Source organism: Oncorhynchus masou, unplaced genomic scaffold (genome assembly GCF_036934945.1).
Source record: "Oncorhynchus masou masou isolate Uvic2021 unplaced genomic scaffold, UVic_Omas_1.1 unplaced_scaffold_1406, whole genome shotgun sequence".
Taxonomy (NCBI): Eukaryota; Metazoa; Chordata; class Actinopteri; order Salmoniformes; family Salmonidae; genus Oncorhynchus; species Oncorhynchus masou.
In genome coordinates this window covers 21,766-93,854 of record NW_027003996.1, presented here as the reverse complement: position 1 = coordinate 93,854, position 72,089 = coordinate 21,766, and the positions used below count along the sequence as shown (strand labels likewise).

The 72,089-nt window shown below is 48.4% G+C and overlaps 1 protein-coding gene across 1 annotated transcript; it reads right to left on the bottom strand.

The window, feature by feature from the left end:
- Positions 1 to 19,294: 19,294 nt before the first annotated feature.
- On the bottom strand, positions 19,295 to 20,375 carry LOC135530723 (trophoblast glycoprotein-like). The gene has a single exon (XM_064958932.1). It carries the CDS (start codon positions 20,363 to 20,365, stop codon positions 19,295 to 19,297), a length of 1,071 nt encoding a protein of 356 aa, XP_064815004.1. The 5' UTR covers positions 20,366 to 20,375.
- Positions 20,376 to 72,089: the final 51,714 nt, after the last annotated feature.

Below are 72,089 nucleotides of genomic sequence, written 5' to 3'. Positions count from 1 at the left end.
TGGAAACCTCTGCCCAGGTAGAGAGATGGAGGGCTCTGACCATGTAGAGAGATGGAAGCCTCTGCCCAGGTAGAGAGATGGAGGGCTCTGACCATGTAGAGAGATGGAGGGCTCTGACCAGGTAGAGAGGTGGAGGGCTCTGACCATGTAGAGAGATGGAAACCTCTGACCAGGTAGAGAGGTGGAGGGCTCTGACCATGTAGAGAGATGGAAACCTCTGACCAGGTAGAGAGGTGGAGGGCTCTGACCATGTAGAGAGATGGAAGCCTCTGACCAGGTAGAGAGGTGGAGGGCTCTGACCATGTAGAGAGATGGAAGCCTCTGCCCAGGTAGAGAGATGGAGGGCTCTGACCATGTAGAGAGATGGAAACCTCTGACCAGGTAGAGAGGTGGAGGGCTCTGACCATGTAGAGAGATGGAAGCCTCTGACCAGGTAGAGAGGTGGAGGGCTCTGACCATGTAGAGAGATGGAAGCCTCTGCCCAGGTAGAGAGATGGAGGGCTCTGACCATGTAGAGAGATGGAAGCCTCTGCCCAGGTAGAGAGATGGAAGCCTCTGCCCAGGTAGAGAGATGGAGGGCTCTGACCATGTAGAGAGATGGAGGGCTCTACCATGTAGAGAGATGGAGGGCTCTACCATGTAGAGAGATGGAAGCCTCTGACCAGGTAGAGAGATGGAAGCCTCTGACCAGGTAGAGAGATGGAGGGCTCTAACCATGTAGAGAGATGGAAACCTCTGCCCAGGTAGAGAGATGGAGGGCTCTGACCAGGTAGAGAGGTGGAGGGCTCTGACCAGGTAGAGAGATGGAGGGCTCTGCCCAGGTAGAGAGATGGAGGGCTCTGACCAGGTAGAGAGGTGGAGGGCTCTGACCAGGTAGAGAGATGGAAGCCTCTGCCCAGGTAGAGAGATGGAGGGCTCTGACCAGGTAGAGAGGTGGAGGGCTCTGACCAGGTAGAGAGATGGAAGCCTCTGACCAGGTAGAGAGATGGAGGCCAATCACCATGTCCTTTGTTTTTTATGTATTTCATAATTAGATGGGATGACTCACATCAGACGACAGTAAAATCATTCAGGTCCCCTTTGAGAAGACTGACCAATCGTCAACATATTTAATCATCTGTCCCTCTTTCTGACCGGTATGCAAATTGGAAGGGGGTCAAGAAGGTGACTGGTGGGGTGTTTGATGATGTATAACTTGATGATCTTTTCAAGAAATTTAATCAAGACAAGAGATCAGAGAGACAGGTCTGTAATCATTTGATGCAGACAGATGAGAGGTTTTTTGGGGACAGGTACAACAATAGATTTTTTCCATAATGATGGAATTTCCAATGTATCCAGGGACCACTGAACGAGAGAGCTGAAGACACCTCTCAGCTGAACAGTGTTTCAAGACCACTTATGTTATCAGGCCCCGGGCTCTTTTGTGCTCCAGCGCGGTTGAACAACTTCCAAATCGAAATCCAAATTCACCCCCTCCAGGTGTCCAGGTGTCGCCCATCTTCCCCATTATCCCGTGTGTATTTATACCTGTATTCTCTGTTTGTCTATCGCCAGTTCGTTTTGGTCCTCAAACCTACCAGCGTTTTTCCCCTTTCTCCTGTCTTGTCTATATTCCTGTTTTCTAGTTATCACGGTTATCACGGTTTTGTCCTTCCTGCTCTGACCCTGAGCCTGCCTACCGCCGGCACCTTTGCCTGCCCGTGTTCGAATGAATAAACTTTTGTTACTTCAACAGTGTCTGTATCTGGGTCTTACCTCCAAACATGATAGTACAAACTGGCAATGACTGACCCAGCACACTTGGACCAGCTGCGCAACGCCATCGCCTCGCAAGGAGCTGTCATTGGAAGTCACGAGGAGTTGATTTGTGGTTTGATGGAAGGGTTTCAGGCCATGGCCAAACGTCACGACCAAGCATTGGACACATTGCAGGAGCAAGTCCGTGGGTTGTCTACTAGGCAGCCTACCGTGACGGTAGCTTCCCACCCCCTCAGTAACCCGGCTGGTAGCACCACCGTCACCCCAGTTTCCTGGGAACCCCGCTTACCTCTCCGGAGCGCTTCCATGGAGAGTTGGGCGTTTCTCGCTCAGTTTTCCCTCATCATGGAGCTGCAGCCTTCCCACTATCTCTCGGACCACTCTAAGATAGCGTACCTCATCACGCTGATGTCCGGGAAGGCCCTTGCTTGGGCTACGGCTGTTTTGGAACAAGTTGGAAACTTCAATCTGGAGGGATTTGTGGAGGATGTGCATTGTTTTCAGAGGCTCTGTTGTCCTGGAGAGAGGCTGTCTGGAAGTTACTCCAGCTTCGGGCAGTACTCCTTCAGTGTGGCAGACAATCGGGTGGAGGTCCGCACGCTAGCAGCGGAGGGTACCTGGAACTCGGAAACGCTGTTCGAAACATTCCTGCACAGATTATCGGAGGAGGTAAAGGATGAACTTGCAGCCTGAGAACTACCAACGGATCATCGCTTTAACCATCCAGATGGATGGTCAGCTACAGGAACGCAGGAGTTCCATTCGCTCACTTAAGGATCCGGAGCGTCCCTGAGAGGATCCGGAGATCCACTTCATCCTCAGCCGAACGCAGACTTGAGACCCAGAGTGTATTGTGGTACCGGTCATTATGTGTCTACCATTATGTGTCTACCTGTCCCTTCGAGAGACCTAGCTCATTCGTTGGAGTGAGCACTCTGGTGAGTCTTAAAGAAAACATTTTGTCTCCCCTTGCTCGCCCCTCTCTCCGTGCCATCCTGCAGAGGTGCAACCAGTCCAAGTCTCTCCAGGTACTCTGTTACCCCGTACCCTCCGTAAACTTCCTACCTTTCCTGTGTCTAGAATTAAACTCACGTCTCACAGTATTTTGTCTCAAGTTCTTGAGTGAAGTTAAAAACGAGGGTCAGTTGCAAAGATGTCCCTGTTTGCTCTTGGATGGATAAACAACTGTCACGAAATGCTTGAGGAATTCACTGGGCAGGTAGAAGGAGCGTAGTAACACTGACAGTAGCTCTATATCAGGAGTGCATATTTTTAATCCTGACAATCGTAGTCTTTACACCATTTATCATTTATCAGAACACAGACTCTGCCTTCGTGCTCCTTTACCAGGTCTAAAGTACTGCTTTCAGTAGGGAGCCATTTGGGATGCACACTAGACAAGCCAGTAGACTGAGACCAATCTAGAGTTCTAGACCTGTCAGAACTAGTCGTGCCATCTGTGTTATCTGGAGGAGAGCCTTGTCATCTGGAGGAGAGCCTTGCCATCTGGAGGAGAGCCTTGCCATCTGGAGGAGAGCCTTGTCATCTGGAGGAGAGCCTTGCCATCTGGAGGAGTCTGTCTCTGTCCATACGAGAGATAGTGAAGCTGTCAGGGGTGACTTCAGAGTCGGGTGTTGGAAGCTACATCCAACACATCCACAATACATCTACCATCCACAGGGATGCTGGCCCATGTTGACTCCAACGCTTCCCACAGTTGTGTCAAGTTGACTGGATGTCCTTTGGGTGGTGGACTATTCCACAGTTGTGTCAAGTTGACTGGATGTCCTTTGGGTGGTGGACTATTCCACAGTTGTGTCAAGTTGACTGGATGTCCTTTGGGTGGTGGACTATTCCACACTTGTGTCAAGTTGACTGGATGTCCTTTGGGTGGTGGACTATTCCACAGTTGTGTCAAGTTGACTGGATGTCCTTTGGGTGTTGGACTATTCCACAGTTGTGTCAAGTTGACTGGATGTCCTTTGGGTGTTGGACTATTCCACAGTTGTGTCAAGTTGACTGGATGTCCTTTGGGTGGTGGACTATTCCACAGTTGTGTCAAGTTGACTGGATGTCCTTTGGGTGGTGGACCATTCTTGAAACTGTTGAGCATGACAAACCCCAGCAGATTACCCCTGTAATGGTTATGTAGGCATTCGGCATTCAGGTTTTTAGCTTCTCCGAGTAGGAGTTCCTTCTGATTGGCTCCAGGAGTTCGTTACCACCCAGAGTTCCTTCTGATTGGCTCCAGGAGTTTGTTACCACCCAGAGTTCCTCCTGATTGGCTCCAGGAGTTCGTTACCACCCAGAGTTCTTCCTGATTGGCTCCAGGAGTTCGTTACCACCCAGAGTTCCTCCTGATTGGCTCCAGGAGTTCGTTACCACCCAGAGTTCCTCCTGATTGGCTCCAGGAGTTTGTTACCACCCAGAGTTCCTCCTGATTGGCTCCAGGAGTTCGTTACCACCCAGAGTTCCTCCTGATTGGCTCCAGGAGTTCGTTACCACCCAGAGTTCCTCCTGATTGGCTCCAGGAGTTCGTTACCACCCAGAGTTCTTCCTGATTGGCTCCAGGAGTTCGTTACCACCCAGAGTTCCTCCTGATTGGCTCCAGGAGTTCGTTACCACCCAGAGTTCCTCCTGATTGGCTCCAGGAGTTCGTTACCACCCAGAGTTCCTCCTGATTGGCTCCAGGAGTTCGTTACCACCCAGAGTTCCTCCTGATTGGCTCCAGGAGTTCGTTACCACCCAGAGTTCCTCCTGATTGGCTCCAGGAGTTCGTTACCACCCAGAGTTCCTCCTGATTGGCTCCAGGAGTTCGTTACCACCCAGAGTTCCTCCTGATTGGCTCCAGGAGTTTGTTACCACCCAGAGTTCCTCCTGATTGGCTCCAGGAGTTCGTTACCACCCAGAGTTCCTCCTGATTGGCTCCAGGAGTTCGTTACCACCCAGAGTTCCTCCTGATTGGCTCCAGGAGTTCGTTACTACCCAGACTTCCTCCCTGTCAGGTCAGGGGTCGTTCGACCGGGAAGAGGATCCTCTTCATACTCACTGAAGAGTGAATTAAAGCACGGTCAGGGCTTACAACCGCCCTCGGTAGAGCCCTTCGGCTTCATTGATGGCGCCTTACGCCTGTGTGTGTGAGAGAGAGATACTTATGCATATTTATTTTATCTTGTGTCCTTTAACCATTTGTACATTGTTAAAACACTGTATATGTATATATGATATTTGTAACGTCTTTATTGTTTTGAAACTTCTGTATGTGTAATTATTATTATTTATTTTTTGTTACCTTTATTTAACTAGGCAAGTCAGTTAAGAACAAATTCTTATTTTCAATGATGGCCTAGGAACAGTGGGTTAACTGCCTGTTCAGGGGCAGAATGACAGATTTGTACCTTGTCAGCTCTGGGATTTGAACTTGCAATCTTCCGGCTACTAGTCCAATGCTCCAACCACTAGGCTACCCTGCCGCCCCAGGGTACTGTTAATTTGTATTGTTTATTTCACTTTATATATGCACTTTATATATTATCTACCTCACTTGATTTGGCAATGTTAACACATGTTTCCCATGCCAATAAAGCCCTTGAATTGAATTGATACTCAAGTGGAGCCAGATTCCCAGTATTCAAAGCACAGTGGGGTCGTATCACCATCCCATATAAGGCCATTTTACTGCAAGGCAGCCTGGGTTTAACTCTAGTCTGGTTCCCCGTGGTTACACAGGGTCACACAACCCACCGTGAGAATATTGATTTGATGAAAACGTATTGATTACTTTACCTCAGGGGAAGAGAGATATATAGGGGGGAGAGAGAGATATAGGGGGAGGGGGAGAAGAGAGAGATATGGGGGGGAGGGAGAGATATAGGGGGAGAGAGATATAGGGGAAGGGGGAGGAAGAGAGAGATATAGGGGAAGGGGGAGGAAGAGAGAGATATAGGGGGGAGAGATATAGGGGGAGAGAGATATAGGGGGAGGGGGAGGAAGAGAGATATATAGGGGGAGAGAGAGATATAGGGGAAGGGGGAGGAAGAGAGATATAGGGGGGAGAGATATAGGGGGAAGGGGGAGGAGGGGAGAGATATAGGGGGGAGAGAGATATAGGGGGAGGGGGAGGAGGGGAGATATATAGGGGGAGGGGGAGGAAGAGAGAGATATAGGGGGAGGGGGAGGAAGAGAGAGATATAGGGGGGGGAGGAGGAAGAGAGAGATATAGAGGGGGGAAGAGAGAGATATAGAGGGGGGGAAGAGAGAGATATAGAGGGGGGAAGAGAGAGATATAGAGGGGGAAGAGAGAGATATAGGGGGAAGAGAGAGATATAGGGGGAAGAGAGAGATATAGGGGGAAGAGAGAGATATAGGGGGAGGGGGGAGGAAGAGAGAGATATAGGGGGAGGGGGGAGGAGGGGAGATATATAGGGGAGGGGGGGGAGGAAGAGAGAGATATAGGGGGAGGGGGGGGAGGAGGGGATATATAGGGGGAGGGGGAGGAAGAGAGAGATATAGGGGGAGGGGGAGGAGGGGAGATATATAGGGGGGAGAGAGATATAGGGGGAGGGGGGAGGAAGAGAGAGATATAGGGGGGGAGGAAGAGAGAGATATAGAGGGGGAAGAGAGAGATATAGGGGGAAGAGAGAGATATAGGGGGAAGAGAGAGATATAGGGTGGAGGGGGGAGGAGGGGAGATATATAGGGGGAGGGGGGGGAAGAGAGAGATATAGGGGTGGAGGGGGGGGAGGAGGGGAGATATATAGGGGGAGGGGGGGAGGAAGAGAGAGATATAGGGGGGAAGAGAGAGATATAGGGGGGAGGGGGGAGGAAGAGAGAGATATAGGGGGGGGGGGAGGAAGAGAGAGATATAGGGGGAGGGGGAGGAAGAGAGAGATATAGGGGGAGGGGGGAGGAGGGGAGATATATAGGGGGAGAGAGATATAGGGGGAGGGGGGAGGAAGAGAGAGATATAGGGGGGAGGAAGAGAGAGATATAGAGGGGGGAAGAGAGAGATATAGGGGGGAAGAGAGAGATATAGGGGGAAGAGAGAGATATAGGGGGGAAGAGAGAGATATAGGGTGGAGGGGGAGGAGGGGGAGATATATAGGGGGAGGGGGGGGGGGAAGAGAGAGATATAGGGTGGAGGGGGGAGGAGGGGGAGATATATAGGGGGAGGGGGGAGGAAGAGAGAGATATAGGGGGGGGAAGAGAGAGATATAGGGGGAGGGGGAGGAAGAGAGAGATATAGGGGGGAGGGGGAGGAAGAGAGAGATATAGGGGGAGGGGGGAGGAAGAGAGATATATAGGGGGAGGGGGGGGAGGAAGAGAGAGATATAGGGGGAGGGAAGAGAGAGATATAGGGGGAGGGGGAGGAAGAGAGAGATATAGGGGGAGAAGAGAGAGATATGGGGGGAGGGAGAGATATAGGGGGAAGGGGGAGGAAGAGAGAGATATAGGGGGGAGAGAGATATAGGGGGAAGGGGGAGGAGGGGGAGATATATAGGGGGAGGGGGAGGAAGAGAGAGATATAGGGGGAGGGGGAGGAAGAGAGAGATATAGAGGGGGGAAGAGAGAGATATAGAGGGGGAAGAGAGAGATATAGAGGGGGAAGAGAGAGATATAGGGGGAAGAGAGAGATATAGGGGGAAGAGAGAGATATAGGGGGAAGAGAGAGATATAGGGGGAGGAAGAGAGAGATATAGAGGGGGGAAGAGAGAGATATAGGGGGAAGAGAGAGATATAGAGGGGGAAGAGAGAGATATAGGGGGGAAGAGAGAGATATAGAGGGGGGAAGAGAGAGATATAGGGGGGAGGAAGAGAGAGATATAGAGGGGGAAGAGAGAGATATAGAAGGGGGAAGAGAGAGATATAGAGGGGGGAAGAGAGAGATATAGGGGGAAGAGAGAGATATAGGGGGAAGAGAGAGATATAGGGGGAAGAGAGAGATATAGAGGGGGAGGAAGAGAGATATAGGGGGGGAAGAGAGAGATATAGGGGGGGAAGAGAGAGATATAGGGGGAGGAAGAGAGAGATATAGAGGGGGAAGAGAGAGATATAGGGGGGAAGAGAGAGATATAGGGGGGGAGAGAGAGAGATATAGGGGGAAGAGAGAGATATAGGGTGGAGGGGGGGAGGAGGGGAGATATATAGGGGGAGGGGGGAGGAAGAGAGAGATATAGGGTGGAGGGGGAGGAGGGGAGATATATAGGGGGAGGGGGGGGGAAGAGAGAGATATAGGGGGAGGGGGGAGGAAGAGAGAGATATAGGGGGAGGGGGGAGGAAGAGAGAGATATATGGGGAGGGGGGGAAGAGAGAGATATAGGGGGAGGGGGGGAGGAAGAGAGAGATATAGGGGGGAGGGGGAGGAAGAGAGAGATATATGGGGAGGGGGGAAGAGAGAGATATAGGGGGAGGGGGAGGAAGAGAGAGATATAGGGGGAGGGGGGAGGAAGAGAGAGATATAGGGGGAGGGGGAGGAAGAGAGAGATATAGGGGGAGGGAAGAGAGAGATATAGGGGGAGGGGGGGGAAGCGAGAGATATAGGGGGGAAGAGAGAGATATAGGGGGGAGGGGGGAGGAAGAGAGAGATATAGGGGGAGGGGGGGAGAGATATAGGGGGGAGGAAGAGAGAGATATAGGGGAGGGGGGGAATCTCACGGTTGGAGACGGTTGGAGATGTTAAGAGTGAGAGACTGGGTGAGAGAGAGACTGGGTGAGAGAGATGTTACTTGTGAGAGACTGGGTGAGGGAGAGATGTTAAGAGAGAGAGACTGGGTGAGAGAGATGTTACTTGTGAGAGACTGGGTGAGGGAGAGATGTTAAGAGAGAGAGACTGGGTGAGAGAGATGTTACTTGTGAGAGACTGGGTGAGGGAGAGATGTTAAGAGAGAGAGACTGGGTGAGAGAGATGTTAAGAGAGAGAGACTGGGTGAGAGAGATGTTAAGAGAGAGAGACTGGGTGAGGGAGATGTTAAGAGAGAGAGACTGGGTGAGAGAGATGTTAAGAGAGAGAGACTGGGTGAGGGAGATTTTAAGAGAGAGAGACTGGGTGAGGGAGATGTTAAGAGAGAGAGACTGGGTGAGAGAGATGTTAAGAGAGAGAGACTGGGTGAGAGAGATGTTAAGAGAGAGAGACTGGGTGAGAGAGATGTTAAGAGAGAGAGACTGGGTGAGAGAGATGTTAAGAGAGAGAGACTGGGTGAGAGAGATGTTAAGAGAGAGAGACTGGGTGAGAGAGATGTTAAGAGAGAGAGACTGGGTGAGAGATAGATGTTAAGAGAGAGAGACTGGGTGAGGGAGAGATGTTAGGAGAGAGAGACTGGGTGAGAGAGATGTTACTTGTGAGAGACTGGGTGAGGGAGAGATGTTAAGAGAGAGAGACTGGGTGAGAGAGATGTTAAGAGAGAGAGACTGGGTGAGAGAGATGTTAAGAGAGAGAGACTGGGTGAGGGAGATGTTAAGAGAGAGAGACTGGGTGAGAGAGATGTTAAGAGAGAGAGACTGGGTGAGAGAGATGTTACGAGAGAGAGACTGGGTGAGAGAGATGTTAAGAGAGAGAGACTGGGTGAGAGAGATGTTAAGAGAGAGATACTGGGTGAGAGATAGATGTTAAGAGAGAGAGACTGGGTGAGGGAGAGATGTTAAGAGTGAGAGACTGGGTGAGAGAGAGATGTTAAGAGAGAGAGACTGGGTGAGAGAGAGATGTTAAGAGAGAGAGACTGGGTGAGGGAGAGATATTAAGAGAGAGAGACTGGGTGAGAGAGAGATGTTAAGAGTGAGAGACTGGGTGAGAGAGAGATGTTAAGAGTGAGAGAGAGAGATGAAGGTAGAGAAAAGATGAGTCAAGGGTTTACATACACAAGGACAGCCTCAGCCTGGCAGAGTGGACAGTAATTCATATTTTCTTTGTGTCCCTTCTTTTCTTCATCTTTCCCCCTGTTATTTTTTTCTGCTGGCCTCAGCCTAAATCCTGCCCCTGTGGCCTTAGAAAGCCACTCAGCTGGAAAAAAACCATTTACCTGGAGAGGGAAAGAGGGGGAGAGAGAGAGGGAATGAGAGGGAGAGAATGGATGGAGAGAGAGATGCAAGGAGGGAGTATAGAAGGTTGAGAGAGAGAGACAGAGAGAGAGAGAGAGAGAGAGAAAGAGAGAAGGAAAGGTAAAGTGAAAAGGTATATGTACAGTACGTGTCTGTCAGAGAGAGGAGGAGGAGAAGAGGAGGGAGGAGGAGAGGAGGAGGGGAGGAGAGGAGGAGTAGGAGAGGAGGAGAGGAGGAGAAGAGGAGGAGGAGAGGAAAGAGGAGGAGGAGGGGAGTAGTAGGAGAGGAGGAGAAGAGGAGGAGGAGGGAGTAGTAGGAGAAGAGGAGGAGGAGAGTAGGAGTAGGAGAGGAGGAGAGAAGGAGAAGAGAAGAGCAGGAGGAGAGGGGAAGAGGAGGAGGGGAGGAGAGGAGGAGTAGGAGAGGAGGAGAAGAAGAGTAGGAGGGGAGTAGTAGGAGAGGAGGAGAGGAGAGGAGGAGGAGAGCAGGAGGAGAGGAGTAGGAGAGGAGGAGAAGAGGAGGAGGAGAGGAGAAGAGGAGGAGGAGAGGAGGAGTAGGAGAAGAGGAGAAGAGGAGGAGGAGAGGAGGAGAAGAGGAGGAGTAGGAGAGGAGGAGATGAGGAGGAGGAGAGGAGGAGAGGAGGAGTAGGAGAGGAGGAGAAGAGGAGGAGGAGAGGAGGAGATGAGGAGGAGAGCAGGAGGAGAGGAGGAGAATAGGAGGGGAGGAGAAGAGGAGGAGGAGAGGAGGAGGAGAGGAGGAGAGGAGAGGAAGAGGAGGAGGGGGAGGAGGAGAAGAGGAGGAGTAGGAGAGGAGGAGATGAGGAGGAGGAGAGGAGGAGAGGAGGAGGAGAGCAGGAGGAGAGGAGGAGAATAGGAGGAGAGGAGGAGGAGAGGAGGAGAAGAGGAGGAGGAGAGGAGGAGATGAGGAGGAGAGCAGGAGGAGAGGAGGAGAATAGGAGGAGAGGAGGAGGAGAGGAGGAGAAGAGGAGGAGGGGAGGATGTGTCATCAATCAGACACCACTAGACACCTTACTGTACGAGGGTTGTGAAATGTGTGTGCGTGTGACACATGTACTAAAGGCAAGCACATCTATCCTTGTCATTAGGAGGCTGGGGGCCTGAACTGAATTGTGCTTCATATCAGATAATTCTCCAAGAGAATGTCAGCCATCTGTCTGTGAGCTGAAGCTGAAGCTGGGTCATGCAGCAAGACAATGCTCCAAAACACACAATCAAGTCTACATGAAAATGGTTGAAAAGCTACTAATTTGGAAGTTTGGAATGGCCTCGTCAAAGTCCAGACAGTACAGAGCCAAAACAAAAAACAAATGGGACACTATCCCAATTTTTATTGGCCAGTCTGTGATATGGCTTTTTCTTTGCGACTCTGCCTAAAAGGACAGCATTCCGGTGTCGCCTCTTCACTGTTGACGTTGAGACTGGACAGAGGAACTCTGCCTAGAAGGCCAGCATCCCTGAGACGCCTCTTCACTGTTGACGTTGAGACTGGACAGAGGAACTCTGCCTAGAAGGCCAGCATCCCTGAGTCGCCTCTTCACTGTTGACGTTGAGACTGGACAGAGGAACTCTGCCTAGAAGACCAGCATCCCGGAGTCGCCTCTTCACTGTTGACGTTGAGACTGGACAGAGGAACTCTGCCTAGAAGGCCAGCATCCCTGAGTCGGCTCTTCACTGTTGACGTTGAGACTGGACAGAGGAACTCTGCCTAGAAGGCCAGCATCCCGGAGTCGCCTCTTCACTGTTGACGTTGAGACTGTTGTTTTGCGGATACTATTTAATGAAGCTGCCAGTTGAGGACTTGTGAGGCGTCTGTTTCTCAAACTAGACACTCTAATGTACTTGTCCTCTTGCTCTGTTGTGCACCGGGGCCTCCCACTCTTTATATTCTGGTTAGAGCCAGTTTGCGCTGTTCTGTGAAGGGTGTATTACACAGCGTTGTACGAGATCTTCAGATTCTTGGCAATTTCTCATATGGAATAGCCTTCATTTCTCAGAACAAGAATAGACTGATGAGTTTCAGAAGAAAGTTCTTTGTTTCTGGCCAATTTGAGCCTGTAATTGAACCCACAAATGCCGATGCTCCAGATACTCAACTAGTCTAAAGGAAGCCAGTTTTATTGCTTCTTTAATGAGAACAACAGTTTTCAGCTGTGCTAACATAATTGCAAAAGGGTTTTCTAATGATCAAATAGCCTTCTAAAATTATAAACTTGGATTAGCTAACACAACGTGCCTTTGGAACACAGGAGTGATGGTTGCTGATAATTGGCCTCTGTATGCCTACAACATTAACAATGTCTACACTGTATTTCTGATCAATTTGATGTTATTTTAATGGACAAAAAAAATGTGGTTTTCTTTTAAAAAAAATAAAAAAAACAAGGACATTTTTAAGTGATCCCAAACTTTTGAACGGTAGTGTATGTTCTTTGAAACTAAACACTCTGAGAATGACCCAGAATGATAGAAATGTCTTTAAAACTCTGTTGGTTGGAGCTGTGATGGCTTCTTGTCAAATCAGTTTGATATGCAACAAAACTAGGATCCCCATCGAGTCAAAGCTGTCGGAGATATGCCCCTTCCACAAATTTGACTCTATGATGCGTATTCCCCAATACGTATTACATGATGCGTACTACCACCTTGAAGCTTCAAATGAGAAACACCTTCATGCTGGAAGAGATAAGTGATGTTCATTGTTAAAACACTGTATATATATATAATATGACATTTGTAATGTCTTTATTGTTTTGAAACTTCTGTATGTGTAACGTTTACTGTTCATTTGTATTGTTTTTCACTTTATATATTCACTTTATATATTATCTACCTCACTTGCTTTGGAAATGTTAACACATGTTTCCCATGCCAATAAAGCACTTGAATTGAATTTAAATTGAATTGAATTGTTCAAGGACTCATAGTGTCTGTGTCTCTGTAATATTCAGACCCAGTGTAGATCTCCATTCTGTTAATTCATTAATGAGGGTCAGGCCTTGCTAAGCGCCTGCAGATCAGAGCCAGGTGTAGTGTCTGTGTCTCTGTAATATTCAGACCCAGTGTAGATCTCCATTCTGTTAATTCATTAACGAGGGTCAGGCCTTGCTAAGCGCCTGCAGATCAGAGCTGATCTGATGGAATTACCTGATTAGTGGAGTTCATGTAATATGGCTTGAGAGAAACAGACAGACAGACAGACAGACAGACAGACAGACAGACAGACAGACAGACAGACAGACAGACAGACAGACAGACAGACAGACAGACAGACAGACAGACAGACAGACAGACAGACAGACAGACAGACAGACAGAGAGTGAGTGAGTGAGTGAGTGAGTGAGTGAGTGAGTGAGTGAGTGAGTGAGTGAGTGAGTGAGTGAGTGAGTGAGTGAGTGAGTGAGTGAGTGAGTGAGTGAGTGGCTGACTGACTGACTGACTGACTGACTGGCAGACAGAGACAGACAGACAGACAGACAGACAGACAGACAGACAGACAGACAGACAGACAGACAGACAGACAGACAGACAGACAGACAGGCAGACAGACAGACAGACAGACAGACAGAGAGACAGACAGACAAACAGACAGAGAGAGAGAGAGAGAGAGAGAATGGATGGAGAGAGAGATGCAAGGAGGGAGTATAGAAGGTTGAGAGAGAGAGAGAGACAGACAGACAGACAGAGAGTGTGTGATGTTTACTGTTAATTTTTATTGTTTATTTCACTTTATATATTCACTTTATATATTATCTACCTCACTTGCCTTGGCAATGTTAACACATGTTTCCCATGCCAATAAAGCCCTTGAATTGAATTAAATTGAATTGAGAGAGAGAGTGAGCGAAAGAGAGACAGAAAGAGAGAGTGAGAGACAGACAGAGAGAGAGAGACGGACGGACGGAAGATGAACGTTTTGGTAATTGTCTCCTATTTGCCACTTTGGCAAGTTACATTTATCTTCACATTTAGCTGTGAAGTTACTGTGACACTTTCAAACACAGTATATAGCTGTAGAGAAGAAGAAAGAGAAGGAAGGAGGAAGAGAAAGAAGAAGAAAGAGGAGGAAGGAGGAAGAGAGAAGAAGAAAGAGGAGGAAGTAGGAAGAGAAAGAAGAAGAAAGAGGAGGAAGGAGAAGGAAGGAGGAAGAGAAAGAAGAAGAAAGAGGAGAAAGGAGGAAGGAGGAAGAGAAATAAGAAGAAAGAGGAGGAAGGAGAAGGAAGGAGGAAGAGAAAGAAGAAGAAAGAGAAGGAAGGAAAAGGAAGGAGGAAGAGAAAGAAGAAGAAAGAGAATGAAGGAGGAAGGAGGAAGAAAAAGAAGAAGAGGAGGAAGGAGGAAGAGAAAGAAGAAGAAAGAGGAAGGAGGAAGAGAAAGAAGAAGAAAGAGGAGGAAGGAGAAGGAAGGAGGAAGAGAAAGAAGAAGAAAGAGGAGGAAGGAGAAAGAGAAAGAAGAAGAAAGAGGAGGAAGGAGAAGGAAGGAGGAAGAGAAAGAAGAAGAAAGAGGAGGAAGGAGGAAGAGAAAGAAGAAGAAAGAGGAGGAAGGAGGAAGAGAAAGAAGAAGAAAGAGGAGGAAGGAGGAAGGAGGAAGAGAAAGAAGAAGAAAGAGGAGGAAGGAGAAGGAAGGAGGAAGAGAAAGAAGAAGAAAGAGGAGGAAGGAGAAGGAAGGAGGAAGAGAAAGAAGAAGAAAGAGGAGGAAGGAGGAAGAAGGAAGAGAAAGAAGAGAAAAGAGGAGGAAGGAGGAAGAGAAGGAAGAAGAAAGAGGAGGAAGGAGAATGAAGGAGGAAGAGAAAGAAGAAGAAAGAGGAGGAAGGAGAATGAAGGAGGAAGAGAAAGAAGAAGAAAGAGGAGGAAGGAGAAGGAAGGAGGAAGAGAAATAAGAAGAAAGAGGAGGAAGGAGAATGAAGGAGGAAGAGAAAGAAGAAGAAAGAGGAGGAAGGAGGAAGAGAAAGAAGAAGAAAGAGGAGGAAGGAGAATGAAGGTGGAAGAGAAAGAAGAAGAAAGAGGAGGACGGAGAATGAAGGAGGAAGAGAAAGAAGAAGAAAGAGGAGGAAGGAGGAAGAGAAAGAAGAAGAAAGAGGAGGGAGGAGAATGAAGGAGGAAGAGAGAGAAGAAGAAAAGTAGGAGAAGGAAAAGCGCATCACCATGAAGTGCTTTGAAGTGCTTTGAGAGACTAGTCAAGGACCATATCACCTCCACCCTACCTGACACCCTAGACCCACTCCAATTTGCTTACCGCCCAAATAGGTCCACAGACGACGCAATCTCAAGCACACTGCACACTGCCCTACCCCATCTGGACAAGAGGAATACCTATGTGAGAATGCTGTTCATCGACTACAGCTCGGCATTTAACACCATAGTACCCTCCAAGCTCGTCATCAAGCTCGAGACCCTGGGTCTCGACCCCGCCCTGTGCAACTGGGTACTGGACTTCCTGACGGGCCGCCCCCAGGTGGTGAGGGTAGGCAACAACATCTCCACCCCGCTGATCCTCAACACTGGGGCCCCACAAGGGTGCGTTCTGAGCCCTCTCCTGTACTCCCTGTTCACCCACGACTGCACGGCAAGCACGCCTCCAACTCAATCATCAAGTTTGCGGACGACACAACAGTGGTAGGCCTAATTACCAACAACGACAAGACGGCCTACAGGGAGGAGGTGAGGGCCCTCGGAGTGTGGTGTCAGGACAATAACCTCACACTCAACGTCAACAAAACTAAGGAGATGATTGTGGACTTCAGGAAACAGCAGAGGGAACACCCCCTTATCCACATCGATGGAACAGTAGTGGAGAGGGTAGTAAGTTTTAAGTTCCTCGGCATACACATCACAGACAAACTGAATTGGTCCACTCACACAGACAGCATCGTGAAGAAGGCGCAGCAGCGCCTCTTCAACCTCAGGAGGCTGAAGAAATTCGGCTTGTCACCAAAAGCACTCACAAACTTCTACAGATGCACAATCGAGAGCATCCTGGCGGGCTGTATCACCGCCTGGTACGGCAACTGCTCCGCCCACAACCGTAAGGCTCTCCAGAGGGTAGTGAGGTCTGCACAACGTATCACCGGGGGCAAACTACCTGCCCTCAGGACACCTACACCACCCGATGTTACAGGAAGGCCATAAAGATCATCAAGAACAACACCCACCTGAGCCACTGCCTGTTCACCCCACTATCGTCCAGAAGGCGAGGTCAGTACAGGTGCATCAAAGCTGGGACCGAGAGACTGAAAAACAGCTTCTATCTCAAGGCCATCAGACTGTTAAACAGCAACCACTAATATTGAGTGGCTGCTGCCAACACACTGACACTGACTCAACTCCAGCCACTTTAATAATGGGAATTGATGGGAAAGGATGTAAAATATATCACTAGCCACTTTAAACAATGCTACCTAATATAATGTTTACATACCCTACATTATTCATCTCATATGTATACGTATATACTGTACACGATCATCTACTGCATCCTTAAGTAATACATGTATCACTAGCCACTTTAACTATGCCACTTTGTTTACATACTCATCTCATATGTATATACTGTACTCGATACCATCTACTGTATCTTGCCTATGCTGCTCTGCACCATCACTCATTCATATCTCTATGTACATATTCTTTATCCCCTTACACTGTGTATAAGAAATTAGTTTTGAAATTGTTAGTTAGATTACTTGTTGGTTATTACTGCATTGTCAGAACTGGAAGCACAAGCATTTCGCTACACTCGCATTAACATCTGCTAACCATGTGTATGTGACAAATAAAATTTGATTTGATTTGATGTTTGATGAGAGAGAGAGAGAGAGAGAGAGAGAGAGAGAGAGAGACAGAGAGAGAGACAGAGAGAGAGAGAGAGAGAGAGAGAGAGAGAGAATCAAATGTATAAGTGAAACAAGATAGTTTCATGTTGTTGTGTGCAATTGCGTATTGCACTGAGGCGAGTGCTGTATGGTCGCTGTCGACCGCTGGTGCTGAAACTGACAGCTGTGTGTGTGAGAGAGAGAGAATTATCTGAGGTCAAACTGATGTTACCCAGTCACAGTGACCCTCCTTATCACTTAGACCCCCCCCCACCCCCCCCATCCCCAGGAGACCGGTCTTACTGAATCCCGTTTGACCTTGTCGTTTAAAAAAAAAGCAAACAGCTGCGGTCATCTATCTGCAGAGGCTGCTCATTAACTGTGGCGCGCGGCGAGCCGATGGGTTTATTAGTCTATCATCATTCACATGGTCTTAGTCACGGCTCTGATGAGATTAAACCACAGGAGGCTGGTGGCACCTTAATCAGGGGAGGACGGGGCTCGTGGTAATGGATGAAGTGGAATCAGTGGAACGGTATCAAATGTGTGGTTTCCATGGTTTCCATGGTTTCCAGGTGTCTGATGCCAGTCCATTGGCTCCGATTCCAGGCATTCTTATGAGCCGTCCTCCACTCAGCAGCCTCCTGCCGGATTAAACTTTATTTTTCGTTCTGCCATAAATCATATCATCATTTAGTCCACCCGCTGACGTACTGGAGCACACTTAGGTCATGTCGAAACGTCCTCCTACGCCGCGACCGACAGCCTTGTTCTTAAGCTCGGTTGGTAATGTGACGGAGATGTTTCTCCAACAAAAAGTGATTCAGCGTTTCTCCCATCTTTTTCATATTGTCCCTCATAACGACCGTAGAAGAATATGGGTTCCATAGATTATTCATCGTCACTTTCCTTTACTCGTTTATCATGGGGGAATAGGCTTCCTATAGAGTTATTCTCTTGAGGAACTGCAGAGTAGCCCTGGTCCAATAGGCTCTACCTCCTGACATCTCCTGGTGAGTTATGTCGCTGAGGGATCTGTCTCTGTCGCATGGAATACGTAGCTCACTGTTCAACACAAAGAGGCATCACTGACCTCTACTGTTCTACTAGTGGCTCACTGTTCAACACAAAGAGACATCACTGACCTCTACTGTTCTACTAGTGGCTCACTGTTCAACACAAAGAGACATCACTGACCTCTACTGTTCTACTAGTGGCTCACTGTTCAACACAAAGAGACATCACTGACCTCTACTGTTCTACTAGTGGCTCACTGTTCAACACAAAGAGACATCACTGACCTCTACTGTTCTACTAGTGGCTCACTGTTCAACACAAAGAGGCATCACTGACCTCTACTGTTCTACTAGTGGCTCACTGTTCAACACAAAGAGACATCACTGACCTCTACTGTTCTACTAGTGGCTCACTGTTCAACACAAAGAGACATCACAGACCTCTACTGTTCTACTAGTGGCTCACTGTTCAACACAAAGAGACATCACAGACCTCTACTGTTCTACTAGTGGCTCACTGTTCAACACTGTTCAACCTCCCAGTCTGGATTGGTCAACCTCCCAGTCTGGATTGGGCCACCTCCCATTCTGGATTGGTCCACCTCCCAGTCTGGCTGGCATCGTACTTACACATCCTTTAATCCATCTCTTTTTCACTCTCCCTTTTTCTCACTCACTCACTCACTCAAGCACACACACACACACACACACACACACACACACACACACACACACACACACACACACACACGCACGCACAAACACACAGTGTCTCTCATTATCATCATCATGATGAAGAAAAATAATCTGGGACAGAAGTTATAGAGCCACATTCTCTGGCATCAACCAGGTCTCACAGTCTCTTGTCAGAATCAGACGTTCATCCATGTGTCTCAAACGTCTCGTTTCGAAGTTGTTGAAGGTCAGGTATTAACTCTGAATGGTTCAATTAAGGTTTTAAGGTTTAGGATATAGGCTTAAATCAACAACAAACAAAAACAACTTTGTATCAGTGGATTCGAACATGCAACCTGTGGCACAAGAGGTTTCCACGTTATCTCCGGACATCCCCAGGCATGGATGGACGTTGAATATTGACTTGTCTCGCGGGTGACCTGGCTGCTCAACATACATACTCCCATTCATAATTCTCAATTGTTTTATTAAATAGATACATTTTCTACTGTAATTACAGTTTATACATGTACTTACATAGTGATACAGTCGTTTAGAATAATATGTAGGAGGAGGAACTTAAACTATGTATTCTGTTGTCTAAACTAGTCAACTAAACCGTCCTACTGTACATCTATATTTTAACAAGACTTATGGGTTCTCATGTCTCCATGATGGAAGATAAGCATGTTTTATTTATTTTTTTGTGTTGTACATTGTATATTTACAGAAATGTATAATTCCACAGATATTTACAATAAAGGGTCCACATTGATCACTGCTTTTGAACGCACGTTGTATTTGTCCCTCTTGGATAATGAAGTCTGTTGCTTTCCAGATCATTGGCCACATATTAGAAACAACTACAGTTGATATCAGTTGAGAACAAAACGGATACTAATTGCTCTTCCGTTCATGAAACAGTTTACTCTGTACATAAAACAACGATTGATAATGGCATAGGTTGAGGGAGAGTACGTTAAACATTACACGGCGACGTTAGCCAACCGGGGATCGGAGTCCTGCTCGTACCGGTAATGGTACACTTCCATCTGGTCGCGGCACGCATCACGGATGTTGTTGAGCCACCGTTTGATGCCTCTCCGGTTCAGATAGAGCACCATGAGGAATACAATACCGATCAGCGCCATGACTATCCCTAGGAACACGTAGGACACCGCCTCCAAGTTCTCATTGAGACAATCCACGTCCTCAGCGCGTAACCGCTCCAGTGGAATCCCCTTCTTGACATCAGGCTCGGCGCACAGGAGGCGCGCAGCGTCCACACATTGGGAAGAGTTCTTTAACCAGAGGTAGAAGGTCTCGAGTTCACAGTTACACCTGAAAGGATTTAGTGACAAATAAATGCGCACTCTCTTGTGACGGTACAAACTAGATATGTTCTCTTTACCAATGTTCTCGATTGAATTGTTGGTGAGAACTAAAGTGTGGAGGTTGAACGCGTCCAACCGTGAGATGGGTATGGTTTTCAATCGGTTTCCTGACAGCTCCAGCCGGTGGAGGTTGCGTAACGTTCCGGTGCCCTGCAGCGCGTTGGAGAGCTGCGCCACGGCTGGAGCAAGGAGCGAGTCGTTCAGGTAAAGAGAACGGAGCTCCCGCAGACCGTGAAACGCCCGGTCCGAAATATACACCAACGGGTTGTGGCTCAAATCCAGTAAATTCAACCTGGGGAGTCCCGTGAAAGCGTCAGCCTCGATAACCATGATCCCATTATGTGACAGTGAGAGGGTCGTTAGTTCGAGTTCAGTCCCGTTATTCGTGGAGAACGCTCCTCCCGGTAACGTTGAGATGTTGTTCCCCCTGAGTATTAACGTGGTCGCCCACGCAGGTATGTCACCCGGTAACTCAGTGTGTTCGGTATCCCGGCAGGTCACCGTCCCGGAGTCTCTGACACAGATACAGGATAACGGACACTCTTCCTCTGCTTTGACAGAAGAAAACAACAAACACACGAACACGGCCTCGGCTAATAAACAAAAACACCGGCCTTTCAGAAAAGAAAGAACACATCGTAAAACGTCACCAAAATAATACATTTTTACAATAGGTCAGTTAGACGTCTTGCACAACGTCGTTTCGAAGTGGGAGACAGGACACACTTCCCCTCTCTCTGAGGCCACAGGTCAAGTAGTTTCGTCGGTCAGTTTTCTTGAGAAGAAAAAAAACTCTCAATAGTATTTATTCTTCTTCATTCTCGCATTCCTTCTCTCTCTCGTCCCCCCCAAAATGTGTCCGGTCTCTCTGTCCCTCCGGAGTTGACGCGCAGTGAGGTGACAGTATGAGTACAGTAGAATGTTGGCAGAGCTGCGACGTGAGATGGTGGAAGAGGAAGAGGCTGCGGGTTAGGGTGTGTGGACAGGAGATTATTCTCTCTCTCTCTCTGAGGTGTTTTTGACGTCTCGTTTAGTGAGTGAGTGAGTGAGTGAGTGAGTGAGTGAGTGAGTGAGTGAGTGAGTGAGTGAGTGAGGAGAGATCCCTGTAGCACTCTCACACACTCTCACAGCACCAGCATGTGAAGAGGACACGATCCACAGAACTGACTGAATGACAGGCAGACAGACAGACTTTCCTGTTCTCCTCTCTCTTCCACCTCAACTGGTGATGGAGAGAACACCTCTAAAGCCACTTCAGCTGAGCTGATGGAACAACGTGTGTGAGAGAGAAAGAGTGGAGTCTTGTTTTCAGGTTACCAGAATAGAAGAGGAGGAGACTTGACAGTTGACACTGGTCCTGGCTAGACACCCTAATTAAATCCAACCATTAGAGTGCTACCAACTTCAACCTGTACCCCTAGCTAACTAGCCTATTACCATTAGCTTACTAGCCTATTAACATTAACCTACGAGCCTGTTACCATTAGCTAACTAGCCTATTACCATTAGCTTACTAGCCGATTACCATTAGCTTACTAGCCTAATTCCATTAACCTACCTGCATATTACCACTAGCTTACTAGCCTATTACAATTAGCTTACTAGCCTGTTACCATTAGCTTACTAGCCTATTACAATTAGCTTACTAGCCTGTTATCATTAGCTTACTAGCCTATTACCATTAGCTTACTAGCCTATTACCATTAACCTACTAGACCGTTACCATTAACCTACCTGCATATTACCATTAACTTACTAGCCTATTATCATTAGCTTGCTAGCCTACTACCATTAGCTTACTAGCCTATTATCATTAGCTTACTAGACCGTTACCATTAGCTTATTAGCCTATTACCATTAACCTACTAGACAACTACCATTAGCTTACTAGCCTATTACCATTAGCTTACTAGCGTATTAACATTAGCTTACTAGCCTATTACCATTAGCTTACTAGCCTATTGCCATTAGCTTACTAGCGTATTACCATTAGCTTACTAGCCTATTACCATTAGCTTACTAACATATTACCATTAACCTACTAGCCTGTTACCATTGATTAACCTACTAGCCTGTTACCATTGATTAACCTACTAGCATATTACCATTAACCTACTAGCCTATTACCATTCATTAACCTACTAGCCTACTACGACAGATGCTAGTCTACTGTCTTTCTCTCAAATGCCAGTCAGTTGCTGCTACAGTGTAGGCCTAGTAGTTATACCATTGCTTTGCAGAGCCCTCAGTTGTTCATAAGTGATTAGCTGTTATATGACTGTGTCACAATGTCCCAGCTGTCATAGGCTACTGCTTGGTATAAAGGGATGTGTTGGCCTTGAATACTGGATCATGGGTTTATTTTTCTTTTTGGCCATAAGGCGTAGGATGCTGGGCCTGAATGGATGATCTACAACAGGCCTTAATGGATGATCTACAACAGGCCTGAATGGATGATCTATAACAGGCCTGAATGGATGATCTATAACAGGCCTGAATGGATGATCTATAACAGGCCTTAATGGATGATCTATAACAGGCCTTAATTAATGGATGATCTACAACAGGCCTGAATGGATGATCTACAACAGGCCTGAATGGATGATCTACAACAGGCCTGACTGGATGATCTATAACAGGCCTGAATGGATGATCTATAACGGGCCTTAATTAATGGATGATTTACAACAGGCCTGAATGGATGATCTACAACAGGCCTTAATTAATGGATGATCTATAACAGGCCTGAATGGATGATCTACTACAGGCCTGACTAGATGATCTATAACAGGCCTGAATGGATGATCTATAACAGGCCTTAATTAATGGATGATCTATAACAGGCCTGAATGGATTATCTATAACAGGCCTGAATGGATGATCTACAACAGGCCTGAATGGATGATCTATAACAGGCCTGAATGGATGATCTATAACAGGCCTTAATTAATGGATGATTTACAACAGGCCTGAATGGATGATCTACAACAGGCCTTAATTAATGGATGATTTACAACAGGCCTGAATGGATGATCTATAACAGGCCTGAATGGATGATCTACAACAGGCCTTAATTAATGGATGATCTATAACAGGCCTGAATGGATGATCTACAACAGGCCTGAATGGATGATCTATAACAGGCCTTAATGGCTGATCTACAACAGGCCTGAATGGATGATCTATAACAGGCCTTAATGGCTGATCTACAACAGGCCTGAATGGATGATCTATAACAGGCCTTAATTAATGGATGATCTATAACAGGCCTGAATGGATGATCTACAACAGGCCTGAATGGATGATCTACAACAGGCCTGACTGGATGATCTATAACAGGCCTGAATGGATGATCTATAACCGGCCTTAATTAATGGATGATTTACAACAGGCCTGAATGGATGATCTACAACAGGCCTTAATTAATGGATGATTTACAACAGGCCTGAATGGATGATCTATAACAGGCCTTAATTAATGGACGATCTATAACAGGCCTGAATGGATGATCTACTACAGGCCTGACTAGATGATCTATAACAGGCCTGAATGGATGATCTATAACAGGCCTTAATTAATGGATGATCTATAACAGGCCTGAATGGATTATCTATAACAGGCCTGAATGGATGATCTACAACAGGCCTGAATGGATGATCTATAACAGGCCTGAATGGATGATCTATAACAGGCCTTAATTAATGGATGATTTACAACAGGCCTGGATGGATGATCTACAACAGGCCTTAATTAATGGATGATTTACAACAGGCCTGAATGGATGATCTACAACAGGCCTTAATTAATGGATGATCTATAACAGGCCTGAATGGATGATCTATAACAGGCCTGAATGGATGATCTATAACAGGCCTTAATGGATGATTTACAACAGGCCTTAATTAATGGATGATCTATAACAGGCCTGAATGGATGATCTATAACAGGCCTGAATGGATGATTTACAACAGGCCTGAATGGATGATCTATAACAGGCCTGAATGGATGATCTATAACAGGCATGAATGGATGATCTATAACAGGCCTTAATTAATGGATGATCTATAACAGGGGTATATCAACTATGTTCCCATTCTCTTATTGTATGAGTGCTGATCTAAGATCAGTTTAGCCTTAAAATCATATTAAATAAGATACACGTATTTGATGTTTGATATACACTACCAGTCAAACGTTTTGGACACGCCTACCAATTCAAGGGTTTTTCTTTATTTTTTAAAAATATTTTCTGCGTTGTAGAATAATAGTGAGGACATCGAAACTATGAAATAACACATATGGATTCATCTAGTAACCAAAAAAAGTGTTAAATATATTTTATACTTTAGATACTTCAAAGTAGCTACACTTTTGCCTTGATGACAGCTTTGCACACTCAGAGTTCCCTATGTCCATCTTGATATTTTATTTTTATTGGCCAGTCTGTGATATGACTTTTTCTTTGCAACTCTGCCTAGAAGGCCAGCATCCCGGAGTCGCCTCTTCACTCTTAAAGTTAAGACTGGTGTTTTGCAGGTACTATTTCATGAAGCTGAAGTTGAGTTGAGGACTTGTGAGGCGTCTGTTTCTCAAACTAGACACTCCAATGTACTTGTCCTCTTGCTCAGTTGTGCACCGGGGCCTCCCACTCTTTCTTTTCTGGTTAGGGCCAGTTTGTGCTGTTCTGTGAAGGGAGTAGGACGCAGCGTTGTACGAAATCTTCAGATTCTTGGCAATTTCTTGCATGGAATAGCCTTCAGTTTTCAGAACAAGAATAGAGTCATGAGTTTCAGAAGAAAGGACTTTGTTTCTGCCCATTTTGAGCCTGTAATTGAACCCACAAATGTTGATGCTCCAGATACTCAACTAGTCTACAGAAGGCCAGTTTTATTGCTTCTTTAATCAGGACAACAGTTTTCAGCTCTTCTAACATAATTGCAAAAGGGTTTTCTAATGATCAATTAGCCTTTTAAAATGATAAACTTGGATTAGCTAACACAACGTGCCATTGGAACACAGGAGTGATGGTTGCTGATAATGGGCCTCTGTACGTCTATGTAGATATTCCATAAAAAATCAGCCGTTTCCAGCTACAATAGTCATTTACAACATTAAGAATGTCTACACTGTATTTCTGATCAATTTGTTGTTATTTTAATGGAGAAAAAAAATCCAACTTGCCACCAACAACCAGGATCCAGGCTCTCCAGACTGGAAGCTATTCACCCAGATGAAATGTAGCCTGTGTTTTTAGTCCATTTGATTAGCAGCTTTTCAACTCAAAAGTGTTTGATCGCGTTCAACTACGTCAACGTTTGTAATTGTTACGTTATTCCTTTTTTTTGTTATATGTTACATTACCTGCCCCCCCCCAACCCCCCCCCCCAAACATAGGTTGATTGGTCATCTGGCAATTCTGGCAAATGCTAGATGGGCCGGACCATCTTTTTTTAGGGTTGAGCTCGTCGGAATGGATTCCGATCAGCATTTACCTGATCGGTGGAGCAAAAAGCCTCTGAGCGGCCCGTCACTTCTCGGCATAAAGACAGGAACACAACGCCGTCAAACAGACGCGCGGAAGCGTGGAAATCAATCCACATAAACATGAACAAAACACTAAATAGTTTTTGTATTGAATTGAATAGAATAAAATAGAGAGAGATCTTTAATGTAGCGGTATTTATACAGTCAAAAACTGTCAAATCAAATCACATTTTTATTTGTCACATACACATGGTTAGCAGATGTTAATGCGAGTGTAGCGAAATGCTTGTTTCTCTCTCTGTGTTTTCTTCTATTGAATGATATATAGCCTCATATTTAAACAGCTACGTGGGCAGGGGGGGGTGGGGGGGGACACACACACATGACAGGCACTAATTAGACAAATGTGGTTAGGCTGTTATAAGGTATTATTTAAGCCAATGGTCTATAAGGGATTTATCAGGTGACTTTCTTATTTGTCTAATATACATGGTTATTTTATTTTACCTTTATTTAACCAGGCAAGTCAGTTAAGAACAAATTCTTATTTTCAATGACGGCCTGGGAACAGTGGGTTAACTGCCTGTTCAGGGGCAGAACGACAGGTTTGTACCTTGTCAGTTCGGGGGTTTGAACTTACAACCTTCCGGTTACTAGTCCAACGCTCTATCCACTAGGCTAACCTGCCGCCTCTACACTCTAACCACTAGGCTACCCTGCCTCCTCTACACTCTAACCACTAGGCTACCTGCCTCTCTACACTCTAACCACTAGGCTACCTGCCGCCTCTACACTCTAACCACTAGGCTACCCTGCCGCCCCGTAACTTTTTATCTTGCGTGTCCGTAATTAACCATTTCTAAGGCATTTATAAATGGTGTGTTCACCACTTATTAATCATATCCCCCACATTAATAAACCATTTACTAATCATTAGTCTTTTTGCAGCCTCTAATCTAAAGTGTGTGCTATTTATACTTTATAGATTTGAGTGACAAATGGAGAGACAGACTGCACACCAGGGAGTCAGAGGCCCAGTTAAACAGAGGCCCAGTTATACAGAGGCCCGGTTATACAGAGGCCCAGTTAAACAGAGGCCCAGTTAAACAGAGGCCCAGTTATACAGAGGCCCAGTTAAACAGAGGCCCAGTTAAACAGAGGCCCAGTTAAACAGAGGCCCAGTTATACAGAGACCCAGTTATACAGAGGCCCAGTTATACAGAGGCCCAGTTAAACAGAGGCCCATTTATATAGAGGCCCAGTTATACAGAGGCCCAGTTAAACAGAGGCCCAGTTATACAGAGGCCCAGTTGTACAGAGGCCCAGTTGTACAGAGCCCCAGTTATACAGAGGCCCAGTTATACAGAGGCCCAGTTATACAGAGGCCCAGTTAAACAGAGGCCCAGTTAAACAGAGGCCCAGTTATACAGAGGCCCTGTTGTACAGATGCCCAGTTATACAGAGGCCCAGTTAAACAGAGGCCCAGTTATACAGAGGCCCAGTTAAACAGAGGCCCAGTTATACAGAGGCCCAGTTATACAGAGGCCCAGTTATACAGAGGCCCAGTTAAACAGAGGCCCAGTTATACAGAGGCCCAGTTAAACAGAGGCCCAGTTAAACAGAGGCCCAGTTATACAGAGGCCCAGTTAAACAGAGACGCAGTTATACAGAGGCCCAGTTATACAGAGGCCCAATTAAACAGAGGCCCAGTTAAACAGAGGCCCAGTTAAACAGAGGCCCAGTTATACAGAGGCCCAGTTATACAGAGGCCCAGTTAAACAGAGGCCCATTTATACAGAGGCCCAGTTAAACAGAGGCCCAGTTAAACAGAGGCCCAGTTATACAGAGGCCCAGTTAAACAGAGGCCCAGTTAAACAGAGGCCCAGTTATACAGAGGCCCAGTTAAACAGAGGCCCAGTTAAACAGAGGCCCAGTTATACAGAGGCCCAGTTAAACAGAGACGCAGTTATACAGAGGCCCAGTTATACAGAGGCCCAATTAAACAGAGGCCCAGTTAAAAAGAGGCCCAGTTAAACAGAGGCCCAGTTATACAGAGGCCCAGTTATACAGAGGCCCAGTTAAACAGAGGCCCAGTTAAACAGAGGCCCAGTTATAAAGAGGCCCAGTTATACAGAGGCCCAGTTATACAGAGGCCCAGTTAAACAGAGGCCCAGTTATACAGAGGCCCAGTTATACAGAGGCCCAGTTATAAAGAGGCCCAGTTATACAGAGGCCCAGTTATACAGAGGCCCAGTTATACAGAGGCCCAGTTATAAAGAGGCCCAGTTATACAGAGGCCCAGTTATACAGAGGCCCAGTTAAACAGAGGCCCAGTTATACAGAGGCCCAGTTAAACAGAGGCCCAGTTAAACAGAGGCCCAGTTAAACAGAGGCCCAGTTATACAGAGGCCCAGTTAAACAGAGGCCCAGTTAAACAGAGGCCCAGTTAAACAGAGGCCCAGTTAAACAGAGGCCCAGTTATAAAGAGGCCCAGTTATACAGAGGCCCAGTTATACAGAGGCCCTGTTGTACAGATGCCCAGTTAAACAGAGGCCCAGTTAAACAGAGGCCCAGTTATACAGAGGCCCAGTTAAACAGATGCCCAGTTATACAGAGGCCCAGTTATACAGAGGCCCAGTTAAACAGAGGCCCAGTTAAACAGAGGCCCAGTTAAACAGAGACCCAGTTAAACAGAGGCCCAGTTAAACTCCTGCCCCCCAGAAGGATAAGAATGGACCTTCCTGTGTGTGTATGTGTTCACACTGTGTTTGTTTGCATGCGTGACCATTAATGAATGAGTTTCTATCCCCACAGCTGCCGAATCGTGTCACTTCTGTCTCTTGTCTCCTAGATTTACAACTCCCCAGTACACAAACACACACTCTCTCTCTCTCCTCCCTCTCTCTCTCTCCCCTCCCTCCCTCCCTCCCTCCCTCCCTCCCTCCCTCCCTCCCTCCCTCCCTCCCTCCCTCCCTCCCTCCCTCTAAGTGGGTCTGTTAGTGTTGGTCTTTGGGATAAATGTTGTCAGTGGTATTACAGCACAGTGGGTTGTTGCCTGTCAGTTTTACCAGAACATGTTGGCAGGCAGAGAGAGTCAAGTGACCTCATGCAATAAACACTGGATGAGCCATTGAAGAATCTGACTTAACCTATCTAGCGTGTATCTGTTTAGACAACTCTATAATAAGAAAATGGGATATATAGTCAGTTGCACAACTAAATGCATTCAACCGAAATATGTCTTGTGCATTTAACCCAACCCCTCAGAATCAGAGAGCTGCGGGGGAGACAAAGAGACAGGGAGAGTGAGAGAGGGAGAGGGGGGGGGAGAGAGAGAGAGAGATAGGGAGGGGGGAGAGAGAGAGAGAGGGGGGGAGAAAGAGAGAGAGAGAGGGAGGGGGAGAGAGAGAGAGAGAGAGAGAGAGAGAGAGGGAGGGAGAGAGAGAGAAATAGAGAGAGAGAGAGAGAAATAGAGAGAGAGAGAGAGAGAGGCAGAGAGAGAGAGAGAGAGAGAGAGAGAGAGGCAGGGGAGAGAGAGGCAGGGGAGAGAGAGAGGGAGAGAGGGAGGGAGAGAGAGAGAGAGAGGGCAGGGAGAGAGAGAGAGAGAGAGAGAGAGGGAGAGAGGCAGGGAAGAGAGAGGCAGGGGAGAGAGAGCGGGAGAGAGGGAGGGAGAGAGAGAGAGAGAGAAATAGAGAGAGAGAGAGGGGGAGAGAGAGAGAGAGAGAGAGAGAGAGAGAGAGAGAGGCTGCCTTAATCGACGTCATCGAAGCCCAGGGAGCAGTTGTTGTTTGGGGGTTAACTGTCTTCCTCAAGGGTCAGAACAGCAGATTTTTTCACCTTGCGCGGGGATTCAAACCTGTTTACGTTTTCGGTTACTGGCCCAACGATCGGCTACCTGGCACCCTTTACCTGTCTAGTATTTATCTATCTAGACACTGCTACAATAACCTGTCTAGTATTTATCTATCTAGACAGGGCTACAATAACCTGTCTAGTATTTATCTATCTATAACCTATATACACAGAACAAAAATATACGCAAACATGCCAAGTGTTGGTCCCATGTTTCATGAAATGAAATAAAAAGATCCCAGATGTCTTCTCTCTCTCACTCTCCCTCTCTCCCCCTCCCTCTCTCTCTCTCTCTCCCTCTCCCTCTTCCCCTTCCCTCTCTCACTCTCCCTGTCTCTGTGTCTCCCCCCTCTCTCTCTCTCTCGCTCTCTCTCTCTCTCTCTCTCTCTCTCTCTCTCTCTCTCCCCCCTTCCCTCTCTCACTCTCCCTGTCTCTCCCTCTCTCTGTCTCTCTATCCCCTCCCTCTCTCTCTCCCCTCCCTCTCTCTCTCCCCTCCCTCTCTCTCTCTCTCCCCTCCCTCTCTCACTCCCTATCTCTCCCCCTCCCTCCCCTTCTATCTCTCTCTCCCCCCTCCCTCTCTCTCTCTCTTGCTCTCTGATTCAGAGGGGTTGGGTTAAATGCACAATACATATTTCGGTTGAGTTGTGCAACTGACTATATATATATATATATAAAAAATAAAAATAATAATATATATATAAAAATAACTGACTATATATATACAGTGGTGGAAAATAAGTATTTGGTCACCTACAAACAAGCACGATTTCTGGCTCTCACAGACCTGTAACTTCTTCTTGAAGAGGCTCCTCTGTCCTCCACTCGTTACCTGTATTAATGGCACCTGTTTGAACTTGTTATCAGTATAAAAGACACCTGTCCACAACCTCAAACAGTCACACTCCAAACTCCACTATGGCCAAGACCAAAGAGCTGTCAAAGTACACAAGAAACAAAATTGTAGACCTGCACAAGGCTGGGAAGACTGAATCTGCAATAGGTAAGCAGCTTGGTTTGAAGAAATCAACTGTGGGAGCAATTATTAGGAAATGGAAGACATACAAGACCACTAATAATCTCCCTCGATCTGGGGCTCCACACAAGATCTCACCCCGTGGGGTCAAAATGATCACAAGAACAGTGAGCAAAAATCTGCCTGCTCCTCCTCTTCCTCCCAGGACCCCGTCTCTAGGTGCTGTCTGCTCCTCCTGTCCCTCCCAGGACCCCGGCTCTAGGTGCTGCCTGCTCCTCCTGTCCCCCCAGGACCCCGGCTCTAGGTGCTGCCTGCTCCTCCTGTCCCCCCAGGACCCCGGCTCTAAGTGCTGCCTGCTCCTCCTCTCCCTCCTCCTGTCCCTCCCAGGACCCCGGCTCTAGGTGCTGCCTGCTCCTCCTGTCCCTCCCAGGACCCCGGCTCTAGGTGCTGTCTGCTCCTCCTCTCCCTCCTCCTGTCCCTCCCAGGACCCCGGCTCTAGGTGCTGCCTGCTCCTCCTGTCCCTCCCAGGACCCCGCTCTAGGTGCTGCCTGCTCCTCCTCTCCCCCCAGGACCCCGGCTCTAGGTGCTGCCTGCTCCTCCTCTCCCCCCAGGACCCCGGCTCTAGGTGCTGCCTGCTCCTCCTCTCCCCCCAGGACCCCGGCTCTAGGTGCTGCCTGCTCCTCCTCTCCCTCCTCCTGTCCCTCCCAGGACCCCGGCTCTAGGTGCTGTCTGCTCCTCCTCTCCCCCCAGGACCCCGGCTCTAGGTGCTGTCTGCTCCTCCTCTCCCTCCTCCTCTCCCTCCCAGGACCCCGGCTCTAAGTGCTGCCTGCTCCTCCTCTCCCCCCAGGACCCCGGCTCTAAGTGCTGCCTGCTCCTCCTCTCCCCCCAGGACCCCGGCTCTAGGTGCTGCCTGCTCCTCCTCTCCCCCAGGACCCCGGCTCTAAGTGCTGCCTGCTCCTCCTCTCCCCCAGGACCCCGTCTCTAAGTGCTGCCTGCTCCTCCTGTCCCTCCTCCTGTCCCCCCCAGGACCCCGGCTCTAGGTGCTGTCTGCTCCTCCTCTCCCTCCTCCTCTCCCTCCCAGGACCCCGGCTCTAGGTGCTGTCTGCTCCTCCTCTCCCTCCTCCTCTCCCTCCCAGGACCCCGTCTCTAAGTGCTGCCTGCTCCTCCTGTCCCTCCTCCTGTCCCCCCCAGGACCCCGGCTCTAGGTGCTGTCTGCTCCTCCTCTCCCTCCTCCTCTCCCCCCCAGGACCCCGTCTCTAAGTGCTGCCTGCTCCTCCTCTCCCTCCTCCTCTCCCCCCAGGACCCCGGCTCTAGGTGCTGCCTGCTCCTCCTCTCCCTCCTCCTGTCCCTCCCAGGACCCCGGCTCTAGGTGCTGCCTGCTCCTCCTGTCCCTCCTCCTGTCCCCCCCAGGACCCCGGCTCTAGGTGCTGCCTGCTCCTCCTCTCCCCCCAGGACCCCGGCTCTAGGTGCTGCCTGCTCCTCCTCTCCCCCCAGGACCCCGGCTCTAGGTGCTGCCTGCTCCTCCTCTCCCTCCTCCTCTCCCCCCAGGACCCCGGCTCTAGGTGCTGCCTGCTCCTCCTCTCCCCCCAGGACCCCGGCTCTAGGTGGTTTTCAGGGTTCTCCCCTCTGCCTTGGCCAGGAGGCAGTACATTTAGTGGTTGCTGGTAATCAGAGCTTGTTGCTGGGACATTGTTACAGTGTGTGTCTGTGTGTGTGTGTGTGTCTGTGTGTGTGTGTCTGTGTCTGTGTGTGTGTGTCTGTGTGTGTGTGTCTGTGTGTTAATGGCGCTCCGCTTGGCTTGGCTCGTGGCCCAACGGTTGACATTGAACCATGTAATTGAGTTAGCCAAGGCTGCCCATCCTCATCACCTAGCTGGTGTGTATATATGTGATCAGCTGCCCATAACCCTAGCAGTACAAGGCTCTCATGTCCCTCATTACTGACAGAATGCATGTGTGTGTGTGTGTGTGTGTGTGTGTGTGTGTGTGTGTGTGTGTGTGTGTGTGTGTGTGTGTGTGTGTGTGTGTGTGTGTGTGTGTGTGTTTGCATATTGAGAACCTTGGAAGTGCAGATCTCCCTTATTGTTCCATTCCCCGGCAGCGCTACTCCCCCTCTCAGCGCTACTCCCCCTCTCAGCGCTACTCCCCCTCTCATCGCTACTCCCCCTCTCATCGCTACTCCCCCTCTCAGCGCTACTCCCCTCTCAGCGCTACTCTCCCTCTCAGCGCTACTCTCCCTCTCAGCGCTACTCCCCCTCTCAGCGCTACTCCCCCTCTCAGCGCTACTCCCCCTCTCAGCGCTACTCCCCTCTCAGCGCTACTCCCCCTCTCAGCGCTACTCCCCCTCTCAGCGCTACTCCCCCTCTCAGCGCTTCTCCCCCTCTCATCGCTACTCCCCCTCTCAGAGCTACTCCCCCTCTCAGCGCAACTCCCGCTCTCAGCGCAACTCCCCCTCTCAGCGCTACTCCCCCTCTCAGCGCTACTCTCCCTCTCAGCGCTACTCCCCTCTCAGAGCTACTCCCCTCTCAGCGCTACTCCCCTCTCATCGCTACTCCCCCTCTCAGCGCAACTCCCCCTCTCATCGCTACTCCCCCTCTCATCGCTACTCCCCTCTCAGCGCTACTCCCCTCTCAGCGCTACTCCCCCTCTCATCGCTACTCCCCTCTCAGCGCTACTCCCCCTCTCAGCGCAACTCCCCTCTCAGCGCTACTCCCCTCTCAGCGCTACTCCCCCTCTCATCGCTACTCCCCTCTCATCGCTACTCCCCTCTCATCGCAACTCCCCCTCTCAGCGCTACTCCCCCTCTCAGCGCTACTCCCCCTCTCAGCGCTACTCCCCCTCTCATCGCTACTCCCCTCTCATCGCTACTCCCCCTCTCAGCGCTACTCCCCCTCTCAGCGCTACTCCCCCTCTCAGCGCTACTCCCCCTCTCAGCGCTACTCCCCCTCTCATCGCTACTCCCCCTCTCAGCGCTACTCCCCTCTCAGCGCTACTCCCCCTCTCAGCGCTACTCTCCCTCTCATCGCTACTCCCCTCTCAGCGCTACTCCCCCTCTCAGCGCTACTCCCCCTCTCAGCGCTACTCCCCCTCTCAGCGCTACTCCCCCTCTCAGCGCTACTCCCCCTCTCAGCGCTACTCCCCCTCTCAGCGCTACTCCCCCTCTCAGCGCTACTCCCCTCTCAGAGCTACTCCCCTCTCAGCGCAACTCCCGCTCTCAGCGCAACTCCCCCTCTCAGCGCTACTCCCCCTCTCAGCGCTACTCTCCCTCTCAGCGCTACTCCCCCTCTCAGAGCTACTCCCCCTCTCAGCGCTACTCCCCCTCTCATCGCTACTCCCCCTCTCAGCGCAACTCCCCCTCTCATCGCTACTCCCCCCTCTCATCGCTACTCCCCCTCTCAGCGCTACTCCCCCTCTCAGCGCTACTCCCCCTCTCATCGCTACTCCCCCTCTCAGCGCTACTCCCCCTCTCAGCGCAACTCCCCCTCTCAGCGCTACTCCCCCTCTCAGCGCTACTCCCCCTCTCATCGCTACTCCCCTCTCATCGCTACTCCCCCTCTCATCGCAACTCCCCCTCTCAGCGCTACTCCCCCTCTCAGCGCTACTCCCCCTCTCAGCGCTACTCTCCCTCTCAGCGCTACTCCCCTCTCAGCGCTACTCCCCTCTCATCGCTACTCCCCCTCTCAGCGCAACTCCCCCTCTCATCGCTACTCCCCCTCTCATCGCTACTCCCCCTCTCAGCGCTACTCCCCCTCTCAGCGCTACTCCCCCTCTCATCGCTACTCCCCCTCTCAGCGCTACTCCCCCTCTCAGCGCAACTCCCCCTCTCAGCGCTACTCCCCCTCTCAGCGCTACTCCCCCTCTCATCGCTACTCCCCCTCTCATCGCTACTCCCCCTCTCATCGCAACTCCCCCTCAGCGCTACTCCCCCTCTCAGCGCTACTCCCCCTCTCAGCGCTACTCTCCCTCTCAGCGCTACTCCCCCTCTCAGCGCTACTCCCCTCTCAGCGCTACTCCCCCTCTCAGAGCTACTCCCCTCTCAGAGCTACTCCCCTCTCAGCGCTACTCCCCCTCTCAGAGCTACTCCCCTCTCAGCGCTACTCCACCTCTCAGCGCTACTCCCCCTCTCAGAGCTACTCCCCTCTCAGCGCTACTCACCTCTCAGCGCTACTCCCCCTCTCAGCGCTACTCCCCCTCTCAGAGCTACTCCCCCTCTCAGCGCTACTCACCTCTCAGCGCTACTCCCCCTCTCATCGCTACTCCCCTCTCAGCGCTACTCCCCCTCTCAGCGCTACTCCCCCTCTCAGCGCTACTCCCCCTCTCATCGCTACTCCCCCTCTCAGCGCTACTCACCTCTCAGCGCTACTCCCCCTCTCATCGCTACTCCCCCTCTCATCGCTACTCCCCCTCTCATCGCAACTCCCCCTCTCAGCGCTACTCCCCCTCTCAGCGCTACTCCCCCTCTCAGCGCTACTCCCCCTCATCGCTACTCCCCCTCTCATCGCTACTCCCCCTCTCAGCGCTACTCCCCCTCTCAGCGCTACTCCCCCTCTCAGCGCTACTCCCCCTCTCAGCGCTACTCCCCCTCTCATCGCTACTCCCCCTCTCAGCGCTACTCCCCCTCTCAGCGCTACTCCCCTCTCAGCGCTACTCTCCCTCTCATCGCTACTCCCCCTCTCAGCGCTACTCCCCCTCTCAGCGCTACTCCCCCTCTCAGCGCTACTCCCCCTCTCAGCGCTACTCCCCCTCTCAGCGCTACTCCCCCTCTCAGCGCTACTCCCCCTCTCAGCGCTACTCCCCCTCTCAGCGCTACTCCCCCTCTCAGCGCTACTCCCCCTCTCAGCGCTACTCCCCCTCTCAGCGCTACTCCCCTCTCAGAGCTACTCCCCCTCTCAGCGCAACTCCCGCTCTCAGCGCAACTCCCCCTCTCAGCGCTACTCCCCTCTCAGCGCTACTCTCCCTCTCAGCGCTACTCCCCCTCTCAGAGCTACTCCCCCTCTCAGCGCTACTCCCCTCTCATCGCTACTCCCCCTCTCAGCGCAACTCCCCCTCTCATCGCTACTCCCCCTCTCATCGCTACTCCCCCTCTCAGCGCTACTCCCCCTCTCAGCGCTACTCCCCCTCTCATCGCTACTCCCCCTCTCAGCGCTACTCCCCCTCTCAGCGCAACTCCCCCTCTCAGCGCTACTCCCCCTCTCAGCGCTACTCCCCTCTCATCGCTACTCCCCCTCTCATCGCTACTCCCCCTCTCATCGCAACTCCCCCTCAGCGCTACTCCCCCTCTCAGCGCTACTCCCCCTCTCAGCGCTACTCCCCCTCTCAGCGCTACTCCCCTCTCATCGCTACTCCCCCTCTCATCGCTACTCCCCCTCTCAGCGCTACTCCCCCTCTCAGCGCTACTCCCCCTCTCAGCGCTACTCCCCCTCTCAGCGCTACTCCCCCTCTCATCGCTACTCCCCCTCTCAGCGCTACTCCCCCTCTCAGCGCTACTCCCCCTCTCAGCGCTACTCTCCCTCTCATCGCTACTCCCCCTCTCAGCGCTACTCCCCCTCTCAGCGCTACTCCCCTCTCAGCGCTACTCCCCTCTCAGAGCTACTCCCCCTCTCAGCGCTACTCCACCTCTCATCGCTACTCCCCCCTCTCAGCGCTACTCCCCCTCTCAGCGCTACTCCCCCTCTCAGCGCTACTCCCCTCTCAGAGCTACTCCCCTCTCAGCGCTACTCCCCCTCTCAGCGCAACTCCCCCTCTCATCGCTACTCCCCCTCTCAGCGCTACTCCCCATCTCAGCGCAACTCCCGTTCTCATCGCTACTCCCCCTCTCATCGCTACTCCCCCTCTCAGCGCTACTCCCCCTCTCAGCGCTACTCCCCTCTCATCGCTACTCCCCCTCTCAGCGCTACTCCCCCTCTCAGCGCTACTCCCCCTCTCAGCGCTACTCTCCTCTCATCGCTACTCCCCCTCTCAGCGCTACTCCCCCTCTCAGCGCTACTCCCCCTCTCAGCGCTACTCCCCTCTCAGCGCTACTCCCCCTCTCAGCGCTACTCCACCTCTCATCGCTACTCCCCTCTCAGCGCTACTCCCCCTCTCAGCGCTACTCCCCTCTCAGCGCTACTCCCCCTCTCAGAGCTACTCCCCTCTCAGCGCTACTCCCCCTCTCAGCGCAACTCCCCCTCTCATCGCTACTCCCCTCTCAGCGCTACTCCCCCTCTCAGCGCAACTCCCGTTCTCATCGCTACTCCCCCTCTCATCGCTACTCCCCCTCTCATCGCTACTCCCCCTCTCCGCGCTACTCCCCCTCTCATCGCTACTCCCCTCTCAGCGCTACTCCCCTCTCAGCGCTACTCCCCTCTCAGCGCTACTCCCCCTCTCATCGCTACTCCCCCTCTCAGCGCTACTCCCCTCTCAGAGCTACTCCCCCTCTCAGCGCTACTCCCCCTCTCAGCGCTACTCCCCCTCTCAGCGCTACTCCCCCTCTCAGCGCTACTCTCCCTCTCAGCGCTACTCCCCCTCTCAGCGCTACTCCCCTCTCAGCGCTACTCCCCCTCTCAGAGCTACTCCCCTCTCAGAGCTACTCCCCTCTCAGCGCTACTCCCCCTCTCAGAGCTACTCCCCTCTCAGCGCTACTCCACCTCTCAGCGCTACTCCCCCTCTCAGAGCTACTCCCCTCTCAGCGCTACTCACCTCTCAGCGCTACTCCCCCTCTCAGCGCTACTCCCCTCTCAGAGCTACTCCCCCTCTCAGCGCTACTCACCTCTCAGCGCTACTCCCCTCTCATCGCTACTCCCCCTCTCAGCGCTACTCCCCCTCTCAGCGCTACTCCCCTCTCAGCGCTACTCCCCCTCTCATCGCTACTCCCCCTCTCAGCGCTACTCACCTCTCAGCGCTACTCCCCCTCTCAGCGCTACTCCCCCTCTCAGCGCTACTCACCTCTCAGCGCTACTCACCTCTCAGCGCTACTCACCTCTCAGCGCTACTCCCCCTCTCAGCGCTACTCCCCTCTCAGCGCAACTCCCCTCTCAGAGCTACTCCCCCTCTCAGAGCTACTCCCCCTCTCAGCGCTACTCCCCTCTCAGCGCTACTCCCCCTCTCAGCGCTACTCCCCCTCTCATCGCTACTCCCCCTCTCATCGCTACTCCCCTCTCAGCGCTACTCCCCCTCTCAGCGCTACTCCCCCTCTCAGCGCTACTCCCCTCTCAGCGCTACTCCCCCTCTCAGCGCTACTCCCCCTCTCAGCGCTACTCCCCCTCTCAGCGCAACTCCCCCTCTCAGCGCTACTCCCCCTCTCAGCGCTACTCACCTCTCAGCGCTACTCCCCCTCTCAGCGCTACTCCCCCTCTCAGCGCTACTCCCCCTCTCAGCGCTACTCCCCCTCTCAGCGCTACTCCCCCTCTCAGCGCAACTCCCCCTCTCAGCGCTACTCCCCCTCTCAGCGCTACTCCCCCTCTCAGCGCTACTCACCTCTCAGCGCTACTCCCCCTCTCAGCGCTACTCCCCCTCTCAGCGCTACTCCCCCTCTCAGAGCTTCTCCCCCTCTCAGCGCCACTCCCCCTCTCAGCGCTACTCCCCCTCTCAGCGTGACTCCCCCTCTCAGCGCTACTCCCCCTCTCAGCGCTACTCCCCCTCTCAGCGCTACTCCCCCTCTCAGCGTGACTCCCCCTCTCATCGCTACTCCTCCTCTCAGCGTGACTCCCCCTCCCCACTCTTCATTGCTACGTTTTATAACAGTCCTCTGACTCTTCACCTCTCCTTCTGGGCTGTGGAATGAGTGATACACTGGAGAAAGCTGAGTCACCATCTAACACTCAGAGCCCACACACAGACACACACACACACACACACAGACACAGACACAGACACACACACGCACGCACGCACGCACGCACACAGACAGACAGACAGACAGACAGACAGACAGACAGACAGACAGACGGAGAGACAGACAGACAGACAGACAGACAGACAGACAGACAGACAGACAGACAGACAGACAGACGGAGAGACACACACACATACAGACAGACAGACAGACAGACAGACAGACAGACAGACAGACAGACAGACAGACAGACGGAGAGACACACACATATACAGACAGACAGACAGACAGACAGACAGACAGACAGACAGACAGACAGACAGACAGAAGTGTGGGGTCATGATATGACAGAGAGAGAGGTTAGAACTAACTGCTAAATGACTCAACGACTCTCCACAACCCTTCCCTCCTTCCCTGATAATTCTGTCCTTCAACGACTCTCCATAAAGGCTCTACAGTTTTATCTTGTTGAGGAATAATCAGAATTAGTTGGTAACATAGGTAAGATGTTTTATATTCATCATATGTTTGTAAGTTACTTCTCATCAGAATGTTTATTGTTGTATAATACTGTGGCGGGGTTGCAGTATCTGTTCTCTGTCAAGACGAAGTTGCTTGGGCCGGAGAGAGGGGAGAGGTCAAGCGTGTATCTCTTGGCTCCACAATGTCTGTGTGCCAGTCAGTGTGTCTCTGTGATCTTGTCAAGATAGGATGGATTTGATATATGCCTGTTGATATGGAGGATTGGTTTATGGTTCTGAGTTTGAGAAAATAACATAATTTAGGAGACAAAGCTGAACGTTAAATTATAGCCAATGCTGTCTGGCTATGTGTGTCTTTGCTATAAAGGATCTCAGTTGCAATGTGTGAGGGACTCTCAGAGAATTAATTTATAGACACTGAATTGATCTGAGAGTCACAGGGTTGTGATGAAGCTCATATAATTAAAGATGGACTTCATGATAACTATGACTTGTGTGTGGTTTGCTCTCATGATTTGGTAAATACAGGAAATTTCCACGACAATCTCTTGACTTTATATTGTGTCTCTGTATACTGCTGCTGCTGCTGTTATTTTGTTATATATTTTTAGGTGTTTTAACTATTTCTTTCAACAGTAAAAAAAACACGAGGCGGTGAAACAGACGTGTGGGTGGACAGAGTTACTGCTTTCCATGTTGACTGTGTATATCCAGTATGTTTCTATTAGTGAAACCTCTGCAACCTCAAGTTGTCTGTCCTTCACTATGTGAGAGCATGATGTGTCCTTCACTATGTGAGAGACGAATGTCAGTCCCTCACTATGTGAGGGAATGATGTCTGTCCTTCACTATGTGAGAGACGGATGTCTGTCCTTCACTATGTGAGAGCATGATGTGTCCTTCACTATGTGAGAGACGAATGTCAGTCCCTCACTATGTGAGAGCATGATGTCTGTCCTTCACTATGTGAGAGCAGGATGTGTCCTTCACTATGTGAGAGCTGGATGTGTCCTTCACTATGTGAGAGCTGGATGTGTCCTTCACTATGTTAGAGCATGATGTCTGTCCTTCACTATGTGAGAGCAGGATGTGTCCTTCACTATGTGAGAGCTGGATGTGTCCTTCACTATGTGAGAGCTGGATGTGTCCTTCACTGTGTGAGAGCATGATGTCTGTCCTTCACTATGTGAGAGACGAATGTCAGTCCCTCACTATGTGAGTGAATGATGTCTGTCCTTCACTATGTGAGAGCAGGATGTGTCCTTCACTATGTGAGAGCAGGTTGTGTATTGTCTTCACTACCCCCCTCCAGCCCAACCTCTCCTCCAGCCCCCCCTTTCAGCCCAACCTCCCTCCATCAAGCCAAATCTCCCTCCCTCAAGTCCTCCCTCCCTCCAGCCCAACCTCCCTCCCTCCAGCCCTCCCTCCATCCATCCCAACCTCCCACCTTTCCTCCAGCCCACCCTCCCTCCGTCAATCCCAAAATCACTCCCTCCATCCATCCCAACCTCCCTCCCTCCAGTCCTCCCTCCCTCCCGCCCAACCTCCCTCCCTCCAGTCCTCCCTCCCTCCAGCCCAACCTCCATCCCTCCCTCCCTCCAGTTAGCCAGGCACTAACTTATATTATAAGTAGTTAGGTTTTTACAAGGTATTATAAGCCAATGGTCATCTATTAGGTATTAATTCAGTAATCTGTGTACTTTATCTAACAAATGTGTTTATTCATTCACAACTAAGATACTGCTGGGCCCAGCACAGGCAGTGTGGTCCCCTGGTCTTCTGGTCCCAGTGCTGTGGGAAAGGATGGTAGGCTTAGCAGAGATTTAAGAGTGACAAAGTGACAGAGTGACAGACAGACTGACAGACAGACAGACAGAGTCACAGACAGAGTCACAGACAGACAGACAGACAGAGAGTCACAGACAGACAGACAGACAGACAGACAGACAGACAGACAGACAGACAGACAGACAGACAGACAGACAGACAGACAGACAGACAGACAGAGTCACAGACAGACAGACAGACAGACAGACAGACAGACAGACAGACAGACAGACAGACAGAGTCACAGACAGACAGACCGAGTCACAGACAGACAGTCACAGACAGACAGACAGAGTCACAGACAGACAGACAAGAGTCACAGACAGACAGAGTCACAGACAGACAGACAGAGAGTCACAGACAGACAGACAGACAGAGACAGACAGACAGACAGACAGACAGACAGACAAACAGAGTGACAGACAGACAGAGTGACAGACAGAGTGCCAGACAGACAGACAGAGTGACAGACAGACAGAGTGACAGACAGACAGAGTGACAGACAGACAGACAGACAGACAGACAGACAGACAGACAGACAGACAGACAGACAGAGTGACAGACAGACAGAGTGACAGACAGACAGACAGACAGACAGACAGACAGACAGACGGTTGAATAACCTGTTTTTTCCTACTGTGATGGTTGTGAATAACCCGTTTTTTTCCATCTCCAACACGTTTTATGTGCTACACTGTTAGAAAGGTCCTGTAATTTTTTACGGTACACTACAGGCTACTTACTGGTTGCAGTGAAAATACAGTAAACAACAAGTTACTGTATTTTGTGTATTTTGCACATACACACATACACCTGACTCTACACACACGTACGCATGGTAAAACACACACTTTTTTTTGAATTGTCAAGAGGAGTTAAACAAGGGTGTCCGCTGTCACCATATCTATTCGTTATGGCCATCGACATGCTATTAAAATCAGATCCAATAACAACATTAACAGATTAGAAATCCAAGGCTTAAAAACAAAGGTGTCCATGAATGCCGATAACTCAAGTTTTATATTAAGTCCTCAAGCTAGATCCCTGCAATGTTTCATTAAAGATAACTTTTCTGTGCTCTCTGGACTAAAACTTCATTATGAAGTGTACAATATTATGTATTGGATCCTTAAAAAATACAACTTTTACATTACCCTGCAGTTTACCTATAAAATGGGCTGATGGTGAAGTAGACATACTCATTAGTCATATCTCAGTTTACTCACTTACTTATGGTACTACCTACTCCTGATGATTCATTTTTCAGATCACATGAGCAAAAATTATTTAGCTTTATCTGGGATGCTAAACGAGACAAAATAAAATGAGCCTATCTATATAATGAATATGAATTGGGTGGGTTAAGGTTATTAAATATAAAATCACTAAACCTCTCTCTAAAAGCTTCACTGAAAAGGTTTATTTGAACCCTAAATGGTTCTCAAGTAGATTACTCAGAAAAGCTCAAACATTGTTCAAAAAAATGGCCTTTTTGCCTTTGTGCAAATTGCCATGTCTTATTTTCGATTAATTGAAAATGATACTTTTTTCAAAGTATCGCTCTTTTTCAAACAAGCATTGCAGAGCTCAGCTACAACTTCAATTTCATCCCCCTGAAAAGAGAGCAAATATTACGGCTGAACATAAACATGCTGGTTGATAAAATACCTGTATTTATGGAAAAGATTTTGAAAAGGGTATTTTGTTATTAAATGATATTGTAAATAGGAACGGTAGAGTTCGCGTCAGTCAATTAGTAATACACTAAAACTCTTAGTTAAAGTCTTCATCTTCAACTTCTAATCTGTGGATTCTGTTCGATTCGACCGATTGAAATTGTACGTTAAACGTCGCAGCAAGCATAGTTGAAAGATATGTGTTGCGTAGAAACCCGAAGTGGGTGGCCAGCAGAGATAGATGGGATGGGCTGAGGGAAGCTGAGGGTTGGGATGTGGAATTGGAGACAAGTGGGAGCGGAGTTGCTGTGTGAGAGAGAGAATGATGGTCAAAGAGAAAATAAAAAATAAATTTAAAAAACGTAATAAAAAGTACATTTGAATGAAACTAAGTGGCAGTGTTTTTACGACTAATGCCGGTTTGCCCGAGGCTGATGCCGTGCAGGTGTTTGTACACATCCATATACACACACTCTCATTCAAATAAATACACACATACAGTGGGGCAAAAAAGTATTTAGTCAGCCACCAATTGTGCAAGTTCTCCCACTTAAAAAGATGAGAGAGGCATGCAATTTTCATAATAGGTACACTTCAACTATGACAGACAAAATGAGAAAAAAAATCCAGAAAATCACATTGTAGGATTTTTAATGAATTTATTTGCAAATTATGGTGGAAAATAAGTATGGATGGTAGCGGGGTGAACAGGCAGTGGCTCAGGTGGTTGTTGTCCTTGATGATCTTTATGGCCTTCCTGTGACATTGGGTGGTGTAGGTGTCCTGGAGGGCAGGTAGTTTGCACGTAGGTGTCCTCACTACCCTCTGGAGAACCTTACGGTTGTGGGCGGAGCAGTTGCCGTACCAGGCAGTGATACAGCCCGACAGGTTGCTCTCGATTGTGCATCTGTAATAATTTGTGAGTGCTTTTGGTGACAAGCCGAATTTCTTCAGCCTCGTGAGGTTGCTGCGCCTTCTTCACCACGCTGTCTGACCAATTCAGTTTATCCACCCACTTGCCCAGTGTGCAGTGTGGTTGCGATTGTGTCGTCTGTGGACCTGTGAACAATGGTGGTCCTCTTGAAGCACGTGGGAACAGCAGACTGGGATAAGGACAGACTTCTCCCCATCTTAGCTACGACTGCATCAATATGTTTTGATCATGACGGATCAGTGTTACTCCAAGCAGTTTAGTCATCTCAACTTGCTCAATTTCCAAATGATTTATTACAAGATTTAGTTGAGGTTTAGGTTTTAGTGAGTGTTTTATTCCAAATACAATGCTTTTAGTTTTAGAAATATTTCTTGCCACCCACTCTGAAACTAACTGCAACTCTGAAGCTCTTCGTTAAGTGATGCAGTTGTTTCAATCACTGTGGTAGCTGATGTGTATAGTGTTGAGTCATCCGCATACATAGACACACTGGCCTTACTCAAGGCCCTGGAGAATTCCTGATTCTACCTGCATTATGTTTGAGAGGCTTCCATTAAAGAACACCATCTGTGTTCTGTTAGACAAGTAACTCTTTATCCACGAAAAGCGATCGTGTTTCCTCACATCTCAAAAATAGGGCTACTTAATGTTAGATCCCTCACTTCAAAGGCAGTTATAGTCAATGAACTAATCAATAGATCAATAGATCATAATCTTGATGTGATTGGCCTGACTGAAACATGGCTTAAGCCTGATGAATTTACTGTGTTAAATGAGGCCTCAACCCTGCTGGCTACACTAGCGACCAATTCCCCTGCGCATCGCGCAAAGGTGGAGGTGTTGCTAACATCTACGAGCAAATTTCAATTTACAAAATAAACAACGTTTTCGTCTTTTGAGCTTCTCGTCATGAAATCAGCTCAATCACTTTTTATAGCTACTGTTTACAGGCCTCCTGGGCCATATACAGCGTTCCTCACTGAGCTCCCTGAATTCCTATTGGACCTTGTAGTCATGGCAGATAATATTCTAATTTTTGGTGACTTTAATATTCACATGGAAAAGTCCACAGACCCACTCCAAAAGGCTTTCGGAGCCATCATCGACTCAGTGGGTTTTGTCCAACATGTCTCTGGCCCTACTCACTGTCACAGTCATACTCTGGACCTAGTTTTGTCCCATGGAATAAATGTTGTGGATTTCAATGTTTTTCCTCATAATCCTGGACTATCGGACCATCATTTTATTACGTTTGCAATCGCAACAAATAATCTGCTCAGACCCCAACCAAGGAGCATCAAAAGTCGTGCTATAAATTCTCAGACGACACAAAGATTCCTTGATGCCCTTCCAACCTCCCTCTGCCTACCCAAGGACGTCAGAGGACAACAATTTGTTAACCAACTATCTGAGGAACTCGATTTAACCTTGCGCAATACCCTAGATGCAGTTGCACCCCTAAAAACTAAAAACATTTGTCATCAGAAACTAGCTCCCTGGTGTACAAAAAATACTCGAGCTTTGAAGCAAGCTTCCAGAAAATTGGAACGGAAATGGCGCCACACCAAACTGGAAGTCCTCCAACTAACCCGAAATGTGTCTGTACAGTGTTCATTGGAATTCTGCAGCAGAGAAATGTTTTACATTTGAAAGGGTGCTTGTATCTCAAATGGGGGTAGTGCTACAGAAGGCTATATGGGTCAGTGTGAAAAACAACAACATTTTATTCTCAAAAATAATAATATAATAATACATTTTGTATTATTCTGTTTCAGGAGGTGCTGCAGCACCACTTGTTCCATACCGATGCCTCTGATCCACTGGGCCGGGCCAACCCTACGGGCCAACCCTTCGGGCCAACCCTACGGGCCAACCCTACGGGCCAACCCTTCAGGCCAACCCTACGGGCCAACCCTACGGGCCAACCCTACTGGCCAACCCTACGGGCCAACCCTACGGGCCAACCCTACGGGCCAACCCTACGGGCCAACCCTACTGGCCAACCCTACGGGCCAACCCTACGGGCCAACCCTACGGGCCAACCCTACTGGCCAACCCTACGGGCCAACCCTACGGGCCAACCCTACGGGCCAACCCTACGGGCCAACCCTTCGGGCCAACCCTACGGGCCAACCCTACGGGCCAACCCTACAGGCCAACCCTACAGGCCGGGCCAACCCTACAGGCCAACCCTACAGGCCAACCCTACAGGCCTGGCCAACCCTACGGGCCAACCCTACGGCACAACCCTACGGGCCAACCCTACGGGCCGGGCCAATCCTACAGGCCAACCCTACGGGCCAACTCTACGGGCCAACCCAACCCTACGGGCCAACCCTACGGGCCGGGCCAACCCTACAGGCCAACTCTACAGGCCAACCCTACGGGCCGGGCCAACCCTACAGGCCAACCCTATGGGCCAGGCCAACCCTACAGGCCAACGCACGCAAGCACACGCACACACTAGTGGTGAGCAGGACAACTGTTTGTTCACCCACTCCCAAATGCAAGTCACCCATCTGCAACTGCCCGACTTTATAGCTACTGTTTACAGGCCTCCTGGGCCATATACAGCGTTCCTCACTGAGCTCTCTGAATTCCTATTGGACCTTGTAGTCATGGCAGATAATATTCTAATTTTTGGTGACTTTAATATTCACATGGAAAAGTCCACAGACCCACTCCAAAAGGCTTTCGGAGCCATCATCGACTCAGTGGGTTTTGTCCAACATGTCTCTGGCCCTACTCACTGTCACAGTCATACTCTGGACCTAGTTTTGTCCCATGGAATAAATGTTGTGGATTTCAATGTTTTTCCTCATAATCCTGGACTATCGGACCATCATTTTATTACGTTTGCAATCGCAACAAATAATCTGCTCAGACCCCAACCAAGGAGCATCAAAAGTCGTGCTATAAATTCTCAGACGACACAAAGATTCCTTGATGCCCTTCCAACCTCCCTCTGCCTACCCAAGGACGTCAGAGGACAACAATTTGTTAACCAACTATCTGAGGAACTCGATTTAACCTTGCGCAATACCCTAGATGCAGTTGCACCCCTAAAAACTAAAAACATTTGTCATCAGAAACTAGCTCCCTGGTGTACAAAAAATACTCGAGCTTTGAAGCAAGCTTCCAGAAAATTGGAACGGAAATGGCGCCACACCAAACTGGAAGTCCTCCAACTAACCCGAAATGTGTCTGTACAGTGTTCATTGGAATTCTGCAGCAGAGAAATGTTTTACATTTGAAAGGGTGCTTGTATCTCAAATGGGGGTAGTGCTACAGAAGGCTATATGGGTCAGTGTGAAAAACAACAACATTTTATTCTCAAAAATAATAATATAATAATACATTTTGTATTATTCTGTTTCAGGAGGTGCTGCAGCACCACTTGTTCCATACCGATGCCTCTGATCCACTGGGCCGGGCCAACCCTACGGGCCAACCCTTCGGGCCAACCCTACGGGCCAACCCTACGGGCCAACCCTTCAGGCCAACCCTACGGGCCAACCCTACGGGCCAACCCTACTGGCCAACCCTACGGGCCAACCCTACGGGCCAACCCTACGGGCCAACCCTACAGGCCAACCCTACTGGCCAACCCTACGGGCCAACCCTACGGGCCAACCCTACGGGCCAACCCTACTGGCCAACCCTACGGGCCAACCCTACGGGCCAACCCTACGGGCCAACCCTACGGGCCAACCCTTCGGGCCAACCCTACGGGCCAACCCTACGGGCCAACCCTACAGGCCAACCCTACAGGCCGGGCCAACCCTACAGGCCAACCCTACAGGCCAACCCTACAGGCCTGGCCAACCCTACGGGCCAACCCTACGGCACAACCCTACGGGCCAACCCTACGGGCCGGGCCAATCCTACAGGCCAACCCTACGGGCCAACTCTGGGGCCAACCCAACCCTACGGGCCAACCCTACGGGCCGGGCCAACCCTACAGGCCAACTCTACAGGCCAACCCTACGGGCCGGGCCAACCCTACAGGCCAACCCTATGGGCCAGGCCAACCCTACAGGCCAACGCACGCAAGCACACGCACACACTAGTGGTGAGCAGGACAACTGTTTGTTCACCCACTCCCAAATGCAAGTCACCCATCTGCAACTGCCCGACTATATGGAATAAAGTGAAAATTGAAGGCCTCAACCCACTCTAACCCACTAATGCGCTGTAGGCTACAGTCAGAGACTGCAGAAAAACAATTTGACAGGGGATGCAGGATTTATTTTTGCCTGTTTTCTGCTGAGTCATCTGTTCCTCAGCTTCTCTTCTGTCATTATATTTTACCCTGGAAGACTAAATAAACCCTTGCTCAACAGAATAATGTTATAAATCGATAGAATTAATGCTTCAATCTAGTTGGCATCGGTAGTTTTCACTGTTATCTATTCTTTCGCTGTGCCTTGATGTTTAACAACCACAAACAAAGAGCAAAGACATTTAGGCACCGGGGAGAAAATGCAATTAACCCTCCCCCAAAAACGTGAAAGCTGTTCAGTTTGACTGGTTGTAAGAAAATAGAAACCTGTAAAAATGACCCAACATTTTTCAGAAAATATTTCAGTTCATCTTGGTTGCATATTTTATGTTGCTGTTATGATGCTGATAAAGACAGCCCCTTTACATACGGTCCCTAACTGTGGTTGAAATACTATCAGCTGTCATGATGTTGTTAAAGACAGTACCTCTACAGACGGTCCCTAACTGTGGTTGAAATACTATCAGCTGCCATGATGCTGATAAAGACAGCACCTCTACAGACGGTATCTCAAAGCCATTCACAATCTCTCAAGATGCTGAAAGAAAGAAATTATATTTCTTCTGTTCCTGAGTCAAAATAAAGTCTACATTTGGTGTATCATTTTACTGTAACAATTAATTGTGCAGAAGTTAATATTAAGCCTATGTGAGAGGTTATGGACCTACAGTCAATGTCCAGATTTCAGTTTCCATTTAACCCATCTGAACAGAAGGCTACAGTTCCCTGTATGTGACATAGGCCTATTTGAAGTCCCCGTCTTGTGACTGTCGAATTTGTGTAGCGCTTCTCACAATAATCACACATAACTTAGCCGTAGCCATAACGTAGCCGTAGCATAGCCGTAGCGTAGCCGTAGCGTAGCCGGAACGTAGCTGTAGCGTAGCCGGAATGTAGCCGTAGTGTAGCCGGAACGTAGCTGTAGCGCAGCTGTAGCGTAGCTGTAACGTAGCCAGAATGTAGCTGTAGCGTAGCTGTAGCGTAGCCGGAACGTAGCTGTAGCGTAGCTGTAACGTAGCCGGAATGTAACTGTAGCGTAGCTGTAGCGTAGCCGTAGCGTAGCCGGAATGTAGCCGTAGCGTAGCCGGCACTGCTATCATCCTCTTTAACCACGTCAACAAATCTTTTCCCAACATTACTTTTCCATCCCTCCCTTCTCTTTATTTTCAACTCTCCATTTTGCAGCTTGTCTCTAACAGAATTAAACGCTGACATTGTCTTTTTTCTCATGGATCAACGGTAACTTTCTCTGCCCGTTCCTGAAAGCATTGGGCGATTGGCGTGTCGGCTATTTGGTGCAGTTAGGCCCTAAAGCTTAGATTTACGCACTGACGCCAGATAATGAAATATAAACCTCAATGTAGCCTCTCGATATAAAAATTACCAATGAATCATATTTTAAGGAATTGTTTTCTCTTTTCTTATTTATTCAATCACCCTAAACCCTCCCACCCCGCAGATATAACCGCACACACACACACACACACACACACACACACACACACACACACACACACACACACACACACACACACACACACACACACACACAGGGTAACAGATAAGGTCGGAGAAGGTGGTCGGTGTCGTCTGTCTCTGGAACATAAATAAGTCATTTAGTTGTAATGGAGTGAGCTGCCTTAAGACACACACACAGTCAGCAGCCCCAGCCTCACTTGGCCAAGGCACCCAGAGGTTACAGATCCTTCTATCGCAGGACTGTACTGTACACAGCACGGGCCTCAGCTAAGGCACTGTCAGGGCAGTCGCTGGTACCCCAAATACCAGCATTTAATGTCCTTATGACAGTCTTATAATGTCCTTATGACAGTCTTATAATGTCCTTATGACAGTCTTATGTCCTTATGACAGTCTTATGCCCTTATGACAGTGTTATAATGTCCTTATGACAGTGTTATAATGTCCTTATGACAGTCTTAATGTCCTTATGACAGTGTATTAATGTCCTTATGACAGTGTATTAATGTCCTTATGACAGTGTTATAATGCCCTTATGACAGTGTTATAATGTCCTTATGACAGGTGGTTCAGGTGTAAAAGCGTACCTGTCCCAGCCCTCCTGATCCCACGAAGAGGAACACTGTTGAAACATGGTCACAGACGGTTTGGCAGCTGATACGTCATGTGAACCCAAGTGTGTTTGTCTACTGTTACATAATGGTTTCTATTCGATAGCCCGGTGACCTCTGTTTGTCCTACACACACACACACACACACACACACACACACACACACACACACACACACACACACACACACACACACACACACACACACACACACACACACACACACACACACACACACACACACACAGCTATTTTTATTGTAGCCATTTTACAGGGACAGTGCACATTAGTTTACATCAATATTACAGTAATGCAACGTACATTAAATGGGCCAAGAGATTCCGCGTAGGCAGGTAAGGGCCTTCACACGGCCACAACGCCAAGGTGGCAGGCAGCCACTTATAGTGAAGAGAGGGGCTATTAGTGACACCTTGGAAAGAAAAACTGCCTATGAGAGAGAGAGAAGGTGTGAGAGAGAAGGTGAAAGAGAGAAGGTGAAAGAGAGAGAAGGTGAGAGAGAGAAGGTGAGAGAGAGAAGGTGAGAGAGAGAAGGTGAGAGAGAGAAGGTGAGAGAGAGAGAGAGAGAGAGAGAAGGTGAGAGAGAGAGAAGGTGAGAGAGAGAGAGAGAGAAGGTGAGAGAGAGAGAGAGAGAGAGAGAGGTGAGAGAGAAGGTGCGAGAGAGAAGGTGAGAGAGAGAGAGAGAAGGTGAGAGAGAGAAGGTGGAGAGAGAGAGAAGGTGAGAGAGAGAGAGAAGGAGAGAGAGAGAGAGAGAGAGAGAGAGAGAGAGAAGGTGAGAGAGAGAAGGTGCGAGAGAGAGAAGGTGAGAGAGAGAAGGTGAGAGAGAGAAGGTGCGAGAGAGAGAAGGTGAGAGAGAGAAGGTGAAAGAGAGAGAGAGAGAGAGAGAGAGAAGGGGGAGAGAGAGAGAGAAGGAGAGAGAGAGAGAGAGAGAGAGAGAGAGAGAGAGAGAGAGAGAGAGAGAGAGAGAGAGAGAGGGAGAGACTTCTGGCACAGCATACTGGTCAACAATCATCTCTCAGTAAGTGATGTCATCAGTGAATCAAGGTTGCATTACGTCCATTTGGCATAAAGCAGGAGATCATAGTTTAGGACGTGTGGTGGTGGGTTGAGTGAATGGATCTGAATGTGTCTGTTATGGATACAGGTATCCTGTGTGTGTGTGTGTGTGTGTGTGTGTGTGTGTGTGTGTGTGTGTGTGTGTGTGTGTGTGTGTGTGTGTGTGTGTGTGTGTGTGTGTGTATGTATCCTTGTGTTTGTTTGCTGGTGGGAAAAGGGGAAACCAAGACAAGTCGCCCATGGGCATACACTACCGTAGGTAAACTTTGTTAAATACACTAGTTAGAACTGGGCGGACCACCCACTGTATTTTTGGTTAATTAGTTAGCTGTTGTTAAAGTAGGCTAGTCTAGCTTAGGGGTGTTTTTGAATACTTATTGTTTCTTTCCTTGGGTCCAGCTCAGCCCCTTTTCCTGCCCCCCCCCATTTACCGTGTGTTTTCAAATAAACCTTGAGTTTGACGGTAGAGTTCAGTTGTCCGAGTTATTTCGTTCTCATTTTTACTTTGTCACAATTATAATTTGCATGAGTTATGTTACGGGTCTCATTACCACCCCCCCTAGACTGTCGGGCCAAAAAGGGATTCGTAACAGTGTCCAATGAGAACACTATGGTGACCCTAATCTTCTCTTTTTTTTTAGGACTTAATATTACAATCTGCAGCCTAGGGGTGGAGTTTACAACGTGTGTTTTAATTTTATTAATTCAACCTTTATTTAACTAAGCGAGTCAGTTAGGAAACAAATTCTTATTTACAACGACGGCCTGGGAACAGTGGGTTAACTGCCTTGTTCAGGGGCAGAACGACAGATTTTTACCTTGTCAACTCAGGGATTCGATCCAGTACAATCACTGCACACCCAGTTCACCCTCTCGATGCATCCAGATTCTGTCACCCCTCTCTCACAGCCTTCTCCGAGCTGAGACAATATATTTATGTCTCTGTCATCAGAGCTCGATTAGTCTCTCTAAACAAACAGCCTCCGGTAATCTACCAGCTCAACCGTTTAGTTTTCGGCGTCAGTTGGGACAAAGAATACAAGTCAGAATTGGGATGCGCATCACCGGTGATGTCACTACCATATCCGCCAAAGACCCGCCTCCGCCAAAGACCCGCCTCCCCAGCCGTATCCGCCAACGACCCGCCTCCCCAAACTCCTGATTGGTTGGGAGAGTTGAGGAGACTCCAAGGAACCATTTTTTTCTCTCCCCCTTTTGTAAATGTCAGAGAGAAGCTGACAACCACCCGGAAGGTTTGGATATCCAACACTACACTAGAGACCGATGGGCCTTTTGTAAAAAGCAGTGCACGATAAAGTAAAAAACCTCAGCCCAGTTCTCCAGCTTCCACCATCCATCACCAGGCCCTTCCTCATTCTCCTCTCCGCTCAGGGTGTGCCTCTCTCAGCTAGCGGCCGCTGATCTATCCCCATGGGCAGCTCAGCCTTGTGGAGATGGATGGCTGATGCACTTTCTCCACACAGTAAGTTATGGTGTATAGCAGAGGTGTGGAATCCAGTCACATGATTTGGACTCGAGTCAGACTCAAGTCACAAATATGATGACTTGCAACTCGACTTTGACTTGGCTGGTGACTTGGACTTGAGCCTTTTGACTCGACCTGACTTGATATCCTCCCCGACCCTCCCCAAGCCCAAATAGTAAAAATGATGCTGTTAAAAAGTGTTAAAGTGCATCAACTCTTCATTTAACAGATTTACAGTTTAAATCGGACAGCAGCCAATCGAGTTTTGCCAGCTGAGAGGCCTTGGAAAGATGATCCCCAGATTATTATTGTCAGATATAAAGACTACGCTGTAGTAAACAAAAAACGGATTGCAAAAACGTGCAGGAAGAAAATTGCAGACGGAGGCGCGACAATTTCCAACTTTGTTCGACATTTTTGTTCGACATTTGAAGCTGCACAAAGAACAGTAAGTCGTGGCTGATATAGACGACAGCTATATCATGTATTACTTTACTAGTGTAGCATGTAGGCTAACGTTAAACCAATGAGCCTCCACTCAGTCAGTCAGTGCAGGGAACGTGATCATTGCACCCAGATTGAGCTACAACTGGCTGGGCAGTTGGTTTCCTAAATCTTGCCTGATGTTACTGCTGTTCCTAACACCATTGACATATGTTAGCCTACTGTAACCACACACAGTGTGTGTGTTAAGGTTGGGCGATTGTGTACGAGCCTACATCGCCTGATTGCGCCCCATTGCGATCCTCGATAGTCGATCACTATTGGGGGGGGGGGGTCGTTCTCATGGATACCCATGTATTTCCATGGAAATATAACATTTATTTGGAAAGTAATAAATATATTTTTAAAAGCATTCCTGATTTGCGTAAGTGTAATATACTAACTATTACTCTTGTTAAAAATATGAAATGGTATTACATTTGGTGAAGAGCACATTATGACTTGTTTAGGTCTTGAAACTCAACGTTTAGGACTTGAGAATTGACTTGAGACTTGACTCGGACTTGTCTGCCGTGACTAGGGACTTGAGTGCTAAGACTTGAGACTTGACTTGTAAAACAATGACTTGGTCCCACCTTTGGTGTATAGTGGTGGAGAGATGTGCATTGACAGACCAGGACTGTAGAGATGGAGAGATGTGCATTGACAGACCAGGATATAGAGATGTGTGTTGACAGACCAGGACTGTAGAGATGTGTGTTGACAGACCAGGACTATAGAGATGTGTGTTGACAGACAAGGACTATAGAGATGGAGAGATGTGTGTTGACAGACCAGGACTATAGAGATGTGTGTTGACAGACCAGGACTATAGAGATGTGTGTTGACAGACCAGGACTGTAGAGATGTGTGTTGACAGACCAGGACTATAGAGATGTGTGTTGACAGACAAGGACTATAGAGATGGAGAGATGTGTGTTGACAGACCAGGACTATAGAGATGTGTGTTGACAGACCAGGACTATAGAGATGTGTGTTGACAGACAAGGACTATAGAGATGTGTGTTGACAGACAAGGACTATAGAGATGTGTGTTGACAGACAAGGACTATAGAGATGTGTGTTGACAGACCAGGACTATAGAGATGTGTGTTGACAGACCAGGACTATAGAGATGTGTGTTGACAGACCAGAATATAGAGATGTGTGTTGACAGACCAGGACTATAGAGATGTGTGTTGACAGACCAGGACTATAGAGATGTGTGTTGACAGACCAGAATATAGAGATGTGTGTTGACAGACCAGGACTATAGAGATGTGTGTTGACAGACCAGGACTATAGAGATGTGTGTTGACAGACCAGGACTATAGAGATGTGTGTTGACAGACCAGGACTATAGAGATGTGCGTTGACAGACCAGGACTATAGAGATGTGTGTTGACAGACCAGGACTATAGAGATGTGTGTTGACAGACCAGAATATAGAGATGTGTGTTGACAGACCAGGACTATAGAGATGTGTGTTGACAGACCAGGACTACAGAGATGTGTGTTGACAGACAAGGACTATAGAGATGTGTGTTGACAGACAAGGACTATAGAGATGTGTGTTGACAGACAAGGACTATAGAGATGTGTGTTGACAGACAAGGACTATAGAGATGTGTGTTGACAGACCAGGACTATAGAGATGTGTGTTGACAGACCAGGACTATAGAGATGTGTGTTGACAGACCAGAATATAGAGATGTGTGTTGACAGACCAGGACTATAGAGATGTGTGTTGACAGACCAGGACTATAGAGATGTGTGTTGACAGACCAGGACTATAGAGATGTGTGTTGACAGACCAGGACTATAGAGATGTGTGTTGACAGACCAGGACTATAGAGATGTGTGTTGACAGACCAGGACTACAGAGATGTGCGTTGACAGACCAGGACTACAGAGATGTGCGTTGACAGACCAGGACTATAGAGATGTGTGTTGACAGACCAGGACTATAGAGATGTGTGTTGACAGACCAGGACTATAGAGATGTGTGTTGACAGACCAGGACTACAGAGATGTGCGTTGACAGACCAGGACTATAGAGATGTGTGTTGACAGACCAGGACTATAGAGATGTGTGTTGACAGACCAGGACTACAGAGATGTGCGTTGACAGACCAGGACTATAGAGATGTGTGTTGACAGACCAGGACTATAGAGATGTGTGTTGACAGACCAGGACTATAGAGATGTGTGTTGACAGACCAGGACTATAGAGATGTGTGTTGACAGACCAGGACTATAGAGATGTGTGTTGACAGACCAGAATATAGAGATGTGTGTTGACAGACCAGGACTATAGAGATGTGTGTTGACAGACCAGGACTATAGAGATGTGTGTTGACAGACCAGGACTATAGAGATGTGTGTTGACAGACCAGAACTATAGAGATGTGTGTTGACAGACCAGAATATAGAGATGTGTGTTGACAGACCAGGACTATAGAGATGTGTGTTGACAGACCAGGACTATAGAGATGTGTGTTGACAGACCAGAATATAGAGATGTGTGTTGACAGACCAGGACTATAGAGATGTGTGTTGACAGACCAGGACTATAGAGATGTGTGTTGACAGACCAAGACTATAGAGATGGAGAGATGTGTGTTGACAGACCAGGACTGTAGAGATGTGTGTTGACAGACCAGGACTATAGAGATGTGTGTTGACAGACCAGGATATAGAGATGTGTGTTGACAGACAAGGACTATAGAGATGTGTGTTGACAGACCAGGACTATAGAGATGTGTGTTGACAGACCAGGATATAGAGATGTGTGTTGACAGACCAGGACTATAGAGATGTGTGTTGACAGACCAGGACTACAGAGATGTGTGTTGACAGACCAGGACTATAGAGATGTGTGTTGACAGACCAGGACTATAGAGATGTGTGTTGACAGACCAGGACTATAGAGATGTGTGTTGACAGACCAGGACTATAGAGATGTGTGTTGACAGACCAGGACTATAGAGATGTGCATTGACAGACCAGGATATAGAGATGTGTGTTGACAGACCAGGACTACAGAGATGTGTGTTGACAGACCAGGACTATAGAGATGTGTGTTGACAGACCAGGACTATAGAGATGTGTGTTGACAGACCAGGACTATAGAGATGTGTGTTGACAGACAAGGACTATAGAGATGTGTGTTGACAGACCAGGACTATAGAGATGTGTGTTGACAGACCAGGATATAGAGATGTGTGTTGACAGACCAGGACTATAGAGATGTGTGTTGACAGACCAGGACTACAGAGATGTGTGTTGACAGACCAGGACTATAGAGATGTGTGTTGACATACCAGGACTGTAGAGATGTGTGTTGACAGACCAGGACTATAGAGATGTGTGTTGACAGACCAGAACTATAGAGATGTGTGTTGACAGACAAGGACTATAGAGATGTGTGTTGACAGACCAGGACTATAGAGATGTGTGTTGACAGACCAGGACTATAGAGATGTGTGTTGACAGACCAGGACTACAGAGATGTGTGTTGACAGACCAGAACTATAGAGATGTGTGTTGACAGACCAGGACTATAGAGATGTGTGTTGACAGACCAGGACTATAGAGATGTGTGTTGACAGACTAGGACTATAGAGATGTGTGTTGACAGACCAGGACTACAGAGATGTGTGTTGACAGACCAGGACTATAGAGATGTGTGTTGACAGACCAGGACTACAGAGATGTGTGTTGACAGACCAGGACTATAGAGATGTGTGTTGACAGACCAGGACTATAGAGATGTGTGTTGACAGACCAGGACTATAGAGATGTGCATTGACAGACCAGGATATAGAGATGTGTATTGACAGACAAGGACTGTAGAGATGTGTGTTGACAGACCAGGACTATAGAGATGTGTGTTGACAGACAAGGACTATAGAGATGTGTGTTGACAGACCAGGACTATAGAGATGTGTGTTGACAGACCAGGACTGTAGAGATGGAGAGATGTGTGTTGACAGACCAGGACTATAGAGATGTGTGTTGACAGACCAGGACTGTAGAGATGGAGAGATGTGTGTTGACAGACCAGGACTATAGAGATGTGTGTTGACAGACAAGGACTATAGAGATGTGTGTTGACAGACCAGGATATAGAGATGTGTGTTGACAGACCAGGACTATAGAGATGTGTGTTGACAGACAAGGACTATAGAGATGTGTGTTGACACACACACACACACACACACATTAAAAGATGAGCGTTGACTACTCCCACACACACACACACACACACACACACACACACACACACACTGACACACTGACACACACACACTGCACATTAAAAGATGAGCGTTGAATACTCCCACACACACACTGCACATTAAAAGATGAGCGTTGAATACTCCCACACACACACACACACACACACACACACACACACACACACACACACACACACACACACCGAAGAGGAGAGGTTGGACCAGAGGGCAGCAGTACTGAGGCGTCCACAGAGTTGGCAAGTTTTTTAATTAGGGGGTATAAATGCTGAGCGTGAGAGAGAATATTATTAGGGGATATAATGCTGAGCGAGAGAGATAATATTTTTTACCAGGGGATAGCCATCCTTGTCCTCTACCAACAAATCCACTCTGCATTAACAGCTGGATGAAAAGACAGAGAGAGAGAAGATGAAGAGATGGCTAGATGGACAGGGAGGGAGAGATGGCTAGATGGACAGGGAGGGAGAGATGGCTAGATGGACAGGGAGGGAGAGATGGCTAGATGGACAGGGAGGGAGAGATGGCTAGATGGACAGGGAGGGAGAGATGGCTAGATCATTTGTTATATGTACTTATCTCTGCCACCAGTGATAAAACAAATGGCACTATACTAGACAGCATCCAGGTGGTGTCACCATAGTAAAAAAACGGGCAGTTTTTTTAACTAGAGAGAGGGGAAGGAGAGATGGATTCATGGAAACAGAGAGTGAGGGGGGAGATGGATTGATGGAAACAGAGAGAGAGGGGGGAGATGGATTGATGGAAACAGAGAGTGAGGGGGAGATGGATTGATGGAAAGAGAGAGAGAGAGAGGGGGGATGGATTGATGGACACAGAGGGGAGATGGACTGATGGAAACAGAGAGAGAGAGGGGGAGATGGATTGATGGACAGAGAGAGAGGGGGAGATGGATTGACGGACAGAGAGAGAGGGGGAGATGGATTGACGGACAGAGAGAGAGGGGGAGATGGATTGACGGACAGAGAGAGAGGGGGAGATGGATTGACGGACAGAGAGAGAGGGGGAGATGGATTGATGGACAGAGAGAGGGGGAGATGGATTGATGGACAGAGAGAGGGGGAGATGGATTGATGGAAAGAGAGAGGGAGATGGATTGATGGACACAGAGAGAGAGGGGGAGATGGATTGATGGACAGAGAGAGAGAGGGGAGATGGATTGATGGACAGAGAGAGGGGGAGATGGATTGATGGACAGAGAGAGAGGGGGAGATGGATTGATGGACACGGAGAGAGGGAGAGTTGGAGAGATGGACAGAGAGAGAGGGGGGAGAGTTTTATAGGACAGAGAGAGAGGGGGGAGAGATTTAAAGAAGGACCGAGAGAGGGGGGGAGATTTATAGATGGACAGAGAGAGAGTGGGGAGAGATTTATAGAAGGACAGAGAGATGGACAGAGAGAGAGTGGGGCAAGATTTATAGAAGGACAGAGAGAGATGGACAGAGAAAGAGGGAGAGTTGGAGAGATGGACAGAGAGAGAGGGGAAGATATAATCTCAGTTTATTTCAGTACAGTGAATTAAAAGGGGAAGGTCATTATGTTTATTCGGCAGGGGACAAGGAGAGGAGACCTATTCTTAGCTTTGACCCATCGGCTGGTAGACATGACAGAAGTAGAGGGGAGACTTCAGCATGACCAGGTTTGCAGCCCAAATAGTACCCAATGGGCCCTGGTCTAAAGTAGTGCACTATATAGGGAATAGGGTGCCATAGAGCTCTGGTCTAAAGTAGTGCACTATATAGGGAATAGGGTGCCATTTGGGAGTCTGTCCCAGACACACACTCATTACTGCTTCTTCCAAGATTCCGTCCCGGAGAAGGGAATGATTTAGATCAGAGGCACGCGGGAAATATTATCATCTCTACTGGAAATACGACTATAGATATTACAGGACCAGCATATAAAACTAAGAGAACCAGAATATAAATAAGTGGAGAACCAGAATATAAATAAGTAGAGAACCAGAATATAAATAATTGGAGAACCAGAATAAATAAGTGGAGAACCAGAATATAAATAAGTGGAGAACCAGAATATAAATAAGTGGAGAACCAGAATATAAATAAGTAGAGAACCAGAATATAAATAAGTAGAGAACCAGAATATAAATAAGTAGAGAACCAGAATATAAATAAGTAGAGAACCAGAATATAAATAAGTAGAGAACCAGAATATAAATAAGTAGAGAACCAGAATATAAATAATTGGAGAACCAGAATATAAATAAGTTAAGTAGAGGACACCAATAGAAATAAGTAGAGGACACCAATAGAAATAAGTAGAGGACACCAATAGAAATAAGTAGAGGACACCAATAGAAATAAGTAGAGGACACCAATAGAAATAGGTAGAGGACACCAATAGAAATAAGTAGAGGACACCAATAGAAATAAGTAGAGGACACCACTGGAAATAAGTAGAGGACACCAATAGAAATAAGTAGAGGACACCAATAGAAATAAGTAGAGGACACCAATAGAAATAAGTAGAGGACACCAATAGAAATAAGTAGAGGACACCAATAGAAATAAGTAGAGGACACCAATAGAAATAAGTAGAGGACACCACTGGAAATAAGTAGAGGACACCACTGGAAATAAGTAGAGGACACCAATAGAAATAAGTCAAATGAAATTTATTTATTTAAATACAATGGGGCAAAAAAAGTATTTTAGCAGCCACCAATTGTGCAAGTTCTCCCACTTAAAAAGATGAGAGAGGCCTGTAATTTTCATCATAGGTACACTTCAACTATGACAGACAAAATGAGAAGAAAAATCCAGAAAATCACATTGTAGGATTTTTAATGAATTTATTTGCAAATTATGGTGGAAAATAAGTATTTGGTCACCTACAAACAAGCAAGATTTCTGGCTCTCACAGACCTGTAACTTCTTCTATAAGAGGCTCCAAATACTTATTTTGCTATTGTCTATATTGTAATTGTTTTTAATAACCTGCCCAGGGACTGCGGTTGAAAATTAGCCGGCTGGCTAAAACCGGCACTTTTACTGAAACGTTGATTAATGTGCACTGTCCCTGTAAAAATAAAAAATAAACTCAAACTTATATACGGTAATAAAGGGTCTCATTTACGGTAATAATGGGTCTCATATACGGTAATAATGGGTCTCATATACGGTAATAATGGGTCTCATTTACGGTAATAAAGGGTCTCATTTACGGTAATAATGGGTCTCATTTACGGTAATAATGGGTCTCATATACGGTAATAAAGGGTCTCATTTACGGTAATAAAGGGTCTCATTTACGGTAATAAAGGGTCTCATATACGGTAATAATGGGTCTCATTTACGGTGATAAAGGGTCTCATTTACGGTAATAAAGGGTCTCATGTATTGTTAATACAAATCTTACAATGAGAAATTAAGCATTAAGCAGTAGTACCTTCCTGTTTCACTAAGTTTCAAAAAGTTCTCTCTTGTTTTGGGAACAAGCTGTGGCGATCCAGCATCCTCTAACTTTGCCTCCACAAACCCAATCCAAGAACCCCTGGTCTATTCTGAACGTTATCTCTACTCTAAAGTTGTCTCCATTAAAGAATCACAGACCTGAACATCAGTGAGACTGGTACTCACACTGCCTTTTCTGTCATTTCCATATTAAAGCACTGTGGAATGCACAGTGAAACACCTTAAATGTGTTTTATATCATTAATGATGTAGATTGCATTGCATTATGGGTAAAATGCTGAAAAATACTGTTATTAACTGTAATTGTAGAAATTACTCTAACATAACTGTATTTCTTTACAGAAATAGCTTTTAATTTATTTTGTACATAATGTTGCTGCTACCGTCTCTTATGACCGAAAATAACTTCTGGACATCAAAACTGGGATGACTCACCACGGAAGAAGCTTTTCTCTTTGACGAGTCCGATGAGAAAGATATTCTGCTGTCCCGGGAACAGGCCCAGATCCACGTCATTTGCATGAAGAAAAGACGGAGGAAAAGAGGACGCAGATCAGGCTGCCTTTTGAGAATCCGTAGGCGAGTGAGTGAACTCCCACTACCATCAATTCTACTAGCTAACATGCAATCATTGGAAAATTAAATGGATGACCTATGATTACAATCATCCTACCAAAGGAACATTAAGTATTGAGCTGGAGGGATTTTCCATGCACCGTCAGAACAGAGACGCTACGTCTGGTAAGACGAAGGGTGGGGGTGTGTGTCTTTTTGTCAATAACAGCTGGTGTGCGATGTCTAATATTAAAAGAAGTCTCGAGGTATTGCTCGCCTGAGGTAGAGTATCTCATGATAAGCTGTAGACCACACTAAATACCAAGAGAGTTCTCATCTATATTTTTCGTAGCTGTCTATTTACAACCACAGAACAAAGCTGGCACAAAGACCGCTCTCAACCAACTCTATAAGGCCAAAAGCAAAGAAGAAAATGCTCACACAGAAGTGGCGCTCCTAGTGTCCGGGGACTTTAATGCAGGCAAACTTAAATCAGTTTTACCTAATTTCTATCAGCATGTCACATGTGCAACCAGAGGAAAATAAAACTCTAGACCACCTTTACTCCAGACACAGAGATGCATACGAAGCTCTCCCCCGCCCTCCATTTGGCAAATCTGACCATAATTATATCCTCCTGAATCCTGCTTACTAGCAAAAACTAAAGCAGGAAGCATCAGTGACTCGCTCAATACGGAAGTGGTCAGATGACGTGGATGCTACACTACAGGACTGTTTCTAGCACAGACTGGAATATGTTCTGGGATTCATCCAATGGCATTGAGGAGTATACCACATCAGTCACCGGCTTCATCAATAAGTGCATCGATGATGTTGTCCCCACAGTGACCGTACATACATATCCCAACCAGAAGCCATGGATTACAGGCAACATCCGCATCGAGCTAAAGGCTAGAGCTGCCGCTTTCAAGGAGCGGGACACTAATCCGGCTGCCTATAAGAAATCCCGCTATGTCCTCAGACGAACAATCAAACAAGCAAAGCATCAATACAGGATTAAGATTGAATCCTACTACACCGGCTCTGACGCTCGTTGGATGTGGAAGGACATGAAAACTATTACGGATTACAAAAGGGAAACCCAGATGCGAGCTGCGCAGTGGCACGAGCCTACCAGACGGGTTAAATTACCTCTATGCTCGCTTCAAAGCAAGTAACACTGAAACATGCATGAGAGCATCAGCTGTTCCGGATGACTGTGTGGTCACGCTCTCCGTAGCCGATGTGAGTAAAACCTTTACACAGGTCAACATTCACAAGGCCGCAGGGCCAGATGGATTGCCAGGTTGTGTGCTACGGGCATGTGCTGATTAACTGGCAGGTGTCTTCACGGACATTTTCAACATGTCCCAGACTGAGCCTGTAATACCAACATGTTTTAAGCATACCACCATAGTGCCTGTGCCCAAGAACACTAAGGTAACCTGCCTAAATGACTACCGACCCGTAGCACTCACGTCTGTAGCCATGAAGTGCTTTGAAAGGCTGATCATGTCAGCCCAGTACATTACTGGGGCCAAACTTCCAGCCATCCAAGACCTCTATACCAGGTGGTGTCACAGGAAGGCCATAAAGGTGGTCAAGGTCTCCAGCTGGTCATGGTTCACATCAACACCATTATCCCAGAAACCCTAGACACACTCCAATTTGCATACAGATCCACAGAATCTCTATTGGATTCCACACTGCCCTTTCCCACCTGGACAAAAGGAACACCAATGTAAGAATGCTATTCATTGACCGCAGCTCAGCGTTCAACACCATAGTGCCCACGAAGCTAAGGACCCTGGGACTAAACACCTCCCTCTGCAACTGGATCCTGGACTTCCAGACGGGCATCCCCCAGGTGGTAAGGGTAAACAACAACACATCCGCCACGCTGATCCTCAACACGGGGGCAACTCAGGGGTGTGTACTCAGTCCCCTTCACCCACAACTGTATGGCCAGGCACGACTCCAACACCATCATTAAGTTTGATGACAACACAACAGTGGTAGGCCTGAACACTGACAACGATGAGACAGCCTATACGGAGGAGGTCAGAGAACTGGCAGTGTGGTGCCAGGACAGCAAACTCTCCCCCAATGTGATCAAGACAAAGGAGCTGATCGTGGACTAGAGGAAAAGGTGGGCCGAACAGGCCCTCATTAACATCAACGGGGCTGTAGTGGAGCGGGTCAAGAGTTTCAAGTTCTATCATGGTACAAACACACCAAGACAGTTGTGAAGAGGGCATGACAAAACCTCTTCCCCCTCAGGAGACTGAAAAGATTTGGCATGGGTCCTCAAATCCTCAAAAAGTTCTACAGCTGCACCATCGAGAGCATCCTGACCGGTTGCATCACCGCCTGGTATGGCAACTGCTCGGCGTAAGGCGCTACAGAGGGTAGTGCGTATGGCCCAATACATCACTGGGGCCAAGCTCCCTGCCCTAAAGGACCTCTATACCAGGCGGTGTCAGATGAAGGCCTAAAAGTGGTCAAGGACTCCAGCCACCCTGTACCGGTACCCCCTGTATATAGCCTCCACGTTGACTCTGTGCCGTAACACACTGTATATAGTCTCCACATTGACTCTGTACCGTAATACCCTGTATATAGCCTTCACATTGACTCTGTACCGGTACACCCTGTATATAGCCTCAACATTGACTCTGTACCGTAACACCCTGTATATAGCCTCCACATTGACTCTGTACCGTAATATCCTGTATATAGCCTCCACATTGACTCTGTACCGTAATACCCTGTATATAGCCTCCACATTGACTCTGTACTGTAATGCCCTGTATATAGCCTCCACATTGACTCTGTACCGGTACCCCCTGTATATAGCCTCCACATTGACTCTGTACCGGTACCCCCTGTATATAGCCTCCACATTGACTCTGTACCGTAATACCCTGTATATAGCCTCCACATTGACTCTGTACCGTAACACCCTGTATATAGCCTCCACACTGACTCTGTACCGTAATACCCTGTATATAGCCTCCACATTGACTCTGTACCGGTACCCCCTGTATATAGCCTCCACATTGACTCTGTACCGGTACCCCCTGTATATAGCCTCCACATTGACTCTGTACCGTAATACCCTGTATATAGCCTCCACATTGACTCTGTACCGTAACACCCTGTATATAGCCTCCACACTGACTCTGTACCGTAATACCCTGTATATAGCCTCCACATTGACTCTGTACTGGTACCCCCTGTATATAGCCTCCACACTGACTCTGTACCGTAACACCCTGTATATAGCCTCCACACTGACTCTGTACCGTAACACCCTGTATATAGCCTCCACATTGACTCTGTACCGTAATACCCTGTATACAACCTCCACATTGACTCTGTACCGTAACACCCTGTATATAACCTAGTTATTGTGATGTGATTGTGTTACTTTTTTATTATTTTTTTAGTTTATTTAGTCAATAATTTCTAAACTCTTCTTGAACTGCACTGTTGGTTAAGGGCTTGTCAGTAAAGCATTTCACGGTAAGGTCGACACTTGTGTTGTATTCGACACATGTGACAAATAAAGTTTGATTTGACTACAGTAGAACCACATTTTCAAGTTTCATGCGACAACCTCATGTCTGGTGAGACACATGAAACTCAGACTATTGAATTAAATATCTTATTGAAACGGCAGTGAAGTAGAGGAATATTTTCAGCAGCGTCTGACTTCTCTCTCCTGGATGCTCTCCGGACCAAACTGTCCCGTTTACCCCAAATAGATTGGAGTGAGTGTACAGCGTGGAAGAGCCACGGACAGAGTGTGTGTGTCAGAGGGAGGTTTTTTTAAAGGGCAGAGGGGCTATTAAAACTATCAGTGGGTGGGGTGTGATTACCAAGTCCTTCTCATGCAATGGTATCCTCCCTGAGGGGAACTAAGCCACCAATAGAGGGTGAGACAGGACAAAACCCACCAATAAAGGGTAAGATAGGACAAAACCCACCAATAGAGGGTAAGACAGGACAAAACCCACCAATAGAGGATAAGATAGGACAAAACCCACCAATAGAGGGTGAGATAGGACAAAACCCACCAATAGAGGGTAAGACAGGACAAAACCCACCAATAGAGGGTGAGATAGGACAAAACCCACCAATAGAGGGTAAGACAGGACAAAACCCACCAATAGAGGGTGAGACAGGACAAAACCCACCAATAGAGGGTGAGACAGGACAAAACCCACCAATAGAGGGTGAGATAGGACAAAACCCACCAATAGAGGGTGAGATAGGACAAAACCCACCAATAGAGGGTAAGACAGGACAAAACCCACCAATAGAGGATAAGATAGGACAAAACCCACCAATAGAGGGTAAGACAGGACAAAACCCACCAATAAAGGGTGAGACAGGACAAAACCCACCAATAGAGGGTGAGACAGGACAAAACCCACCAATAGAGGGTGAGACAGGACAAAACCCACCAATAAAGGGTAAGATAGGACAAAACCCACCAATAGAGGGTGAGATAGGACAAAACCCACCAATAGAGGGTGAGACAGGACAAAACCCACCAATAAAGGGTAAGATAGGACAAAACCCACCAATAGAGGGTGAGATAGGACAAAACCCACCAATAGAGGGTGAGATAGGACAAAACCCACCAATAGAGGGTGAGATAGGACAAAACCCACCAATAGAGGGTGAGATAGGACAAAACCCACCAATAGAGGGTGAGATAGGACAAAACCCACCAATAGAGGGTGAGATAGGACAAAACCCACCAATAGAGGGTGAGACAGGACAAAACCCACCAATAGAGGGTGAGACAGGACAAAACCCACCAATAGAGGGTAAGACAGGACAAAACCCACCAATAGAGGGTGAGACAGGACAAAACCCACCAATAGAGGGTGAGACAGGACAAAACCCACCAATAGAGGGTGAGACAGGACAAAACCCACCAATAGAGGGTGAGACAGGACAAAACCCACCAATAGAGGGTGAGACAGGACAAAACCCACCAATAGAGGGTAAGACAGGACAAAAGGAGGGGGGTATGTGCTGCCCCCAAGAACCACAACACCAGACAAGGGACTATAGTCCACCTACCTCAGAGTCCAGGACCTATAGAGACTATAGTCTCTACCTAACTCAGAGCCCAGGTTAGCCCCTAGAGACTATAGTCTCTACCTAACTCAGAGCCCAGGTAAGCCCCTAGATACTATATTCCACCTAACTCAGAGCCCAGGTTAGCCCCTAGAGACTATAGTCTCTACCTAACTCAGAGCCCAGGTTAGCCCCTAGAGACTATAGTCTACCTACCTCAGAGCAGAGGACCTATAGATACTATGGTCTATCTAACTCAGAGACCAGGTTAGCCCAATAGATACTATGGTCTATCTAACTCAGAGCCCAGGTTAGCCCCTAGAGACTATAGTCTCTACCTAACTCAGAGCCCAGGTTAGCCCCTAGAGACTATAGTCTCTACCTAACTCAGAGCCCAGGTAAGCCCCTAGATACTATATTCCACCTAACTCAGAGCCCAGGTTAGCCCCTAGAGACTATAGTCTCTACCTAACTCAGAGCCCAGGTTAGCCCCTAGAGACTATAGTCTACCTACCTCAGAGCAGAGGACCTATAGATACTATAGTCTACCTAACTCAGAATCATGGCCCTATAGATACTATGGTCTATCTAACTCAGAGACCAGGTTAGCCCAATAGATACTATGGTCTATCTAACTCAGAGACCAACTCAGACTCTATTGGCCCTATTGTAGCTATGATGTGGGCGTGCCCCAAGGGTCAATACTGGGGCCCCTCCTGTTCAGCCTGTACATTAATGATCTGCCTTCTGTCTGTACTGGGTCTGAAGTTCAAATGTATGCAGATGATACAGTGATATATGTGCATGCAAAGAGCAAACAACAAGCTGCACAAGAACTCACTACTGTAATGGTCCAGATTACAAAGTGGCTCAGTGACTCGTGTTTGCATCTCAATGTGGAAAAAAACTGTTTGCATGTTCTTCACAAAGAGGGCAACAGATGCTACTGAGCCAGATGTCTATGTGTCAGGGGAGAAGCTCCAGGTGGTATCCGATTTTAAGTACCTTGGCATCATACTTGATTCCAACCTCTCTTTTAAAAAGCATGTGAAAAAGGTAATTCAAATAACTAAATTCAACCTAGCTCATTTCCGATTTATACGAAATTGTTTGACTACAGAGGTAGCAAAACTGTACTTCAACTCTATGATACTCCCCCACTTAACATACTGCTTGACTAGTTGGGCCCAAGCTTGCTGTACAACATTAAAACCTATTCAGTCTGTCTACAAACAGGCTCTCAAAGTGTTTGATAGGAAGCCCAATAGCCATCATCATTGTCACATCCTTAGAAAGCATGAGCTCTTGAGTTGGGAAAATCTTGTGCAATACACCGACGCATGTCTTGTATTCAAGATCCTTAATGGCCTGGCTCCCCCTCCACTCAATATTTTTGTTAAACAGAAAACCCAGACATATGGCAGCAGATCCACAAGGTCTGCCATGAGAGGTGACTGTATAGTTCCCTTAAGGAAAAGCACCTTTAGTAAATCTGCATTCTCTGTGAGAGCTTCCCATGTCTGGAATACACTGCCATCAGACACACATAACTGCACCACATATCACACTTTCACAAAATGCTTGAAGACATGGCTAAAGGTCAATCAGATTTGTGAACATGGTCCCTAGCTGTGTGTTGCCGCTTTCCATGTTGTCTGTTGTCTGTAGCTTGTGAGGTGTGGAAACACTTTGTTGCTTTTATGAATTTTGTCTTGCTGCTTTTTGTTCTACGTTGCTCTGTCTGTATGCTATGTCTTGCTTGTCCTATGTTGCTATGTCTTGCTTGTTCTATGTTGCTATTGTCTATATTGTAATTGTTTTTAATAACCTGCCCAGGGACTGCGGTTGAAAATTAGCCGGCTGGCTAAAACCGGCACTTTTACTGAAACGTTGATTAATGTGCACTGTCCCTGTAAAAATAAAAAATAAACTCAAACTCAAACCAGGTTAGCCCAATAGATACTATAGTCTACCTACCTAGGAGCCCAGGACCTATAGAGACTACAGCCCTAAAGACCAGAGCCCAGGACCTATAGAGACTACAACCCTAAAGACCAGAGCCCAGGACCCATAGAGACTACAGCCCTAAAGACCAGAGCTCAGGACCTATAGAGACTACAGCCCTAAAGACCAGAGCTCAGGACATATAGAGACTACAGCCCTAAAGACCAGAGCTCAGGACATAGAGACAACAGCCCTAAAGACCAGAGCTCAGGACATATAGAGACTACAGCCCTAAAGACCAGAGCTCAGGACATATAGAGACTACAGCCCTAAAGACCAGAGCTCAGGACCTATAGAGACTACTACCCTAAAGACCAGAGGCCAGGACCTATAGAGACTACAGCCCTAAAGACCAAAGCCCAGGCCCTATACAGACTACAGCCCTAAAGACCAGAGCCCAGGTTAGCCTCAATGAGACTACAGCCCTACAGACCAGAGGCCAGGACCTATAGAGACTACAGCCCTAAAGACCAGAGCCCAGGCCCTATACAGACTACAGCCCTAAAGACCAGAGCCCAGGTTAGCCTCAATGAGACTACAGCCCTAAAGACCAGAGCTCAGGACCTATAGAGACTACAGCCCTAAAGACCAGAGCTCAGGACCATCACAACCTTTTGGATAAGTAAGGCAAGACAGGATTTCATACAAATATCTCATCATTGATCTCTGTCATTCAATCGAGCATCCCATATTGCACCCTAATCCCTATGTAGTGCACTTTAGATCGCTGCAGCTGTACATAGTCCATCTGTAAATAGCCCACCCAATCTACCTACCTCATCCCCATACTGTATTTATTTACTTTTCTGCTCTTTTGCACACCAGTATCTCTACTTGCACATCATCATGTGCTCATTTATCACTCCAGTGTTAATCTGCTAAATTGTAATTTTTCGCTCCTATGGCCTATTTATTGCCTTACCTCCTCACGCCATTTTGCACACACTGTGTATAGACTTTATTTTTTTTCTACTGTGTCATCGGCTTGTTTATTCTTTATCCCATTTGTAACTCTGTGTTGTTGTTTGTGCCACACTGTTTTGCTTTAATCTTGGCCAGGTCACAGGTGTAAATGAGAACTTGTTCTCAACTGGCCTACCTGGTTAAATAAAGGTGAAATAATTTTTGGGGTTTTGACCAGGGCCCATATGGCTTTGAAATGTACCATATAAGGAATAGGGACACAGACCAGGAGATTCACTTCTCCAGGTGAACTCTGGTGTCCAACCTTAGAAGGGTCAAAGGTCATTGCCGTGGCGACGAGTCAACCGTATCTATAATGCATGGTGTCATTAGGGACTGTTACCGTGGCATTTTGGCACAGTGATTGACAGGTGGAGGTCTGAGTCAGGATTGTCGTTAGTAACCATACCTGTCTTTGTTACCGACGGTGACGCACGTGTGGTTATAGAATACACAGGTGTTATTGAATGTACAGCATGCAGGGGGGGGGGGGTCACGTTAGCTTTTTCACAACGCAGGACCATCGAAGAAAAATAAATCGCTAATTGACATTTATTGTAATTGAATCTGGCCCTGGAGGCAGCTCTGCAGAGGGGTCACTAGCTGGCACAGTCACAAAGTCATACAATCTGATTTTAAACCTAACCCACTAGGCAACCTGCCACAAAATGCAACACATTTGGCAGAAAATGGCTTTGTTTTCATCAGACGACAACAGACGTGGAACAATATTTGGCCTCACATACTATATACCTGGGTACAGGTACAGTACAGGTCAGTAACACTGAGATTGACATAGTTTAGACAGTCATAATCTACCATTTACCCAGGTACATGTCTATGTCAAATCTCTGCTGGTTCTCTGTCTCTTACACCTGATGCACAAACACACACACACACATTCACGTACAGACATATCGACTCCATCTCCCAACTCACACACTCTTCTCACTGTGCCTTCAACCCTCACCCTGTCTCCCCCAATCCCACTCCCCCCCACCCTGTCTCCCCCAATCCTGCCCCCTCTCTTCCTGTCTCCCCCAATCCCACTTCCTCTCTTCCTGTCTCCCCCAATCCCACTTCCTCTCTTCCTGTCTCCCCCAATCCCACTTCCTGTCTCCCCCAATCCCACTTCCTCTCTTCCTGTCTCCCCCAATCCCACTTCCTCTCTCCCCCAATTCCGCTCCCTCTCTTCCTGTCTCCCCCAATCCCGCCCCTCTCTTCCTGTCTCCCCCAATCCCGCCCCCTCTCTTCCTGTCTCCCCCAATCCCGCCCTCTCTCTTCCTGTCTCCCCCAATCCCACACCCTCTCTTTCAAGCTACATATCTCCAGGTTTCTGTCACTCCCACACATGGACTGGCTTTTACCACTTGGTAGGACATTTCTGTTACACACACACACACATATTTACACAGTATGTGTGAGAATTCATCTCCATCGCTTTTAAACCCTCTGAGTCTCTACCATTCCCTCCCTCTTTCCCATTCCCTCCAACCCCTCTCATTCTCTGTCTCTCCCCCCCATCTCTTCCTGTCTCCCCCAATCCCTCTCTTCCCTCTCAGCCCCCCCCTCCTTCTCTCCCCTCTCCCTCTCTTCCTGTCTCCCCCAGCCCCCCCTCTCTTTCAGACTACATATCTCCAGGTTTCTCTCCTCCCACACATGGACTGGCTTTTACCACTTGGTTGGACATTTCTGTTCAGCCCCCCCATTCCTCCCTCCCAGCCCCCCCCATTCACCCACCAGCACCCATATTTACATTCTCTCCTCCCAGTATTCTCTGTCCCAGAATTCTCTCCCTCCAGCCCCCCCCTCTCATTCCTCCCTCCCAGCCCCCCATTTTCCCTCCCAGCCCCCCCTGATTCTCTCCCTCCCCCAGCCCCCCCCCCATTCTCTCCCTCCCAGCCCCCCCCCATTCTTCCCTCCCAGCCCCCCCCCCATTCTCTCCCTCCCAGCCCCCCCTCTCCCTCCCAGCCCCCCCATTCTCTCCCTCCCAGCCCCCCCCATTCTCTCCCTCCCAGCCCCCCCATTCTCTCCCTCCCAGCCCCCCCCCCTCTCCCTCCCAGCCCCCCCATTCTCTCCCCTCAGCCCCAGCCCCCTCCCAGCCCCCCATTCTCTCCCTCCCAGCCCCCCCTCTCTCTCCCTCCCAGCCCCCCCTCTCCCTCATTCCCCCCATTCTCCCCTCCCAGCCCCCCCCCATTCTCTCCCTCCCAGCCCCCCCCCATTCTCTCCCTCCCAGCCCCCCCATTCTCTCCCTCCCAGCCCCCCCATTCTCTCCCTCCCAGCCCCCCCCATTCTCCCAGCCCCCCCCCTCTCTCTCCCTCCCAGCCCCCCCAGCCCCCCATTCTCTCCCTCCCAGCCCCCCCCATTCTCTCCCTCCCAGCCCCCCCCCCATTCTCTCCCTCCCAGCCCCCAGCCCCCATTCTCTCCCCCTCCCAGCCCCCCCCCCATTCTCTCCCTCCCTCGCCTGGCTGGTATCCTTCTCACCAGCTGATTTGACTCATTTTCCTCCCTGACCTTGACCTCCCCAGCCCTCTGATTGGCAGCTCTCCATCCGCTCATCTCGGATTGGCAGGTGTCCCAGGAAACCATGAACCCTTTTTTAAATGATCGTCAGGTAGTCTTCCTCGCCTCAGTGAATCGGCACCGTTTGCTTCCTCTTCCTCTGACAGACTGTGTTTCAGACTTCAGCAGAGCCCCATACTTGTGTCACTTCAGAGAAATTATTTCAGAAAAGAGATCGCTGATGAGGTCATAAAGCCAAGGGAAGATATTATGATATTAACACTTTAAATACATTACACATAAACAACGTTCTCATAGAAATGACCATCAACACCAAGTACATTTCTGGCCACTGAGCAGATCCTCTCATCATCCAGAGAAACTGACAGTCAGTCCATTCACCTGAGTTTAGGAGGAGAAAACAATGGACGTCACAGCAGATCATACTGGAATCCACTTCATCTGATTGACACTTATCAGGGTTTGGGGTCAATTCCATTTTAATTTAGGATAGTGGACCAAATTCCAATTCCACATGTTCTTTAATTGAAAAGCATTGGAAGATAAATTGATAAATTGGACAACAACAACAAAAAAAGGGTCTTGGATGAACCTGGAAAATTAAATATTGGTTCCAGTCAACAGCAATGGAGTCAAGAGGGGGGCACCCCCCCCACCACCCAGTCAAGAGGGGGGCACCCCCCACCACCCAGTCAAGAGGGGGGCACCCCCCCCACCACCCAGTCAAGAGGGGGGCACCCCCCCACCACCCAGTCAAGAGGGGGTCATCCCCCCCACCCAGTCAAGAGGGGGTCACCCCCCCACCACCCAGTCAAGAGGGGGGCACCCCCCACCACCACCACCCAGTCAAGAGGGGGGCACCCCCCACCACCACCACCCAGTCAAGAGGGGGGCACCCCCCACCACCACCACCACCCAGTCAAGAGGGGGGCACCCCCCACCACCACCACCACCCCCAGTCAAGAGGGGGCACCCCCACCCAGTCAAGAGGGCACCACCACCCAGTCAAGAGGGGGGCACCCCCCACCACCACCACCACCCAGTCAAGAGGGGGGCACCCCCCACCACCACCACCCAGT

Excerpts from the sequence above, each read along its gene's own strand:
- LOC135530723 (XM_064958932.1), bottom strand. The coding sequence starts at position 20,365 with ATGTATTATTTTGGTGACGTTTTACGATGTGTTCTTTCTTTTCTGAAA.